Source organism: Rutidosis leptorrhynchoides, chromosome 5, assembly GCF_046630445.1.
Source record: "Rutidosis leptorrhynchoides isolate AG116_Rl617_1_P2 chromosome 5, CSIRO_AGI_Rlap_v1, whole genome shotgun sequence".
In the NCBI taxonomy this organism is placed as follows: Eukaryota; Viridiplantae; Streptophyta; class Magnoliopsida; order Asterales; family Asteraceae; genus Rutidosis; species Rutidosis leptorrhynchoides.
Window position 1 is genome coordinate 378,842,792 of NC_092337.1, and position 72,089 is coordinate 378,914,880.

Consider the following 72,089-nt stretch of genomic DNA (forward strand, 5'->3'; position numbering starts at 1 on the left):
GAAGAATGTAACATATTAATTGTGAATTTATATATTTCTCAGGTATTACCTACCCGTTAACAAAATTTCACAGTTAATATTTTGTACAAAAGAATTTTATTACAATCTTTATGAAAATGTATATTTTCTTCAGATGTAACATAGATTTAATGAGTTAATATTAAATTAAATTCATTTGATTTATGGTTGAAACTAGAATTGAGTAATCCCTAAACTTTAGAAATTACATAAGTATTCCTTCAATGATTATGAATCAATACTTCGTTATTTGTTGATGCATGATGTTGGTTTTCGTGAAATTCTTGTGAACTTCGCAAGGTACGAATGATGTTATCGGAAAAGTTTCGAGTACATCGATGATGAAAGTGTAAAATCAAACATATATTTGAATAATACTCTTTATTTATTATGAATTGGAATTTATTGAATTGAGACAGAGGTTGTAGTTAACGATGGTTAAGTTGCTGACGAAGGACGTACATCATTGCATATTTGTAATATTAATTAACCGAGTAGTTAAGATACTCACACAATAGCTTAGTACGGAAAGATTTTTTTTTTTTTTTTTTTGATCTCAAAATTCATATATGTATAAAAATATACATATAATTTCTTCAGAGGGAAATGAGTTAATATTTCATAACTCGTTAATACAATATACGCGTTATTAATTTGTAATGATGTCCACAGTGATTCTTGAACTGACGGAGTTTGTGATGCTATAGGTGCTGCTGATTCTGACGATACTGACGGTGCTGGTGATGCTAACGGTACTGTTGATGCTGCTGATAAAACAAGTCTAGTTGGTAAATCACGCACCATTCTTGTCAGGATTTCTATTCTTCCTCCTATCATTTTGGTTCATTTATCTGATTTATGGTTAGGGTTAGAATAGACAATCCCTAAGACTTTAGAAATTACCCCAATGAAGTTATGAATCCATATTTCATCATTGTGATATTACTTGGTATCAACAGGGCGTATGATGTCGATGTTTGTGGGACAGATTTTGAGGTTTGCGATGCGGTTGTTGTTGGTGGTGGTAATGGTACTGTTGGCGTTGGTGATGGTGGTACTGGTTATGCTACTGGTGCTGCTGCTGGTGTTTGTAACCTTTGCACCATATTCTCCAAAGCCACTATCCGAGCGCGAAGCTCGTTGACTTCTTCTATTACACCGGGTTGATTGTCGGTTCAGACGAGCGGGTGAATAAGATCTAGAATTTGAGATAGTATAAAATCATCACGGGATACTCTGGAAATGAAATAGAAGATGGTGTTTCGGACAGGTTCGCCGGTAAGTGCTTCAGGTTCTTCACCAAGAGGGCAATGTGGTGGATGGAAAGGAGTGCCTTCTTCTTGTCTCCAATGACTAAGGAGGCTACGAACCCATCAGATGAATTGGGGATGGCTGATTGGTTGATTCATTCTGGTGACGCTGCTTCCAGAGCTTAGGTGAACATCTATGTCGGAATAGCTGTCGGGTTCTGAAGAACTTGAACCAGTGACGAGTTCCATTTCGTACGATTGAGTAAATGATTTTTCGATAGGAAATGATTTTCGGTTATCGGATGGTATCCTAACTACATAGAATATCTATATATATAGAACAAAAGATTTCGTAGATTACGGAGGAATTTACGAAATATGTCAGGCAAAGTTTACAGTAACAGATACGCTAAGATATGAATTTTGTCTATACACTATTCATGCAATCAATACAGTAAGATGTGTCTAGACTAAGAATGATAAGCAAGTGATTCCCTAAGAATGATAAGCAGATAATTTTCTAAGGATGATAAGCAGATGATTTTTGACACAAAATGATAAGCAAAACTTTTGACATGCAGACACGGTCGAAGTCCAGACCCACTAATGCATCTAAACAACTATCAGTTAGACACACTAATGCAAGACCTGGTTCGCTAAGACCACCGCTCTGATACTACCTTTAGAGACCAGTCCTAATCCATCTGGACCAATACATTACATTTGGTTACATCACGAGGTACTTGACCTCTATATGATACATTTTACAAACATTGCATTCGTTTTTAAAAGACAAACTTTCTTTACATCGAAAGTTGACAGCATACATACCATTTCATAATATATTCAACTATAATTGACTTAATAATAATCTTGATGAACTCAACAACTCGAATTCAACGTCTTTTGAAATATGTCATGAATGACTCCAAGTAATCTCTAGAATGAGCAAATGCACAGCGGAAGATTTCTTTCATACCTGAGAATAAACATGCTTTCAAGTGTCAACCAAAAGGTTGGTGAGTTCATTAGTTTATCATAATCAATCATTTCTATAATTTTAATAGACCACAAGATTTTCTTTTCCATTTTTTCATAAATAAACATCCCATACATAGAGATAAAAATCATTCATATGGATTGAACACCTGGTAATCGACCTTAACAAGATGCATATAGAATATCCCCATCATTCCAGGACTCCCTTCGGATATGATAAAATCGAAGTACTAAAGCAGTTCAAATTCTCTGACTGGGGCTTGTTAGTGCCCATAGATCTATCTTTAGGATTCGCGTCAATTAGGGTGTCTGTTCCCTAATTCTTAGATTACCAGACTAAAAAGGGGCATATTCGATTCGATAATTCAACCATAGAATGTAGTTTCAATTACTTCTGTCTATTTCGTAAAACAGTTATAAAAGCAACGCATGTATTCTCAGTCCCAAAAATATATATTGCAAAAGCATTTAAAAAGGGAACAAATGAAACTCACAATACGATATTTTGTAGTAAAAATATGCATGCGACGATACTGAACAATGCAGGGTTGGCCTCGGATTCACGAACCTATATCATTTATATATATATTAACACATATAATTGTAATCGAACAAATTTACCTATTATTAGTGATATAATTGTTATTTTAATAGATTATATGTTTCATTAATAACTAAATTAAATATTTCTATTTTATGTACTTTAAATAAATAATTATTATTTATAAAAAACATTAATATAAATATTTTATATTTATTAACTATAGTGTTATCTAACTAAAAATCATTTGATAAAATAATTTTAATAATAGTAAATAAAAAGTTGTATTATTTTATAATAATAATATTAGTAAATATACTTAATAATGATAATAATAATAATTATTATGATACTAAAAATAATAATACTTATAATGATAATAATATTGATAATAATAATAATAATAATAATAATAATAATAATAATAATAATAATAAATAATAATAATAATAATAATAGTAATAGTAATAGTAAAAATGATACTTTTAAATATGATAATTTTAATAATAATGATAGTTTTAATATTGATACTTATATAATATTCATACTACTACTACTACTACTACTACTACTACTACTACTACTACTACTACTAATAATAATAATAATAATAATAATAATAATAATAATAATAATAATAATAATAATAATAATAATAATAATAATAATAATAATAATAATAATAATAATCAAATGACTACCTCAAAGAAATAGGCTCTAAAAAATAATGCCTCAGTCCGGGCTCGAACTCGAGACCTCTTGATTAACACCAACTCCCTAAACCTTTGAACCAATATTTTAATTTGCTAACAATCGCGTGACTAATTATTTAATTTACAGAAAAATGTATAACATTTTCCTGATAACTCATCATTATCATTATCGCCTGTAGCCTTCACAATCCTTTAATCAAACTTTTCGGCCCATAGCAAAAATGAACCTGGCCCAAGAACAATAGCCCAATTATAATAGTCCATGTTTGTTTTTAATTGGATCCACCAGCTCATCAACACATTAAATTAAACTGATCAAGGTTTTGTGGGGTTCGTCTGGAAAAAATAATAATAATACAGCCGCTAGTTAACCTCGATAATTTAACATCATCGACTTATTCATAATCGTATCACCATCATCCTTAATCATCATCATTTTTGAATCATAACATCCCGTTAACCTCACTGTTTCATCTTCTTCTTCCATCACTGTTCATTACTGGGTTTCGTGATTAATTAAGCAGAAAAGAAGAAAAACGCTGCATCCGTAATATAGCACTACACGATGAGGATGATGATTATAAAATAGAAACAGAAAGAAAAGGTATGCAGCCGCAGAAGAACTACTTCGGTGGTGTTCTTGGGTTCACGAAAGTGGTGGTATTCGGTTATTAAGAAAACAGAAAACAAGTAACATCATAGTGATATCGATGGTGTGGTTGTAACAAAAGTAACAGGAACCGAATTATTGCAGGTGTGTTTAAGTGGGTGCAGGTGTTGTGGATATGGGTTTGTATCCGAAATAGAAGACAGGAAGCAATAAACTTATGATGTATTTTGTCGAGCTACAACAAATCAAATGGGTTTATTTTGGTTTTTGATGGGTTCTCTTCGGTTAAAAACTGCAGCAAACCACGATGATGATGATCATTGGTGGTGGTTTCAAAGGGATACAGGAAAAAGAAAAATATAGCGAATTGGGTGATGGGTCTGATCAACACGACAGGAAGCAACACGAAAAGGAATATAAACGGTTTGATGGTGGTTATTCCTGCTTGATCGTAAAAAGAAAACATTACAGGATCACAAAAGTACAGTAGCATGATTCACGTCATCGATTCATCCTCACCTAATCGTTTATTCTATCATTAATGGTGGTTTACAGCACCGAAGTAATACAAATGATTTCGATAAACACAAGTGGGTTTCGATAAGGTATTGAAGAAGAAAGAACAAAGGTGGTGATGGTTGGTTTTGGTTTTCGTTTACTAACAGCAACAACAAGAAGGAATTACAAATGGTGATGATGATATTCAGGAAAGTGCTCGGTTTATCAAGCAAAAACAGAAAACAGAATACAGTAGCTATGATTTCTTTTTGTGATGACGGTTTGGTGTGATAGTCGAATAGTTGTAGCAGCTCACAACTGAGACTACTTCTGTTTTTGGAGCTGCTCCATACAGAAAACAGTAGCTAGGACTAATATTTATTCGGTTTGTAACATAAGACAACGTATTCAAGTGGGTGTTGTAGGTTGACAATGGTGGTTGTGGTATTTGATGGTTAAGTGGTGATGGTGGTCCGGCGATGACTCCGGTGATGTTGTTAGAAGGTTGTTATGGTGATGGGTTTCATGAACCATTCGAACAGACAAAACCAAGTTTTCTTGTTTCATGACTTGAATGATATATCCTAAATATATATAAGTATATATGTGTAAAGTAGTAATACAAACACAGTAACCTTCATAATTCAGTATGCCACAGTAACATTCATAATTCAAATATGCCCACAGTTAGCAGCTGTGATTTTTGGATGATTCTACCGACAGAATTCACGGACTGGTATATCGTACTCCGTTGATTAATCAGTGGCGGATAAAAGTCTTCAGAAAAATCCCAAAATTTTAAATTAACTATATTTATTTATTTTGGTCATTGTGGTATAAAATTCGATCTCTAATTATTGAATAAAAATTACATTAATTATTCACTCCCAACTCCCAAGTAAAATATAAAAAAATTTAAAACATTTGACAAACAAGTTCTACATATATTATTATTAAGCCAAAAATTTATAAAACTCATTTTCGAATCACCGTTTATTTTAAAATTACATAAGTTTCTTTTTAACTCGTTTATGGTCAATCAATATGACAATTGAGCGTTACCGTTGTTTACTAAATAACTTCGAATTCACAAAATATATATTTAATATACTTTTTATGTATATATAGATTTATTTTAATAATAAATTTTATTATCTCTTATATCATTTTATAATTTAAATCATATATTATATCAAACTATATTTCAAATTATATATATATATATATATATATATATATATATATATATATATATATATATATATATATGAAAACAGTTCAAAAATATATAAAGAAACCCATCTAATGAAGTTAAATGATTGTATGAAAACAGTTCAAAAATTTTGAGACTCAACATTACAGACTTTGCTTATCGTGTCTAAAATATATAAAGATTAAGTTTAAATTTGATCGAAAATTTTCGGGTCGTCACAAAAGTTATGGGTAAGTTCGCATGAGATAAAAGAGACATACCCGTTTCAAAAATATGGCGGTGACATCTTTCAGCAAACCCGTTATGTTCGGGTGTGTGAGGTTGAGAGGTAAGTTGGGAGATGTCGTTGATTGACAGAAATTCGGAAAGAGCCAACTATTATCCACCATTATCAGAGTACAAAGTTTTAATCGGTTTTCCAAAATGTTTTTCAACCAAGGCTTTGAATCGTATAAACACCGCTTTAGTATCAGATTTCTTTTTAAGCGGGTAAAGCCACATGTAACGAGTAAAATGATTAACAAACACAACATAATACTTGTACCCATCTAATGAATAAACAGGAGACGTCCACAAGTCTGTGTATATTATATGAAGAGGTGAATGAGAGGTCAAAGAATTTTTATTAAATGGCAACTTATGACTTTTATTACATTGACAAGCATTACAATGTAACGGGAAATTACTAGAAACATTGAATTTTAACAAAGAAGCTAAGGTTTAGAAAGTAGAGAGAGACGGGTGACCAAGGCGATGGTGCCAATCTTTGGAAGATGCTCGAACCGTGGAGTACGCAACAATTGAAGAGATGGATGACGAGATTTGATAGATGCCATGCTTAGCTGGTCCCATGAGGAGAAGTGTCCTTGTGAGTCGATCCTTCACAAAATAATAATCAGATGTAAAGGCGATTAGTAGATAATTATCTTTACATAATTAAAATACATAAAGAATATTTTGACTTATTTGAGGGACATGAAGAACATTAGACACATTTAGAGATTTAGTATGTGTAGGAAGAGAGGTGGAACCGATATGAGAGATTTGAAGTCCCTTATCATCACCAACAAATATCTCGTCTGTACCGCTATAGAGGTTATGCAACGAGAGATTTGCTAGGTCTCGAGTTACATGATTAGATGTGCATGAATCAAGAAACCATTGAGCATGTTGTGGATTCGGATATGTAGCAGCATGTACCTGTGGTGAACTAAATTGGTATGTTGGGGGTTGGATGGTAGGATGAGTTTCAGCAAATACGGGACACTTTTGAAGCGAGTGTCCCTTAGCATTGCACATTTGCACCACTGGAATTTGCCAAGGAATGGTCGAGACCTCGTGTAGGTTGATTGCGATTTAGATGATGTGTTGACTGACAGATTGGAATTATGGTTAGAGGATGTTTGATATCGGCTAAAAAGTCACGTTTTCACCTCGCTATTAAAGCCCAAAAACAAAGAAGTTCCGAGCTTTATTGCCAAAATGCCCACTTTATCGGTTAAAATTGAAGATCAAGTGATTACGAAGATGGTGAAAAATGAATCAAGAGAATCAGAGCTAAAACGAAGATTCTAGAGCAAAAACGATGAAAGACAAGAAACCAAGCTACGATCAAGGAAATCAGGTTGTGAACCAGTGAAATTAGCAAACCAAAGCAGGCCATACGGCTTGCCATATGGCTTTCCATAAAGGAAAACGGCATGTCATACAGCCCAGACAAATGTCCAGGCAAAACGGCTGAGCAGTGCAAACGGGCATCAAAAACGGCCTGCCATACGGCTTGCCAGCCGTATACAGGCCAAACTCAATTCTATTTAAAGGGTCTTTTTCATCCATTTTTACACACACTTCTTTCTCTCTCTTTCTACAATATTAGTCATACTTTCAAGGTCTTCGACTCTGTGCGAGAAACCTAGTACCCGGAGAAGAACGCCGAAGATTGTATTAGGAGCGGACTGGAGATTGAAGTTGTCACTTTTGTATTCGGAACTCGTTTAATCTACTGGTACTTCTATCCTTTGTCTTTAAACCTTAGTCAAGAACTTCTACCCGGGCTACGGCATTCGTGGGTTGTGCATCGAAGTTATGAACACCGTACATCATTTCCATGGTCTTTCGAAGGTTTGGATGGATTTTGAACATCGTATGGAAGCAAGGGCGCACTTTCTTTTTCGTTAAGTATGACAACCATTCCCAGGCAGTAGCTGCGATCCGAGCTATGAACAGTGGTTTGCTTCAAGGAAGGAAGCTCTATGTTGGGTTCGCAAAATACGAGATGCGACTTCAAAACTCAAAAGAAAGATATACATATAAGTCAAACTACAATACAAGCAAATCTCATGAAGAAGAGAAATACTTTCAAGAAGATCAAGCAACATGTGATAGTTTGGAAACAAGTGTTATCTTTATTGATAGAAAAAGTTTCTCACTTGGAAAACTTTTCAATTGGATTTTGGACCGTGAGGTACTAGTACAGAGGTGTAGCCTATGGGGAAAATTTGCATGTATAGTTCAACGCAAAGAGGAATTAGTTACAAGAACGTTTGATGTGTGCGATCGAGACCTTTATTTATGATCGGATTTGAGTTGTTTTGTTACACGAATTGATTTATTGTATATGTGGTATTTTATAGATTTTAGGTTGATTTCACACATATATATAGGCAACTAGTCCTATCCGTGTAGTTTAGTTTGTTGGTAAATCCGATTCGTTCCACAGGGAGATGGAGCGTTTAATGGTTTTTTAATAGTCTTTGATGTCAAACTTAATTAAAGAGGGTTTTGGATTAGGCAATTGTAACATAACAGTAAAAGATAATAACTTAAGTAAATCACAAAATAAAATTACAAGATTACAATAATTAACTTAAAAGGGAACTAAATGAAATTATGCTAATTTTTATGCGACAATTATATTACTAGATGGTAATTAGTAAAATAGTAATTTTTATTAAAACTATATGTTTAGAATTTTATTTTAAGTAATTATTATATAAACTTATTTAAAGTAACTAAAATGCATTCTTTATAAAACTTATATAAATTAAAAGGAAATTAATTAATTTACTAATTATAAACTAGTTACAATTTATAAACTTATACTAATTAATGCTAATTTTAGGATTAAAACATATATTTAAGTATTTTATATTAATTAAAACTAATTATATAATAAAAATAACTAATAACCTAAATTATATATAATTAATTAATCAAAACCCTAATTTTTACCCTAGCTGGTACTGTAGCCGCGTCAAGGCCTACACGATTCGTGTGAGGCTACACGATTCGTGTATGGCTTAAATTATGTGACAATTAACTGTTTACGAAAAATAGATGTTTTTATGTAATTTTTATATTTTAAAATGGTAATTCGTGAATAATAATGATAAAACTTTTATAAGAAATATAAATGAGATAAATGGGAGTGTTTACTTAATTGTGTCACCCCTAGGTCCATGGATTGTTTTAAGTTTTACGCCCTATTAAAATGTTCTAGTATCAAACTTTACATTTTTCTCTCGAAAAAATATAAAGTTACAACTTAACTAAATAAAATCTAATTTTCATTGGATTCTTTTTAGAAAGCTACTATTCCCTAAGCATTTAAATTGAGACCTAGCCTAGTTTTGACCTTCGCCAACACCCAAATTATAACGGTTTCCCTTTTTATAATTTCACCTTCATATAATTTATTGATATCACCCAAACCACCGAAGTTTATTTCTAAATTGGTGTCAATAACTTATCCATAAATTCGTCTAGATCATTTTTAATGTTGAAGCTTAATTTAGGTAAATAAATATAACTTTCGTTATTTACATTTACTAAATTAAGTGGCAAGGGTTAAATATCTAATTACATAAAAATGGTTCTTTTAACTAGGCTCAATATTAAAAATACTAAAGTTACATTTTAACTTTTACTAATGGTAACAATCCATTTCACTAGGGGCTCTACATTTAAGCAAACACTAGGGAAATTTAGCTATCCATTACACTAAGGTAGACATAAAAATATAGATATGCAAACATAATAACAACGCTAATTTTAACAGAGTAAACTTACTAAAATATCTTCACTTGCATTAACTTCAAATGGTAGAAAAATTACAATAATAACACCCCTTTCACGCGTACAATAACACCCTTTTATCACGAACAATATCCCTTTAATAGTTGAAACTATTTTTACAGCGTAATAAAATTGACAATAATTTAACTATAATAAACTTGTGTTGTAAATGTGTTGTAATATCTCTCCCTTTGTAACTCTCTGAACGTACTCCTTTTATAATTGAAGTTTGAAGTAGTTGGTGAAGTCTGCAACTTTGTTGAAATCCTGCTGTCTCTCCATTTGAGAAAAGAAGTGTTTTAAAAATCATAAAGTCAGCCGAACTTCTGGATAACCGAACAGTTCTTTTGGCCTAACATTACACGAATCGTGTATGGTCACACGATTCGTGTAAGACCAGTTATATTACACGATTCGTGTAACACCACACGATTCGTGTAAGAGTAAATGTCAGATTTCTTCATTTTTCTTCTTCAGTTGTTCTTTGTTGATCTCGTGTTAACGTGTACTGTCTTGGTACTATACATTTGAACTCTTTTCTTCATCAATCTTGTACTTTCATTCGAATAAACGTTTCTTGATATAAATCTAGTCAAAACTATCGTTTTATCGTCGTTTCTTCTAACTTCACTCTTTTGTCGTTTTTCTCGTGAAATGCGCATTGAATGTCTTTGTAGATGATAAAAACCTATGAAATATAAGTGATATTGCGTTGAATAATATGTATGTTTAGAGCAATATCAAAATACCCCACACTAGAACGTTGCTTGTCCTCAAGCAATTACATCTTTTAACAGAGTTAGAACATTATATATCTTTCTTATCGAACATTTAGATCACACAACACACACTACACGAAATGAAACACACGCTATATGAAATATATTACACAACACAGTATTTATTGGATCACACGCACACCACACGAAATGAAATTCTGACAACAGAAACAAACATGAAACTCGTGATTAGGGTTTAAAAATTTGGATCCTTAGGGAAAATTGGACCTTGTGAAAACGTTTTATGATTTTATAAAATGTCATGCTAGTTTTTACACTAGACACGTTTTCCGGTTTTAACCTCAAATTCCGGTTGAGGGTAACTGAAAACCGAAGTCTCAGTCGGCGATTAGCAAGCTATTCGCCCCCATGATTGTAGTATCATGGAACTTGAAGCCAAATGTCCAAAAATAGTTTTACACAAATATAATTCATAAAATAGCATAAGTTTTAGAACAAAATTATATCGTGTCCAAATATCATCGGTGAACCATGAGTTTGCACACCTCAATTTGTTATGGCATATGTATGTTGACCGCGGTCAAACATAGATGCAGTTGATCTTTACGGAGATCATCCATCTGGGGATTAGATTCATTAGTCTTAAAAGCTAATTTGCATTGTGCCCCCCCATTGTACGAGACAGATCCATCTCATGGTTAGGATAAGTCTGACCACCAAAAACCCTGTTTGATGCTGAGGTTAGGTGGATTTCCAGCCGATTTTAGGGATGACTTTTCAAGATTTTTCGTCAACCTACAGCTGTTCTGGACTACATCTTCTAACATAAGTTAGCAAGTGTGTCAATTCGGAAGACTTTACTTCCTTACGGGATGGATTTGATTCATCCTCTATTACTCGTGATAATGGAATATTCAGGTTTATACATTCTGTAGCAATGATATCTGCAATAAACTTCAAAGAAACATGTGATAAATGGTTCTCAATATAAGGATTTATAAATTCTTGTTATAAATGGTTTTCTTTTATAAGTTTTAAACAAATAAACTAATGTATTTTTAATGTATGGAGACAACAATTTCGGTTTTTACACCTGATCTTTAATTGCTCGTAGTTACCTTAAAAATTGATTAGATACATTTGTTTAAAAAATTTCAAATTTTCATAAAAACCAATAACTTATTAGTTCTCGAGAATTTATATATTCCCACCCCACACTTAAGATTATGTAATGCCCTCATTACATAAAATCAGATAATAATGTATAAATTTGAGAGGACAAAAAAATGTAGAGTATTTGGAACTTCCTTTGTTAACCGATTTGGATTTTCAAATTGTTTTACCTACGATCATATCCAATGTTTGTATCACAATGTAATTTGATGTTTCGTTTCGTCTAATTGCATTTTCGTCTGTACCTGTCAAAACCATGTAAAAAACACACAAAATATGGGGTTTTAATTCAATCGTACAACACATTTTTTTACCCCACACTATATTTTCTTGCTAATATATAAAAAAATAAAAACATAATAAGTTTCAATACACACCAAAAAATTATGTTATTACAAACAAATTTTTTTTTTTTTTTTTATAACTTATAATCAATTAAATTTAAAATATCTTTTATAGATTTATATTTGTAACGGAAATTTGGTTGTTATACCTGATCTTAATCCGTTTATAAATTTTTAAATTCAATTTATAAAATTTAATCCATTAAAAGTTAAAGTTTTAAAAATTTTCGAAAACAAATTTAAAATAAAATAAAAACACTCTATTTTTGTGTTAAAAAGATTAACATTTTTAAATTTTAAAACAAGTATATGAGAAATACAAATAAAAAGGAATTTAAAATAAAAACGAGACACACGAATGGGACTATTTACAATTTGTGAAGTTTATTAGCGAGTCGTTCACGCGACTCCACCCCAATTTTAACTAACGTCGGGGTGATAAACATCACCCTTCTTTACTCCAATAGAACCATTACCGCAACCATTCTCGCCATTAATTTTTGACAATAACCAAGAGTCCGAAAATCTTGACTCTTTAACTAAATTTTTTAACTTATCTTTCTCAAATTTCGATAAGTTTGACACCAATCTCTCACTCAAATGTTCATCTTTTTTCGACATAGCATTTCTAACCCTACCATATAACTTTTTCATGGTTTTCTCAATAACACTATCATTGGGCGGTTTACTATCTAGTTTCTCCTCATCACCCTCCCCACACTTAGCTTGTTGACTAATGGGTTTGACATTGTCAACAATATTCACTGAAACTATCGGTGTGGGTGGTGGGTTCATACTAAACTCAGTTTGATAGGTTGCACTCTTGCCTCTATCATTCAAAACTAGTTTTCCTATTTTCCAATCTGTTAAAGCACTTGCAGTTGCTAAGAATGGTCTACCTAAAATAATAGGTACAAACTTATCTTCTTTCATGTCTACAACTACAAAGTCAGCTAGAAACTCAAGTTCACCTGTTTTTACTACTAAGTTTTCAGCAATCCCTATAGGTTTATTAACCGACTGATCAATGAATCTAATGCCTGAATTGGTCGGTTTAAGTTCGCCTAAGTTCAAATGCGAGTAAATGGAATAAGGCATGAGATTTATACTTGCACCTGAGTTAGCTAATGATCTAAGAATTTCAGATTCATTAAGCTTACAAGGTACTATGAACGGTCCAGGATCACCTAACTTAGGTGGCAATTCATTCTTTTTCACAATAGCAGCACATTCTGCTTTAAGAAACGCAGATGATGCCTGCTCACACACTCCTTCTTTTGCCATCAAATCATTCAAGAATTTCCCATAGTTTGGCATACCTGCAACAACATCAACCAAAGGTACATTTACACAGATATTATCCGTATTTAAGGGCTTACAATGATTCTCCTTTGGTTTTTCGGATAAAAGTGCATTCGGGTATGGAATGGGTTCTTTATAGTCTTCCACTTTAGGTGCTTGCTTCACCGTATCTTTCACTTCTTCCTTGATCACCTTCAAATCATCATCAACCCTAAATTCGAAAGGCTTGGTGGTTTCTATTTTCTGCACTTCTGCATGATTTCCCGACATCAGCCTCATCAAATAATCAGCATACTCGGGAGTTATGTCACCAACTCGGATCTCTTCATTTTCACATGTTATACTTTTCATACTTTCAACTCGGGTACCATCAATCTCTTGATAAGGAGTGTAATCTGCCATATTGGATAAATCAGAAAATATAAACTCATCACACTCTTCATCATCATCTTCACACCCAAGAGTAAAAATAGGACTATGCTCCGGTGTTTTGAAACTTGCTTCATCCTCACAGAAACTATAAATAGCATTCACTTGTGAATATGCTGGAGCTTGAGGATCCTTCTTCTTTAGTATAACCGGAGGATTACTTGCAATTTGTGGTCTCTCTGCTAGTAACTGTGAGATCCTTCCAACATCTCTTTCTAAAATCTGAATCGTGGCTTGTTGATTTCGAATTTGCTGAGTTTGGAGCTCTGCATTTTGCTCATGCTTAACCATAAAATCTCTTAAGAGATCTTCTAAACCAGATTTCCTCTCGGGTTGAGGTTGCATAATTGCTAATGGTTGTGGTTGCATAAGTGCTAGTGGTTGTGGTTGATTTTGTTGGAAATTATTTTGGTAATTTCGTTGAGGTTGATTTCGGTTATTATAACCTGGTGGTGGATTTCTTTGATTTTGATTTGGAAAATTCCGATTGTTTTGGTAACCTGGATTTCCTCCTTGATAGTTATTATTCTGATAGTTATTATTATTAAATCCTGAAGGTCCTCCTACTTGATAGCTGTTTATAGGAGGATATTTTCGGTTGTTTGCTTCTATAGCTGGAAAATCGCTAAAGTTCATTTCACCTTTTCGTAAGTAACCTAAAAAATTTGCTTGTTCTTCCATTGTACTTTGATCACAATCTCTAGTAAGATGGGGACCTTGGCACAGTTCACATCCTACTCTGATAGCATGCATTTCCTTGGTTACTTTCTCGATTTGCCTTGCTTGATTTGCTATTTGAACTTTTAAAGAAGCAATTTCATCATTGCTTTCGATACTAGCAACATTTGATGATCTAGAAAATTCTATTTCTTGATGCCAATTATGAGAATGGGAGGCTAAATCAGCAATGATTGTGTGAGCGTCTTCAGGTGTTTTCTTCATAACTGAACCTCCGGCTGCAACATCTATATCTTTTCGAGTTGCAACATTGACTCCTTTATAAAATACACAGACTTTTTGGAATGTACTCAACCCGTGTTGAGGACATATTCGAAGCATTTTATTGAATCGAGTCCAAGCTTCATAAAGAGTTTCATTAGGCTTTTGTTTAAAGTGATTTATATCACTTTGTAATTTTGCTGCTTTTGAAGCCGGAAAGAATTCTGACAAAAATTTGTCCATCATATCATTCCAGTCTTCAATATAACCTTCTGGTAATGAGTCTAGCCAATCTCTTGCATTATCTTTTAATGACCATGGAAAGATTTTTAAACATGCAACTTCATCGGTGACATCTTTGATTTTGAAAAGCTTGCAAATGCTTACAAACTTACGAAGATGCTCGTTAGCATCCTCATTTGGGGCTCCACCGAATTGACATGTATTAGTTACCATGTGTAAAAATTGACCTTTTATTTCAAAGCCATCAGTCATCGGGGGTTGGATGATTGCGTGGCCTTGACCTTTTCTTGTGGCCTTCATTAATGCTTCCATCGTTTGATTTGTGTCAGCCATTTCTTCTTCTTCTTTAATAATCGGCTCTATGATTGGTTGAATTATTGGTTCAGAGTCGGATTCTAAGAAAAGTGACTCTAAATTTTTAGCAAGAGATTCTACTTCTTGAGCTCTTAAGCGTTCGTGGAATTTTCTTTCGGGTTCAGGATGTGAGGGAGTTAATTCAGCGTTGGAGGAACGTAAGTTCATACATTAATTTCTATTATGAGATCACTTCACTAAAGGTTTATCTAGGGTTACCTACTTGTTTCTCTTTTTTAGTGTTTTTCGGTGTTTTAAAAGTACTTCCTATTTCTTTTTGTTGTTTTTGTCCTTTATTAATTCTTTGAGGTTCTGGATTAAGTTTAACGAGTTTAGGATTGAACGGATCATACAATTCGGGAAATTGTACAAAGAATTAAAGGATTTATTCAAAAACTTTGAACTTTCTTGGAAATGAATTTCCTCGAGAGGATCGAATAACATAAAAACAATGATAAAAACCTTTAAACAAACAGATTATCCTTCTGATTTTTGCCCACGTTTCGAATAGCCAAAAGATGCAGCAGAGGGGCAGGATCCTTCAAAGACCAATAAAATTGGTGATCCAACAACCCGGTCCACGTACAAATCCAACTATTACTACGAACCAGAAAAATTATCTATTTATTTACTGCCAACTCCCCGGCAGCGGCGCCAAAAAGTTGATGTGTGCGATCGAGACCTTTATTTATGATCGGATTTGAGTTGTTTTGTTACACGAATTGATTTATTGTATATGTGGTATTTTATAGATTTTAGGTTGATTTCACACATATATATAGGCAACTAGTCCTATCCGTGTAGTTTAGTTTGTTGGTAAATCCGATTCGTTCCACAGGGAGATGGAGCGTTTAATGGTTTTTTAATAGTCTTTGATGTCAAACTTAATTAAAGAGGGTTTTGGATTAGGCAATTGTAACATAACAGTAAAAGATAATAACTTAAGTAAATCACAAAATAAAATTACAAGATTACAATAATTAACTTAAAAGGGAACTAAATGAAATTATGCTAATTTTTATGCGACAATTATATTACTAGATGGTAATTAGTAAAATAGTAATTTTTATTAAAACTATATGTTTAGAATTTTATTTTAAGTAATTATTATATAAACTTATTTAAAGTAACTAAAATGCATTCTTTATAAAACTTATATAAATTAAAAGGAAATTAATTAATTTACTAATTATAAACTAGTTACAATTTATAAACTTATACTAATTAATGCTAATTTTAGGATTAAAACATATATTTAAGTATTTTATATTAATTAAAACTAATTATATAATAAAAATAACTAATAACCTAAATTATATATAATTAATTAATCAAAACCCTAATTTTTACCCTAGCTGGTACTGTAGCCGCGTCAAGGCCTACACGATTCGTGTGAGGCTACACGATTCGTGTATGGCTTAAATTATGTGACAATTAACTGTTTACGAAAAATAGATGTTTTTATGTAATTTTTATATTTTAAAATGGTAATTCGTGAATAATAATGATAAAACTTTTATAAGAAATATAAATGAGATAAATGGGAGTGTTTACTTAATTGTGTCACCCCTAGGTCCATGGATTGTTTTAAGTTTTACGCCCTATTAAAATGTTCTAGTATCAAACTTTACATTTTTCTCTCGAAAAAATATAAAGTTACAACTTAACTAAATAAAATCTAATTTTCATTGGATTCTTTTTAGAAAGCTACTATTCCCTAAGCATTTAAATTGAGACCTAGCCTAGTTTTGACCTTCGCCAACACCCAAATTATAACGGTTTCCCTTTTTATAATTTCACCTTCATATAATTTATTGATATCACCCAAACCACCGAAGTTTATTTCTAAATTGGTGTCAATAACTTATCCATAAATTCGTCTAGATCATTTTTAATGTTGAAGCTTAATTTAGGTAAATAAATATAACTTTCGTTATTTACATTTACTAAATTAAGTGGCAAGGGTTAAATATCTAATTACATAAAAATGGTTCTTTTAACTAGGCTCAATATTAAAAATACTAAAGTTACATTTTAACTTTTACTAATGGTAACAATCCATTTCACTAGGGGCTCTACATTTAAGCAAACACTAGGGAAATTTAGCTATCCATTACACTAAGGTAGACATAAAAATATAGATATGCAAACATAATAACAACGCTAATTTTAACAGAGTAAACTTACTAAAATATCTTCACTTGCATTAACTTCAAATGGTAGAAAAATTACAATAATAACACCCCTTTCACGCGTACAATAACACCCTTTTATCACGAACAATATCCCTTTAATAGTTGAAACTATTTTTACAGCGTAATAAAATTGACAATAATTTAACTATAATAAACTTGTGTTGTAAATGTGTTGTAATATCTCTCCCTTTGTAACTCTCTGAACGTACTCCTTTTATAATTGAAGTTTGAAGTAGTTGGTGAAGTCTGCAACTTTGTTAAAATCCTGCTGTCTCTCCATTTGAGAAAAGAAGTGTTTTAAAAATCATAAAGTCAGCCGACCTTCTGGATAACCGAACAGTGCTTTTGGCCTAACATTACACGAATCATGTATGGTCACACGATTCGTGTAAGACCAGTTATATTACACGATTCGTGTAACACCACACGATTCGTGTAAGAGTAAATGTCAGATTTCTTCATTTTTCTTCTTCAGTTGTTCTTTGTTGATCTCGTGTTAACGTGTACTGTCTTGGTACTATACATTTGAACTCTTTTCTTCATCAATCTTGTACTTTCATTCGAATAAAAGTTTCTTGATATAAATCTAGTCAAAACTATCGTTTTATCGTCGTTTCTTCTAACTTCACTCTTTTGTCGTTTTTCTCGTGAAATGCGCATTGAATGTCTTTGTAGATGATAAAAACCTATGAAATATAAGTGATATTGCGTTGAATAATATGTATGTTTAGAGCAATATCAAGAACGTTATGCGTGGTCTAACTTTATGTGAAGACGAGTATCTTAAGATACAGCTCATGTCACAAAGGAGAGGAGTTTATTCAAGAATTGCTTGGTTTGAACTAAGAGGTTTTGTGTTTGAATGGGGAACTATGTTGCAAAGCAATTTAGTGAGGTGATATATATTTCAAAAGATTCCTGTAATCTAAAACAAATGGGTTCTTAATTTGCTTTAGTAGAATTGAAGGAACCGGGTCATGTTATGAGCTATGGAAAAGCTGAAATATCCAAAAGCAGATTCTTTCGAGTTTGGGTCGAGGAGGTTCGTGATGATGTTGATATGAATCAAAATCTTAATGGAGGGATTTCCGACGAGTTCATTACAATTTAAATTCTAACATTAGGAAGAAGCTCCAGGATAAAGTTGAGAAAAAATTATATTCTCCTCCAATCAAGTTTTGTAAAAATATTGATATGGATAATTCTAAATGTCCAAAGGTTGGCCAAGATAATTCTAAATGTCCAAAGGTTGACCAAGATAATTTTAAATGTCCAAAGGTTGGCCAAGATCAACCAAATGAGTCACATGAAACAACCCAACCCATATTTAACCCGACAAATTTGTTTTTAAATAATTAAACCATTCACACGCCACTTTAAAAGGTTACATGATGTCGACCAGTTTATACGAATCGTTTAAACATTCAACAAGTTTAAAGTTACATGATAGGCACGAAGGCCTTTAATCAAAAGCAATACAAGTTCGACCCACAAAATGATAGTTTTAAACCAAATGACACTCAAGCATGGTTTGGGGCTAAACTACCCAAAACAATAGGCGTTCTTCCAAAAAAGCTTCACCTAAGCAACCAACATGGGAATATCTAATTCCCGGCAACCCCTTTTCCCTTCTCCATACTTGTACCTAAAAAGTAAACAATGAGAGGGGTAAGCAAAACGCTTAGTGAATGCAATAATTATATATATACATATATAACTTACTCACTTGCAATCACTTACACAATTTCCGCATACATACAAGCAATATAATTAGCATACCATCATAAAGTATAACGCTAAATCTCCGATAACCCAAACTAGTTTAACAAAAGCATATAACATGAACAATATAATATGCTACACTACAACACACAAAAATTGATGTTCACAACACCCATTAGTATTCAAGATTTCAAGGCTAGCCCAACGAATGGTATCGTCAACATCGAACTTATTCCCCATCCGTCCTAATTAGTGTGGTATCGTCAACATCGAACTTAAACCCACATATGAGGTATTGTCAATATCGAACTTAAACCCTCATAGAATGAATTAATGTGGTATCGTCAACATCGAACTTAAACCCACATATGAGGTATCGTCAACATCGAACTTAAGCCCTCATCGAATGTCACTACAATAGTGGTATGGCTTCGTCAACATCGAACTTTAAATCCATACATGAGGTATCTTCAACATCGAACTTGAACCCTCATCAACAAACAATATACTCTAGGATATGGTATCGTCAACATCGAACTTAAACTCATATCCCACAAGCAAATAAATCATATACATACATATATAATTATTCCACTCACCTTAACGCCTTCGGTGAATTAGAAATCAAGCTTGCAACCTTCAATGTAACGTACCTATTACATTATGTATATAATTAACATACAACTCATTGGACTAAACACCAACAATTTACTCATGTGCATTTAATGACTTAATTGCTTTAAATGACTCATTTATCCAAAACCGCCCATTTAAGGTCAAGACCATCCTAAATCACTAAAAGCTAGTGATTAAGGTCTAACAACACCAATTAACACAAACTTAGGGTATTTCATACCCATCTTGCCCAACTAGGTCAATCATTACCTATTTGACCCATTTCAAAGTCAAGACCTGCCATTTGGTCAAACTTGAACTCATTAACATTCCTTCACTAACACATAAGTGTGTTAGTGATCTAACAATATAATTAACACTATAACCACCAATTTACATAACCAAACCCTAGATTATAACCTTAGGTTTCCTTAAATCAATTTAACCCAAAATCGCCCATTTATCCCTCAAATAGGTCTTACAAGTCACACATGAACAAACCCTAGCTATAAATCAATTTGAACTCAAAACTCGGAGTTAAGACTTGCCAACACTATCACAACGTAGCTAGAGATGTAGGGAACAACTTTAAAACTCGGACTTAGGCAAGATTTGGTCTTCTTCTTCCCCAAAATAAGCTCTCTCTCACTAAAACTCCATTTCTCTCTCTAAACTTGAAGTGTGTAGGTGAAAGAGTGTTTAATGAGATAAGGATAGGCCTTGGTCAGTTTTTATCCTCTCAAACCGTTCATATAGTGAAAAGACCAAAACACCCCCAAAATATCCATTAAAAACGGGTTAAATTTGTCACTTCAGCGACTTAGTCGCGTTTCGCGACCAACTGTAGCGTATAGCGATGACCAAGACGCGACACAACACACTAGAACGTGATAATGTGGTCAGGTCGAGGGATTTTCTGCCATCGTGTTTCGACCCTAACTGTCGCGTACCGCGACTGACCCACTCGCGATGAACCTCAGTGGAACGCGACATTGTACCAGATACAATCCAAACTAAAAATCATAAATCATATAATCATCACACGCAAATGAGTATAAACGTTCTAAAGATCAAATGCGTACCTTAGGACATGTACGATTAAAAACGGGGTGTTACAACTCTCCCCCACTTAAATTGGATCACAACTTCGTGATCCGCACCAACACTAGATGTTAAGCACTTCTCCCTCGAACATTTCCGCTTCCAACGAGGAGTCACACATGTAGTAATCACCTATCCGAATTCTCGCTTCGTACACTAATGCATCATATTACAACAACCGTACTTCATACTTCCATTCAACCAAAATTTCCACCACTCACTCGGAAGTACACCGTGAAAACTACGTAATATTATTCCAATGGCCTTATCATTCCATCATTCTCAACGATGTCGGGTAATCACCCCACGAGACAAAACAACCGCAACCGTTTGCTCCTACACCGAGTATCCAAACTCGTACCATACACTTCACAATCGTCCAAAAAGTAGAACAATTCACCGACAATTATCGTCATCATGCCTTTCAATCGTGGAATATTCGAGAATCCCCCAGACGCTTCCGAAAATCTCTCGTATTCACCTTTCGGGAACTTCGCCATTCCAACTCATGTCACAAAAATATCCTTCACAATTTATTCCATAGTCCAACTTAGGACTTCTCCGAAGACCATCGAAGTCTTCCTTTCCTAATTAAGCGACACCCGTTCACCCCTCACGCCTACTAAATAGGGATTATTCTAAAATCTTCGGCACTTACTCCCCCACTTAGGATTCTAATCCCGTATACCCACCGCCAAGGTGATAACATTTCATGAAATCTTGACATTACACAAACCCACATGATCGGTCTCGATGCTGGTCATACTCAACGATTCTTCGCGGACCTATAACAAGGTATTCGAACCTCGATCCTTTAAATCGGTCAACGCTAACGCCCGCTAAACACCGCAGTAAACCACAGTTGTATCTTCGGGTTCCTCACCGGTACTCAAATACCAAGTAATCACACCATTGGAGTGAAGCATTTCACTATCAGGTATAAGGAGGCACCTAACGCAGTGTTATGCAACTCCCATCGCCACCACCGAGTCTCAAGAGCTCGACCCTTACGGGGTCTACTCTCGGTGTCACGCGTCTTCTGGCTACTCGAAGTCAAGCAATTTCCAAGAACCCTACGGATCAATGCCCACAACATTTCTAGCGACACCCGCTAGTCACAATTCATCTAGGTCGCACAACTAGCTTATTAACCTTTCAACTCATCCCTAAGGAGATGCTTGGTAACACCAAGGCTTATACTCTTCCAAACCTTGTCATAACCATTACCACGGTCATCTTCTCACATCAAGTCTATGAACACTCGCTACACACACCGTATCGAACTGCAATCGTGGTTAACAAGGAGTGAGATCTTATGGAATCACTCACCACATTGTATCATGTAGCCATCGAAAGCCGAATCCTTACGCCGGAATGTCACCCGACACTTTAATCACCAATCACCAAATTTACATGTAGATACAAACCTAACATGCTATTATCATCCAATATATATATATATATATATATATATATATATATATATATATATATATATATATATATATATATATATATATATATATATAAATAGATATTTTGGCTACGTCCTTCATGGTTTCATCATCATACGTTTAGTTGTCAAACTCATACATGCGCAACAATACACAACACAATCGACAATTCCTACGAGTCTCACTCGACCGAGTTTTGACGACCCAAAAGCCACTACGCAAAAGGTCTAGACAACAACAGACTCAAACAATAGAGTCAAGGCACAACACACCGACCTATACGACCAATCTCCTCATTAATCATAGCCCACGAACTCACGCGAATTCATTTCACCATAAAACCGACGTTCACTTTCATCTGCTGGCATCACTTAAGCAACGACCTACCGCCAACATACTCGTACCTCGTATATCAAGAACGCTGCTACCCGCAGGGTAGACTTTTCCAACAGTGGGTGCACTCGACCCGTTGCACCTGCAATTGTCCGACCGACAATACACCTATGCTTATCTTCTGGAAAAAGAGTGATCAATGTTATCATAACAATTGCGTTATTCACATCTTCGCCATCAAACACCGTCCTTGACTTGTTCGACCGTCAAGTCCGTGTCCGCATTCCCGACAATCTTGCACAACCATCTCGTTAAAGGGAGATGAAATTTACCAGTACAGTATCTCGCGATTCGTACGTCACATCACCTTGTTCCATTCATCCGATGCTACCAGTCTCATGACTAAATGACTTCAATCATAATCAACCTATGAACCTTACGATTCTTCAACTCACGACACCACAATGAGCACGCGTTATCAACCAAACACTAAAGCCCATTTATATAGGTTGGTGAACCCAAACTCTTCACTCAATGCTAAAGAATGCTTAGAATGATTAAGTCTTACGCCCTTCCTTCGTTAATCCAACCGTCAATCGTAGGGAAATTCTATTAGGAATGTTACTCATAATAATACTACGTATTAACACACCGCATTCGCCCCCTGGCCGCACTCTCATGAGTCAATGAATCAAGCGCCACCCTAGTGCACCGTCATCGAAATTACTAACCCCGAACCCTTATGGCTAATAATTACCTACACATTCACTCGAGACTAAGTGGATCTCGAGATGAGATTTAAGTCTCTAAATTCATAACCGAATCCATCAGCACACAACAAATAATAATAAGACATATTTGCATCAAAAAATGAAAGTACCTGAAGCTACATTGTTGGACTTCTGCGCTTCATTATCCATCAAATAGTCACGCTCTAACCTTCTAACCTGATCGTCAAACGATTCAGAACACTCCGACATTCGATGTCCCTCCTTCCGGCAAATAAAGCACTTGATTGCGCTTAAAGGTACACCCGTACAATCCCGTGCCAAATGACCTCGTCCTCCACACCTAAAACACGTAGGCACGAAACTTCCTAACTTTTTAGTCTGATTACCAACCAACTCGGGACACTTTGACTTTTGGTGCCCTTCCTTTCGACACTTAAAACATACAAGCTCGCCCGACGGACATTCACGAGACTTATGTCCCCTTTGCCCACAATTGAAACATTTAGACGTACTGGAGTCCAACACTCCCTTCTCCATGCTACCCGTGCTCTCAATTACACCTTTACCTTGATCATAAAACAACTCAGGACACTCCGACCTTCGGTGTCCATCTTTTCGACACTCAAAACATATGTCGTTGTTAGGAGGTGCATTTGTGCAACCACGCGACAAATGACCCTTTTGTACGCAATTATAGCACGTAGGTCCATAACCTACCTTACTCATCTTCTTCACGTTTTCAACACCCTCGGGCGTACTTCTCGCCCTCTTACTAGGAGCACCATTTGAATCAAACTTCCCCTTACCTGAAAAGTGATTGACCGTTTTCGGAGAATGTGATTCGAAACTCACTAATACTCCTTCACCGCCACTAACTTGAGATTTGGGAAACCTCTTATCAAACTCTTCCCTTACAACTTTAGCCACTTGGTCTCGGACCATTTCAGTTACTTGTCCTTCGACCAACTCCTTGGTTACTTCCTTAACTTGGTCGGTGAAAACCGAGACATATCGTTCAAACACGACCTCAACCCTCGCCGTTAACTCATCCTTCCTTTCATGAGTAGGCGCGGCCGCACCGGTTCCATCTTCCGTCTTCATTCTAAAGAATGCATATTGATTAAACAATGAAACGAAAAGGAAACGACATATATATGCCACACCGCCCCATCTTGCTTGACATTCGTCGTACATCGCTTGTTTAACACGATTTGCACCGGTATCAATGGTAGCTAGTCATTGTTACGCGAGCACGTCGCGTCAACTTGCTAGTATAACGTCTATCTCGCTTGATGATTGCAAACACAAAACAAAAAAATTAGCGCAACGTTAGCTCACCTAAACCTAGGCACTAACCAATCCCGGCCCGACCCGAAATCCTACAAGTCCTGCATACATCGCATATACAAATCAAGTCTAAGTCTAGGCACTTATCTTAAGTTGCCTAAATCCCTTAGACCATATTCTGATACCACTTTAAACAACCCAACCCGTATTTAACCCAACAATTTTTTTTTAATAATTAAACCATTCACACGCCACTTTAAAAGGTTACATGATGTCGATCGGTTTATACGAATCGTTTAAACATTAAACAAGTTTAAAGTTACATGATAGGCACGAAGGCCTTTAATCAAAAGCGGTACAAGTTCGACCCACAAAATGATAGTTTTAAACCAAACGATACTCGAGCATGGTTTGGGGCTAAACTACCCAAAACAATAGGCCGTCTTCCAAAAAGCTTCACCTAAGCAACCAATATGGGAATATCTAATTCCCGGTAACCCCCTTTCCCTTCTCCATACTTGTACCTAAAAAGTAAACAACGAGAGGGGTAAGCAAAACGCTTAGTGAATGCAATAATTATATATATACATATATAACTTACTCACTTGCAATCACTTACACAATTTCCGCATACATACTAGCAATATAATTAGCATACCATCATAAAGTATAACGCTAAATCTCCGATAACCCATAGTAGTTTAACAATAGCATATAACACGAACAATATAATATGCTACACTACAACACACAAACATTGATGTTCACAACACCCATTAGTATTCAAGATTTCAAGGCTAGCCCAACGAATGGTATCGTCAACATTGAACTTATTCCCCATCCGTCCTAATTAATGTGGTATCATCAACATCGAACTTAAATCCACATATGAGGTATCGTCAACATCGAACTTACACCCACATATGAGGTATCGTCAACATCGAACTTAAACCCTCATCGAATGTCACTACAATAGTAGTATGGCTTCGTCAACATCGAACTTTAAATCCATACATGAGGTATCTTCAACATCGAACTTTAACCCTCATCAACAAACAATATACTCTAGGGTATGGTATCGTCAACATCGAACTTAAACCCATATCCTACAAGAAAATAAATCATATACATACATTTATAATTATTCCACTCACCTTAACGCCTTCGGTGAATTAGAAATCAAGTTTGCAACCTTCAATGTAACGTACCTATTACATTATGTATATAATTAACATACAACTCGTTGGACTAAACACCAACAATTTACTCATGTGCATTTAATGACTTAATTGCATTAAATGACTCATTTATCCAAAACCGCCCATTTAAGGTCAAGACCATCCTAAATCACTAAAAGCTAGTGATTAAGGTCTAACAACACCAACTAACACAAACTTAGGGTATTTCATACCCATCTTGCCCAACTAGGTCAATCATTACCCATTTGACCCATTTCAAAGTCAAGACCCGCCATTTGGTCAAACTTGAACTCATTAACAATCCTTCACTAAGGGTTTCCTTACATCAATTTAACCCAAAATCGCTCATTTAACCCTCAAATGGGTCTTACAAGTCACACATGAACAAACCCTAGCTATAAATCAATTTGAACTCAAAACTCGGAGTTAAGACTTACCAACACTATCACAACGTAGCTAGAGATGTAGGGAACAACTTTAAAACTCGGACTTAGGGAAGATTTGGTCTTCTTCTTCCCCAAAATAAGCTCTCTCTCACTAAAACTCCATTTCTCTCTCTAAACTTGAAGTGTGTAGGTGAAAGAGTGTTTAATGAGATAAGGATAGGCCTTGGTTAGTTTTTATCCTCTCAAACCTTCCATATAGTGAAAAGACCAAAACACCCCCAAAATATCCATTAAAAAAGGGTTAAATTTGTCACTTCAGCGACTTAGTCGCGTTTCGCGACCAACTGTCGCGTATAGCGATGACCAAGACGCGACACAACACACTAGAACGCGATAATGTGGTCAGGTCAAGGGAATTTCAGTCATCGCATTTCGACGCTAATTGTCGCGTTCCGCGACTGACCCACTCACGATGAACCTCACTGGAACGCGACATTGTACCAGATACAATCCAAACTAAAATCTTAAATCATATAATCAACACACGCAAATGAGTATAAATGTTCTAAAGATCAAATGCGTACCTTAGGACATGTACGATGAAAAACGGGGTGTTACATCACAAGAAGCAAAGAGGACAGTACAGGAATTGAGGACAGTACAGGAATTTGAAATCTTGAATGAGCTGGATAGGACACTCTCAATGTTCAAAACGATAACAATAACTACTTTCAAAAGTCAAGTGAAGATGTGAATGAAGGTCAGAAGTCACCGAAAAAAGTAATTTCGACTCCGATCATGCAAGATGATGATAATTCCGGCAACCATCACACATATTTTGAATCGCCTGAAAATCTAACTGGTGGTGACTTGGAACCAGTGGATATTAGTGGGGTTCCAAATCCTAATCTGAATTTACATGTTTATGAAAAATACAAGGCATATGTTTTACAGAAAAATTTATGCATTGTGCATGCAAAGGAGGTTCAGGTCAGTGCTTTTATAGAAAAGTTCCAAAAAAGCTGAAGATTAAACTGGAAAGTACCTTTTTGGCAGCAGATAGAAACCCTCCCTCTGTTGTTCCTTCTGTTACAGTAAATATCAACAAGAACCCTACCTGCTCCCCTTTATTGGATTTACCCAAGAGTTCTCAAAATAATAATGGGTTCAGTGCATTTTGTAAGCCCATTAATGGTGGGCCGACCCAAATGAATTCCCATTTTGATGTTGAACTCCCTAAAGAACCTGTGTTTTTCCACGCATCAAGATTTTCACATGTAAAATTGGATAAAATTGGATGCCCAACTCATGATTGCCGATCCTCGTGTGCTCAGTATAAGAAGAATTCCTTAAAATCGAAGGTTTTATTAAAGGAGGAAGTGAGTGCTGCTCACCGTAGTTCATCGAAAAGCCACAAAAGAAAGAAAATTAGGGCTAGGGATCTTAATGAAGAAGTAGATGTAGGGTCAGTTGATAGATCCTTGAAAGAAGATGAGGATCTTACACAGGAAGCCCAGTCCTCCGAATTTCCCAAGAAACCTATTAAAGTTTGTGGAAAAGTATTGAATCCCAAAGATAACTCCAAAGGTAAGAACAATGAATATGATGGTTTCTTAGAAGGATTGCTCGATGACGACGAACGGATCCAAGGTTAAGGGGCGTAGCGTGGGTGATTTTATTAGTGTTCACCGGATCCAAGGATAATCTGGACTCAAGCTGACGGAGTTTGTTTATGAATCACGTGTTAACGGGTGTAAAAAAGAAGGTGAATCTAATAGGCATTTTTGGTATTTGATAGAATGTTAAAAAAGTGGGCTTCAATCTACACCTACTTACAACTTTATAATTGATTGGTTATGCATATAAGGATAGCTGCATGAATTTGTGAAAAATGCCTGGGTGTATTGATTTGAGGTTTAATGATTCTACTTTTTCGATTCTAATACGTCATTGTTGTGAAACCAGGATGATTATAAAGGCTGAAGAGGTATTAATGAATTCAAAATCGAAATTTCACGTTTTCTATCAAAGCCTACTCTTCTATTTTTCATTCGTACATCAAGTCTGCAACAAACTTTCACGGATTTGGAGAGTTTTGGCCAAATTTCAAAGCACGAATGAACTATTCAAGATTCTCAGCTCGCATTGTGGTAATGGCACATTGATATTGTGGGTGTTTGTTAAGGGTCATAGGTGGATTCTTCTGGGAAATTTTCTATTGGATTGATGGAGCTTGGTGGGATTCTATATAGTGGTTAAATTCAAGCTAAATGTTCATCAATGGCTAATGAGTGGGGAATGAACGAAAGTCTTCTATTTTATGTTTGGTGATGCATCTCTGAAGATAAGATGTATAACTTTTTGTGCTATTTTCAAGTGTATTGGTTGTCATTGTCTTGAATGTACTTTGTCTATTGAGATTGGTTAAAATGGACAAGTAAAACTTGTAAGCCTATGTTGACCCTAGCTTGTAATCGTATGATTTTTTTCACTCTTTTGTGAAAAAATCATTTTTAATTTTATTCATGTTTTTTCCAAAAAAAAAAAAAAAAAAAAAAAAAAAAAAAACTCACAAAGGGATAATAATCTTCTAGTACAAATATAATAATATTAATATTAAATTAATAAAAATTATCTGAAAGGGGTGCTTTTAGAAGTACAGCTAAATATTGTTGGATTTATAAAATTGGGTGTTGGAAATATATGAGCCCCCTTAGAATAATTTAATTACGAAGTATTTATTTAATATTTAATAAAATATTAACATGTTATTTGTAAAATATGAGAAACAATATGTACAACCTTATAGTAAAACACCATATTATGTACAATATTTGAATATTTTGTACAACCTAATGGTAAAACACCTCCATTAACATATTTAAAGCATTATGTACAATCTGAATGGTAAAACAACCCCATGTACAATCAGGCCCGTCATGTCCACAAATCAACCAATACCTCCAACGTGTCCTCAAAATCTAGAAAAAGTAAAAAATCAAAAAGCTCCTCCCTGGATTCAACAGCTAGTATAGGTCTAAATGAATATGGGAAGAAACTTGGACTTCATTGGGAGGAAAAATCCCAGTGACCAGTTTTTTCCTACACCTTCGTCTATTAATGTTTTTTAATGAAGTTAATGTCTTTCAATATTCGTGGTTTTTGTGGAGAAGACGGGAAAGATAGCAAAGTCGGATGGTTTAGGCAGATGCGTTTAAAGGAATCCATTGATATCGTGGCAATTCAAGAGAGTAAGTGTAACGAAGTAAATGACAAATGGGTAGAGAATATATGGGGCTCACCAAACTTCCAGTATGTGCAAAAACCAAAAATGGGCAAGTCTGGTGGAATGTTGGTTATTTGGGATCCTAATGTTTTTATTATCGATGATGCTGTCGAAAAAAAATACTTCTTGGCAATCAAAGGTTCGTGGAAAGGAAAAACCACTCAAACGGTTATCATCAACGTATATGGACCACACAAAGATAAGGATAAAAAACTCTTCTGGGATAGTCTTGAAGACATTATGTCTCTACCTGATGTCGAATGGATAATAGGAGGAGATTTCAACGAAGTTAGATCGGAAGACGAGCGTCAAAACTGTGAGTTCATCAAAAGAAGGGCAAAATTTTTCAACGATTTTATTGATAGTAGTCGTTTAATCGACATCCCACTGATCGGTAAGAGGTTCACAAGAGTTAGTGATGACGGGAAAAAGTTCAGTAAACTAGATCGATTTCTTGTATCCGAGAATTTTCTACTTTCACGAGATGATATTTCGGTCACCTGCTTGGATAGAAATACCTCTGACCACTGTCCGATTATTCTACAAGACAACAATGTTGATTTTGGTCCCAAACCGTTTCGGATTTTTGATGTATGGTTAGAGAATAAAGATGTTGAACCTATCGTTGTTGAAGCTTGGAATAAAAAGGTTGTTGGCTCTAAACTTGATTGTGTTTTTAGAAACAAGCTGAAAAATGTTAAAGATGCACTACGAACATGGAGCAGACACAAATATGGATCCATTGACAAGGAAATTGAATCATGTATGGCTACCGTTATGGATTTTGAAAAAAAGGCTGATTTGGGTACTCTACCTGAAGCTGATCGAAATGAATGGATTAATACTAGAGCGAAATGGGTTCAAAAAGAACGGGAGAAGATGTGTATGCTTAAACAAAAAGTGAGATTAAAGTGGGCAGCGGAGGGAGATGATAATACCTCGTTCTTTCATTCAACCTTGAGAAGAAACTATAATCGAACCAATATTAGAGGGTTGCATATTAATGGAGTATGGGAAGATAATCCTTCTAAAATAAAAGATGAAATTCATGGCTATTTTAAAAAAATATTTGAAATCCCCCTTTCTGCCAACCCAGATTTTAATTGCCTGAGATCATTGGCTTTTTCAAAAATCAGTACAGAAGATGTTCTTTCACTAGAAGCTCCTTTCCTTGAAACTGAAATATGGAATACGATTAAAGATTTTGATCCAAGTAAAGCCCCGGGTCCCGATGGGTTCAATATGAATTTCTTTAAAAAATTTTATTGGTTGATCAAAGATGACTTAAAGAATGCTATCGATTGGTTTTGGTCTCATGGTCACATCTCCAATGGTTGCAATGCATCATTCTTTACACTTGTCCCCAAAAAGAAAGATCCTCTTCAATTAGGTGACTATCGGCCTATAAGTCTTATTGGAAGCTTCTATAAAATAGTCTCAAAATTGCTAGCTAATCGACTTCAAAAAGTGATTCAAAAAATTATTGGGACGGAACAAAGTGCTTTCATAAAAGGACGGTTTATTCTTGATGGTATCCTAGTAACTAATGAGATTGTTGAAAATTTGAAATTTCAAAAACATAAGGGACTCATCTTCAAAGCTGATTTCGAGAAGGCTTTCGATAGCCTTAATTGGAATTACTTGTTCACGATTCTTGAATGTATGGGCTTTGGTGCAAAGTGGATTTCGTGGATTTCTTCTTGTCTTAAATCCGCTTCTATTTCGGTGCTTGTAAACGGTTCACCAACTAATGAATTCACACTCCATCGAGGGGTAAGACAAGGCGATCCACTATCGCCTTACCTTTTCATAATGGCGGTTGAAGGACTAAACTTACTCATGAAACACGCGATGGAGGTTAACCTTTTCAAAGGACTTGAAATCGGGTCGGATAAAATTCTTGTCTCGCATCTTCAATATGCCGACGATACGATTTTTTTCGGGCAATGGAACAAAAAGAATGCTCGTAGCCTCTTCAATCTTCTCAAATGTTTTGAAATATTCTCGGGGTTAAAAGTTAATTTCTCAAAAAGTTGTTTATATGGGATCGGTGTTTCAAAGGTGACAATCGAAAATATGGCTAATTTTATAGGATGTCGGGTTGGCTCTTTTCCATTCACATACCTCGGTGTGCCTATTGGTCAAAAAATGAAACATATTCGGGATTGGGAAAAAGTCATTGAAAAATTTCATTCAAGGTTGGCGGATTGGAAAACAAAGACGTTGTCTTTCGGGGGTCGTCTTACTCTTATCAAATCGGTGTTAAGTAGCCTACCATTGTATGCCTTCTCCCTATTCCGTGCTCCCTCAAGTGTCCTCAATTTGCTAGAAGGTTTGCGTCGTAAGTTTTTTTGGGGCGGGTCGGGAGAAAATTCAAAAATCTCTTGGGTAAAATGGGAGAAAATTCTATTACCATACGAGGGCGGGGGGTTAAACATAGGGACACTAAAAGCTAAAAATCTTTCCTTACTTGGTAAATGGTGGTGGCGCTTTCACAACGAAACAAACTCCATTTGGGTCAAAATAATTCAAAGTCTTTACGGGCGGGACGGGGGGTTAAATTCTCATGAATTCCATGTAATACGCAGCAGGCACTCAACTTGGAATGGCATTAGGGCAGCAGGTTTCCACATCGATAGTTTGGGCGTTTCTTTCTCCAATTCATTCGTAAAGGTTGTTAATCGAGGTAATAACACAAGATTTTGGTTGGATTCATGGCTAAGAAGCACTCCTTTATGCGAAACATTTGCTAGATTGTTCCACCTTGAAAACTCAAAAGATGTGTTAGTAATGGATCGGTTAATTAAAAATAGTGAAAACGAAAATTGGTGTGCATTTTGGCAATGGTCCAAGATTCCTTCAGGAAGAACAAACGATGAACTAGTAGCACTTGAAGCAGCCGTTCGAGATTTCAAGTTCTCTGATTACCCTAGCGACGTGTGGAATTGGAACCTAAACAACAACGGACGCTTCATTACTTCGGTTCTAAATAAATTGATCGATACCAAGATACTGCCAGGGACTAATGGATCCTTAGCAACCATGCGCAACAATCTAGTTCCACAAAAACTTGGCATCTTCATTTGGCGTTCCAAGCTTAATAGGTTACCGGTTCTTAGTGAGTTAGACAAACGAGGAGTGGACCTAGATTCGGTGCTTTGTCCAATTTGCAGCAGTCACATTGAAACCTCAGAACACAAACTGTTTCAATGCACTTTCGCGGTCGATATTTGGTCTCGTGTTTCAAGATGGTGGTCCTCTACTCCTTCTTCTACTTCGAATTACAGTGCCTTGTTTTCGGGTACCGCTAGCTCGTCAAATCCAAACATCTACTCCAAAATTTGGCAAGCAATCGAGTGGATCACCGGCTACCTATTATGGAAAAATAGAAACGACATGGTCTTTAAAAAGAAAAAAGGTAACGGTCCCTTGTTGCTAAGTGAAATTCAAACCAAATCTTTCGAATGGATCTCAAATCGTTCTAGAAAACTTTCGTTAACTTGGCTGCAATGGTTGACAAATCCGAGCTCATTCAACGATATAGGATAAATGTTCAGTCTTTAGTTTGCATGTTTCTATCGTTTTCTAGTTTTTTATGCATCTGTTTCTCTTTGTAAATGGCATTATCTAATATGCCAAGTTGTATCCCTTTCTATTTTATTAAAATTTCTATTGGTCTTTCAAAAAAAAAAAAAAACAACCCCATGACTATATGTACACTATTTGAAACATTATGTACAACCTTATGATAAAACACTCTAATGATCATATATACAATGTTTAAAACAAATTGTACTATATTTTACAAAAACACCTCTTGAACACATGTACAAATTTTGAAACATATTGTACAACTTTCATACAATAATTATATTTTAATTTAAAAAAGAAATTCTAGAATTATTTGTTATTACTAATAACTATTATTAAAAATATCAATATTTAATTCTTAAGCAAATTTTATTATTATTATTTATTATATAATTATAATTACAAATATATTTATTATTTTATCATTATTCAAATATAAGTTCTTTTTACGGAATTAAATACGTTATATATGTATGCGAAATACATTGTAATGTAGGCTTTTATGACAAGGAAAATAGTAATTGTGATGAAAATTAAAAGAGGGTAGGTTGAAAATTAAGGTAGTTCATTTATTCTGTTAATTATGTTTGTAGTTTATTTTTAATTATTTCGGAATCATATGTTACAGACAAAATATTTGTGATACGTTTTCCTTTTAATTATTGCTATATGCATTTTATAAACTTCAATGATTTGGTTATATTTCTTAATGGTTTGGTAAGTATTCAATGAGTTGTGAAGAGTTTCTTCCAATGCTTGTAGTTTAGCTTTCCAAGATCTAGTTTAACGAGAATTAAATGGTGTACTGAGGTAACCGTGTATATTTTCTCATATTTGTTTGGAGCCATGTTATGATGATAGAAGGAGAAGAAGAAGATTACAAAAAGGAGATCGTAGATAAGAAAATTAGAGGTTGTAATTATCTTAGGGAAAACATGTGTTTTAGGGTTTTGGAGCTCAATACCACGTTGAATTATGAATCGATTGTTATTGTTTTAATTGTCATACGCACATAATAATAATAAGAGATATATAAAAGGCTATACCCTAGCAATCTGCAATGGGCTATGGGCCCAACATTAAATGGGACAAAGACTAACAATGAGCCATAAATAATACTAGTCTAACAAAAAGACCTTCAGTATGGGATCGAATTGCACTACGAGTTCTTGGACCACCCCACATAGATCGGATTTCCAAAAACCCCTGAACCATTCAGCCTAGAAAGTAGAAACGGTCGATTGTGCTGAGTTACGAGGAATATAAGACACGAAAGCATACCTTCTTCCTAGCCAAAACTTAATCTATGCAATATCTCATTCTTTCCCAAAAATATGCTTACATCATCCTAGTACGGTTTGATAATCTCCCTCTAGATACCACACCTCGCACGGTACCAGGACATGAATGATCGTTCGCTGGAGGAGGAGGTAAAACGCCATCACAATCGTTCGCCAAAGGAGGAGGTAAAACGCCGACACCACAATCTGCAATCGAGTTTTTTTGTTGGCCGGTAACAAAGGCAGAAAAACCCCTCACATTTTCATCCATTTGTCTCAGCAGGCTCGAAAGGGAAACGTAAATGTGGGAAGCAAATCAGATGGGTGAAGACTGGCCAGAACTAAAGGTTAAGCCGGAAAAAGGTTAGAATTTGGGTAAGAGATGGTTAATTTTGAATTTCAAAATTAGGTTTGGAAGTGAGCATATTTGGGGGGGAAAAGATGCACTTATAAATTGAGGTTGTAAGAAAGATATACCTAGCAAATGGGTCGGGTCGGGTCGGGTTTGGGTCGGATTGAAATGGGTTTCGGTTTAAACGGGTTGGGTCTAAATGAGTCAAAATATTTAAGAGAGTCAAACGGGTCGGGTCAAAAGTGGGTTGGGTCGGGTCGAGTCCTATTTTTTCCCGGGTTGGGTTGGGTTTGACTCATTTTATTCAAAAAGTTTTTTTTAATTGGAGTTGTCTAAACAGTTGACGCGCATTTTCGTCGCGGGATTTCGACGGGCATTTTCATCGCGTGTTTTCGCTGCACGTTTTTGCAGAGTGTTTTCGGCGCGCGTTTTCGCAGCGCGTTTCGACGCTCTATTATGATGCGTGTTTCGACACTCTATTAAGACGCACGCTTTCGCAGCGCGTTTACGAAGCGCTTTTGTAGTGCATTTTTGCCTCGCGTTTTCGCAGCACGTTTTCGACGCGCGGAGTTTTTGCTGAGAATTTTCGTTGCGCGTTTTCGATGTGCGTTTTCAGCGCGCTTTTTCATAGCGCATTTTCGACAGTGTTATCGACGTGATATTTCGCAGCGCGTTTTTGCCGCGTGTTATCACAGTGCATTTTTGTAGCCGAAAAAGCGCGTCAAAAACACACGGCGATAACGGGTTGCGAAAACGCGCTGCGAAAAAGCGCGTCGAAAACAAACTAGGAGTACGCGCTGTGAAAACGCGCGTCGAAAACGCGCCGTGGAAAAGCGTATCAAAAAAGGACGTCGAAAAAGTGTCAAAATAGTGCGTCGAAAACGCACTGCAAAGAAGCGTAGCGTAAATGTGCGACGAACAAATTGTTTCAAAAAACAGTGTCGAAAACGCGCGACGAAACGCCTGACAAAAACTCGTTGGGAAAACGGGCTGCAAAAAAACGTTTAGAAAACGAGCATCAAAATAGATTCTCGAAACATGCGTCTAAAACGGGCGCCAAAAATGCACGCTGAAAAGGCTTAGCATAAACATGCGGCGAAAATGCGCGACAAAAATGTGTGTCGAAATTTCGTGGTGAAAACGCGCAGCGAAAACATATGACCCATTGGGACCCGAACATGGGACCCATTGAACACGTCACTTTTCTCTTCTGATATAAATAGTTAAATTTTGGACTCAATAGATTTCTTATCATTTATAAATTCAGACGCTACAGAACCCTAAAATCGAGATCCAATGGCCCTATTTTTTTAATTTGTGGGTAGTTGTGAGTTTGATTTGCCAGACATAAAGAAAACTAAGTTGAAGTGAGGAAATGGGAAGTAATAAAGTCACCAGAGCAAAACATACATCGAAAAAGAAGAAATTAGTCGTTACCTGCTAGAGTGAAATTGAAAAAGGTGCAAGGGACGCATTTCAAGAGATTCTTCGAGTTTAATTTTCCAAGTTCATTAAATCAAAACGCAATTGGTCCGTCCTTTAGTTATTTTAGCATAGTGGTTTAGTTAGCTGTATACATTTGCTTCCAAATTAACAGTAACAAGCAAAGTTAAAGATAACGATCAACGCTTTGGTAGTAATTGTCGATCTTTCTGTGAAAAAAGATGTATTCCTGAAAGGACCCGTCCTAATCCACCTGGACGAAGTCATCAACATTTGGTCCCATTGCGATGATCGACTCCAAGTAATGTTCTTAAAATGAGCAAATGCACAGCGGAAGGCTTAATTCGTACCTGAGAATAAACATGCTTTAAAACGTCAACATAAAGTTGGTGAGATATAGGTTTGATGCTAGCAGCGTTATAACTATGGACCACAAGATTTCATATTCATAAACATAATACACTCGCAAGTGTATGTAAAGCATTCTAAGTGGTTGAGCACTTGGTAACCATACTTAACATTTAATCAACGTCGCATATTCCCTTTATTATGAAATCTCACTACACCGTACCAAGTGTAGTCTACAAAACGAAGTACTGTGCAACCGTTGAATACTGGTCGTCCAGTCCGGTTGGGGTTGTCAGGCCCGATAGATCTATCAACAGGATTCGCGTTTACACTACCCCATGTAAATATTAGTTACCAAGCTACAGGGAAGTATGCCAGTGGTACAACTCAACGTAGAATATATTTTTAATCACTTGTGTCCATAACGTAAATCATAATTTGCATGTATTCTCATCCCGAAATATTTAAGGTTTAAAAATGGGACTATATACTCACCATACTGTATTTTGTAGTAAAAATACATATAACATCATTGAACATGTGTAAGGTTGGCCTCGGATTCACGAACCTATATCATTCGTATATATATTAACACACGTAATTGTAATCGAACACACGTTCATATATTATTATTATTAGTGGTGTAATTTATATAATAAAGTAATAAGTTTCATTATATATATATTTTCATTTTATATATATATAGAAATATTAATACAGTTAAATTATGTGTAATAAATATATATTTATATATAATCTTCATTTTTATGCTTATAACTTTAATAACATCATAAAAACTTTTTATTTTTATAATCATAATTAATAATAATAATAATATAGATAATACTGGTAACAATAATAATGATAGCTTTAGTGATATCAAGATAATAATTTTAGTAAAAATGATTGTCATGAAAATAAATTTAATAATAACAATACTAATAATCATTTTAATAACAATAATGATAATATTAATAATACTTTTGCTTTTAATAATAATAGTTCTAATAAAATGATACTAATTTTAATATTAATGAAATTAATAATATCTTTTATTATTTTCATTATAGTCATAATAACTTTTATTTTGTTATATTAACAATAATAACAATAATTATAATCATAATAATGTTAATAATACTAAATTGATTAAATTAATAATAATAATAATAATAATAATAATAATAATAATAATAATAATAATAATAATAATAATAATAATAATAATAATAATAATAATAATAACAAAAGTAGCTACCTTAATGAATAGATCCTAAAAATAAAGCTCCTGCCTAGTCTTGAACCCGAGGCCTCTCGAAAACCCAAACACCTTTCTACCCAATGCTCCGCGTCTGATTATCTGCTTTAAACTATCTTTTAATAAATATAACTCGTATATATTCTGTTCTTCCCATTTTCCTTCGTCTTCTTCACCAGACCAAATCGCCAAAACAATTTATTGACATTAATTATTACTAAAGTGTTAGATTTATGTATTTATAAACACAACCGACTATATTATGGTGTTTGGGATTCACAGAAAAAAAATTAAGAGCAGCAGCATGAATTCGTGAAATAACCCAAAGAACACAAACACCAATTGGAAAATCTAGACCTTTTTAGATGATGCTTTCAACATGAAATAGTTTCTAATTAGTTCCTAGAATATTTATGAAGCATCAATTTAACTGAAGACTTCACGATGATTAAGAATTTTACAATGAACTCGAACGGTTGACTTTCAAAACCCAACTTTGACTTTCAAAATTCGTAGTCGATTTAAAGAATTAAGACGTGAAACATTACAGATAGATTAAATAACAGATTTCTAATAAAACTCCATTAATAGATTTTGAATTGACATTCGAATTGAAGTATTGATTAAATGACACAATCACAGAGCAGACGAGGTGTATGCTGTTGATTTTTGTGTTTTTGGCTCACGATTTCAGCAATTGTACATATATAATATGATAATTAATACCTAATAAAGCAGTAAGATTCGATTATGTTTGTTTTATAGTTATAATTGGGTCGACAACTCAATAGTCGCTCAGGAAAATTGGAATAAAGACAATTTATAAATTCAACTTGCTTGTACGATCGATTAATATAATTATCAATTAAGGAGACAGGAATTACAGCTTGATGGTAACTAGAACTGAATTTGATCTTTTAATTATAATTACGAATTTATCTTTATTAGTATATGTACATACCGTATTTATATTAATATAAATCTGTATCTGTATTTGTTTATATATTATCATAAATCTGTATATGTATTTGTTTATCTATAATCGTATTCTGTATATGTATATGAGTATGTATCTGATTTTTTTATCTCTATTACTAAATATACTCATGTACCAATAATAATATCAATAATATATATATATATATATATATATATATATATATATATATATATATATATATATAATAATAATAAAATTAATAATAATGATAATGATATCCATAATTCTAATAATAATAACAATAATATTAATAATAATAATAAATAAGTAAAAAAATGGAAATTTTAATAAGTTTAATAATAATAATCAAAATAAAATGATAATAATAATATTAATAATAATAATAATAATATTTCAACTTATACATATCAATTTTATATATATATATATATATATATATATATATATATATATATATATATATATATATATATATATATATATATATATATACTAGATATTAAGTTAGTAATGTTGGTATTAGTATTAAGAGATAATGTAATATAATAACTGTGTCTTAACTTGTAATTTAGTTTAATATTATAATATTATCTTTTTATTAATTTTGTAATACTTATACTTATACTATAAATAACATATTTGAATATTTAATATTTATTTATCTATATTTATATTACTACATTCACATAGTATTAATTGTGTTCAGTATTCATTTATATATCTATATATATTTATTTTCACATAATTGTTCGTGAATCGTCGGAATTGGTCAAAGGGTAATTTGAATACATGAACATAGTTTCCAGAATTTTCAAGACTCAACATTACAGACTTTGCTTATCGTGTCAAAATTATATAACGATTAAGTTTAAATTTGATCGGAAATCTCCGGGTCGTCACAGTACCTACCCGTTATAGAAATTTCGTCCCGAAATTTGAGTGAGGTGGTCATGGCTAACAATAGAAATGTTTTCATGAAGAATATGAGTTGATAAAGAGAGTTTTATTATTATTAATTAATATAGATAGAACAATTCGATTATGTGAAGCATACGAGTGAAGCTGTCATAAAAGAGTGAAATGAATTAATTAGATTTTCGTCTTAAGTTTTGACGTAGACACTGTTGAATTCCGGAATTCAAGGGATTTAGAGAAAATCTTCGTAATAGGATTTGGTTTTTCAACAATTACGGAAATCAGGATCTTCTTTAAATGCAATAATCTATTCCGATTGCTCTGTCGGATATTTTATTATAATTCCACTCCCTTCTTTCCTATATCTTTCATATCTCACATCTTCTACTCTTCCTCCTCAATTCATACTTTACAATATTCGCCAATATGCTCCATCCCGTTTTGATCCTTGATATACTTCTAACTTTCATATCTTTCATTCTTCTCTTTCATCTGCCGCCAGAAGAATCTATCCAATTTTATCATTTCCTTGGAATTATAATGTTTTTAATTCTCCCGTGTCTTTACGTTGCAATACGTATTGATATACATGGTTTGTAATTTCTGGGTGGTTGTTGGGTTTTATATCTTCCCTTATACTTCGATGTCCCTGCTTCTGTCTTCTATAATCATTGTCATTCACAGTTAATGCTCTCTCCTATTTGCTGCGATTTATACTCCAATTTCTATTTTTGAAGCTTTATTCTTCCATTTCCTCCTCCCGTCCTCAAGTCAAGCGAGCAATGGTCCGGAATTCGTAGGTATGAAATTCGAAATGAGCATAGCTAATGCCTTAAGAAAGAAACGGTAGCGGCACGGTTTTTGATTTGTTAATTTACCATAATACCCTGGAAAAGACCGAATCATCAAGAAATATCTTTCTTGATATTTTTAGAATTTAAATAGAATGTAAGAGTCATGTAACATGGCACATGATGATGGTACTGTGAATCATCACCTTCCATTAGAAACTCAACATAACTTACTGTAATATAATGACGTTGATCAAGTGTCATTATATTATACTAACTCATGCTTCAGTTCCCAACACTACTTCAAAACATTCATATTTTAAACTCAAAGGTTTCAGAATTTAGAAACTAACACAGTTTATTTTATGTTGTAACGCAGATATTACGGAGAGATAAATGATCTCAGATAAAAATAGTTGTGAAAATATCTCCAGAAATATGGATAATATGTATAATGGAAGATACGAAGATATTTTATAATATTTAAGATAAGATGATGATGAAGAATATCATCTGGAAAGGTTTAGAATAAGAAGTAAGGTGTTCGCTAACGATTTCAGTAGATACTGAATCATTTGAATCTTTTGAAGTCAAACTTATTCTTTGGAATTTGTTCACGGCTTTTTTCATAGTTTCACATAATTCACTTTTCGGTACTAAATTTTCTATTGAATGTTTCCATTACTCCATTCTTTATCATCAAACTCTTGGCCATTAGGCCATCTATAATTTTACTGTTTCCTCTGCATTTAATGCAGCCATATCTGAATTCATTGGTTAGCAATCCGAGGTGTTTTCCTAGAGAATTATGTTTTTAGATGATTAAATGCTGATGGTAATATGGTGGAATATAAAAGGTTCTCTGGTAACGAAGGCTAAAAGACAACGTATATATCAAGGTTATAATAAGATTGTTTCGGATGAAAAGTCGAAGTTGACTTGTTGGAGCTGTGACAAAATTGGCTAATTTGGAAAGGGATTGCACAATTATTTTGGGTAATAATAACACTAAAGGAATTAACACAGCTATGTGTTAAACGTTTACTCAGTTTTCGTGGGTTTTTCAGATGCATAACTATATGCATCAATCTTTTCTTCCGTAGATGAAATGCGGCTGGTTCATCCTCTCGATTGAGGTGTTTTCAAGAATCATGAAAGATTTGAACATGGATTGGAATCGTCAAGATTCAAATGAGGTTTAAGATGAAATCAAGTGGCAAACTTGAAGAATTGTTTAGTTTCATATGTTATAATCAATATTTTAATTCATTTTAATTGTCCAATAATGGCAGTCCTTAGTTGATAGTCCAATAATTGGTTTATATATATATAATCTTAGAATAGCCCAACGACGTATTGTATACGTATTGTCTTGCATCAACCCAGAGGCGTATTGTAGACGTATTGTCTTAGAATTAACTAAGACGTATTGTGTACGTATTGTCTTAGGATTTATCAAAACGTATTATATACTTATTGTGTTAGGATGTACCAAAATATTCAAATTAATAAATACGTATCATGACCCGTGTACCACTTATTGTCTCAGAATTAATCCGACATATTGTGTACATGTGTCCCGATATTTAAAGTGCGTAAAATAAATAACAGAAATTAAATGACGATAAATAAAATTGCGAGAATATAAATTGCGATAATTAAATTGCGATAAATAAAATGTAACCAGTTAGCTAGGAACAGTTAGCGTGGATTCTTAACAATATTTCAATTAGTTAATTCGTTTGTTTCTAACAAATTTTATTTTTGTCTAATGTTTTATTCATTATGCCACTTGTTGGATTCTGATAAGTCAAAATTCAAATATGAAATTGAATGAAAATGGTTATTCTGTGGTGAATGGATACGTATATCGGGGGATGTGAGTAGGATAGTAATTGACCGTTGAATCAGATTCGAAGAATGTACCGTGTAACTGATTATTGTGAAATCTAAATATTCCTCGGGTGTTACCTACCCGTTAAAATATTTTCACCATTAACAGTTTGTACGAAAGAATTTTTTTAATTACAATCTTTATGAAAATATACTTACATATATATTTTCTTCAGATGTAATCATGGGTTTGAAGAGTCAATAAGATATTAAACTCATTTGCTTTTCGGTTTGTGCTAGAATAAGTAATCTCTAAAACTATTAGGAACCACATATTCTTCGCAGAATATCAATGAAGTTATGGATTAATACTTCATCGTTCATTGTTGCTGGTACTCCTGGGTATCTATGGTGCGTATGACGTTCATGTTCGAGGTATAGATTGTGAAGTTGAGGTTTGCGGTGCGGATGTGGTTGTTGTGGAAGGTGGTACTGGTTATGCTGCTGGTGCTGCTTCTGGTGTTTGTAACCTTCGCACCATATTTTCTAAAGCCACTACCCGAGCGCGAAGCTCGTTGACTTCTTCTATTACACCGGGGTGACTATCGGTTCGGACGAGCGGATAAATAAAATCTGAAATTTGATGTAATATATAATTGTGACGAGATACTCTGGAAATAAAAGAGAAAATGGTTTCTCGAACAGGTTCGTCGGTAAGTGCTTCAGGTTCATCGCCAAGAGGGCAATTTGATGGATGGAAGGGATCACCTTCTTCTTGTCTCCAATAATTAAGTAAACTACGAACCCATCCCCAATTCATCCAGAATTGGTGATGGCTAATTGGTTGATCCATTCCGGTTACACTGTCTTCGGAGCTTGAGTCGAAATCCATACTGAAATAGCTGTCGGAATCTAAGAAATTTGAACTGGTTGCGAGTTCCGTTTTGTACGGTTAGATAAAGGATTTTTGGATATGAAATGATTTTTCGGATATCGAATGATATTCTAATTGCATAGAATACCTAAATATATTACAGAAGATCCCGTAAATTACGGAGAAAATTAAGGAAACGTGTCAGACAAGATTTAATGTGATGGGATATGAATTTGTCTGTACACCATCTATGCACTAATTGCAATAAGACGTGTCGAGACTGTAAATGATAAGTAGATATTTTTCGACAAATGGTGGTAAGCAAACACTTTTAACATGCAGACCAGGTTCAAGTCTAGACTCATTAACATAACTTAACAACTACTAGGTCGAAGTCCAGACTCATTAATGTATCCTAACAACTACTAGTTAGACACACTAATGCAAGACCTAGTTCGCTACGACCACCGCTCTGATTCCAACTGAAAGGACCCGTCCTAATCCACCTGGACAAAGTCATCAACATTTGGTCCCATTGCGATGATCGACTCCAAGTAATGTCCTTAAAATGAGCAAATTCACAGCGGAAGGCTTAATTCGTACCTGAGAATAAACATGCTTTAAAACGTCAACATAAAGTTGGTGAGATATAGGTTTGATGCTAGCAGCGTTATAACTATGGACCACAAGATTTCATATTCATAAACATAATACACTCGCAAGTGTATGTAAAGCATTCTAAGTGGTTGAGCACTTGGTAACCATACTTAACATTTAATCAACGTCGCATATTCCCTTTATTATGAAATCTCACTACACCGTACCAAGTGTAGTCTACAAAACGAAGTACTGTGCAACCGTTGAATACTGGTCGTCCAGTCCGGTTGGGGTTGTCAGGCCCGATAGATCTATCAACAGGATTCGCGTTTACACTACCCCATGTAAATATTAGTTACCAAGCTACAGGGAAGTATGCCAGTGGTACAACTCAACGTAGAATATATTTTTAATCACTTGTGTCCATAACGTAAATCATAATTTGCATGTATTCTCATCCCGAAATATTTAAGGTTTAAAAATGGGACTATATACTCACCATACTGTATTTTGTAGTAAAAATACATATAACATCATTGAACATGTGTAAGGTTGGCCTCGGATTCACGAACCTATATCATTCGTATATATATTAACACACGTAATTGTAATCGAACACACGTTCATATATTATTATTATTAGTGGTGTAATTTATATAATAAAGTAATAAGTTTCATTATATATATATTTTCATTTTATATATATAGAAATATTAATACAGTTAAATTATGTGTAATAAATATATATTTATATATAATCTTCATTTTTATGCTTATAACTTTAATAACATCATAAAAACTTTTTATTTTTATAATCATAATTAATAATAATAATAATATAGATAATACTGGTAACAATAATAATGATAGCTTTAGTGATATCAAGATAATAATTTTAGTAAAAATGATTGTCATGAAAATAAATTTAATAATAACAATACTAATAATCATTTTAATAACAATAATGATAATATTAATAATACTTTTGCTTTTAATAATAATAGTTCTAATAAAATGATACTAATTTTAATATTAATGAAATTAATAATATCTTTTATTATTTTCATTATAGTCATAATAACTTTTATTTTGTTATATTAACAATAATAACAATAAGTATAATCATAATAATGTTAATAATACTAAATTGATTAAATTATTAATAATAATAATAATAATAATAATAATAATAATAATAATAATAATAATAATAATAATAATAATAATAATAATAATAATAATAACAAAAGTAGCTACCTTAATGAATAGATCCTAAAAATAAAGCTCCTGCCTAGTCTTGAACCCGAGGCCTCTCGAAAACCCAAACACCTTTCTACCCAATGCTCCGCGTCTGATTATCTGCTTTAAACTATCTTTTAATAAATATAACTCGTATATATTCTGTTCTTCCCATTTTCCTTCGTCTTCTTCACCAGACCAAATCGCCAAAACAATTTATTGACATTAATTTTTACTAAAGTGTTAGATTTATGTATTTATAAACACAACCGACTCTATTATGGTGTTTGGGATTCACAGAAAAAAAATTAAGAGCAGCAGCATGAATTCGTGAAATAACCCAAAGAACACAAACACCAATTGGAAAATCTAGACCTTTTTAGATGATGCTTTCAACATGAAATAGTTTCTAATTAGTTCCTAGAATATTTATGAAGCATCAATTTAACTGAAGACTTCACGATGAATAAGAATTTTACAATGAACTCGAACGGTTGACTTTCAAAACCCAACTTTGACTTTCAAAATTCGTAGTCGATTTAAAGAATTAGGACGTGAAACATTACAGATAGATTAAATAACAGATTTCTAATAAAACTCCATTAATAGATTTTGAATTGACATTCGAATTGAAGTATTGATTAAATGACACAATCACAGAGCAGACGAGGTGTATGCTGTTGATTTTTGTGTTTTTGGCTCACGATTTCAGCAATTGTACATATATAATATGATAATTAATACCTAATAAAGCAGTAAGATTCGATTATGTTTGTTTTATAGTTATAATTGGGTCGACAACTCAATATTCGCTCAGGAAAATTGGAATAAAGACAATTTATAAATTCAACTTGCTTGTACGATCGATTAATATAATTATCAATTAAGGAGACAGGAATTACAGCTTGATGGTAACTAGAACTGAATTTGATCTTTTAATTATAATTACGAATTTATCTTTATTAGTATATGTACATACCGTATTTATATTAATATAAATCTGTATCTGTATTTGTTTATATATATTATCATAAATCTGTATATGTATTTGTTTATCTATAATCGTATTCTGTATATGTATATGAGTATGTATCTGATTTTTTTATCTCTATTACTAAATATACTCATGTACCAATAATAATATCAATAATATATATATATATATAATAATAATAATAAAATTAATAATAATGATAATGATATCCATAATTCTAATAATAATAACAATAATATTAATAATAATAATAAATAAGTAAAAAAATGGAAATTTTAATAAGTTTAATAATAATAATCAAAATAAAATGATAATAATAATATTAATAATAATAATAATAATATTTCAACTTATACATATCAATTATATATATATATATATATATATATATATATATATATATATATATATATATATATATATATATATATATATATATACTAGATATTAAGTTAGTAATGTTGGTATTAGTATTAAGAGATAATGTAATATAATAACTGTGTCTTAACTTGTAATTTAGTTTAATATTATAATATTATCTTTTTATTAATTTTGAAATACTTATACTTATACTATAAATAACATATTTGAATATTTAATATTTATTTATCTATATTTATATTACTACATTCACATAGTATTAATTGTGTTCAGTATTCATTTATATATCTATATATATTTATTTTCACATAATTGTTCGTGAATCGTCGGAATTGGTCAAAGGGTAATTTGAATACATGAACATAGTTTCCAGAATTTTCAAGACTCAACATTACAGACTTTGCTTATCGTGTCAAAATTATATAACGATTAAGTTTAAATTTGATCGGAAATCTCCGGGTCGTCACAATTCCCATTAAGAATACTAAAGAACCTTTTATCATACCAAAATTAGGAGAAGGTAAGAATAAGGTGATCAAGCATAGAATAAAGTTGTCGGGTTCGGTCCATGCTCGATAACAATAGGGGGGATTTAAGGGTTATTCATGCTCTGGTCCTGTATACCTTTAATAACCCCTTGCGAGATGAGTACCTCGTAAGGGGTGGTTAAACGTCGACAAACCATCGACGGGATAGCCGGCTATTGATGGCTTCGGGTTGGTGTTTAGGGTTTCTGTTCGTAGAATGTTACCTGTAACCATGAACGGGTGAGGTGATATGCTATGAACTCCGGTAGCGCGGGTAGATGTTGTGGTATATAGATATCGCGGAGGATTCTATTTATCGTACCTTAATACCAGAAATAGTATAGGTGTGAATCACAATGAATGATGATGCCTTGTCTTATGATTTAGGTCCTTTATTTATAACCACAGTGTTTTTTTACCTATTGGTGTCACGTATCCTCCATTGCCTTTTCTTGTTTTTACCGTCCTGGTAATTTGAAGGTGAGACCGGGGAACAGTACTTTCTACTTTTATGTTAGATGTCTATACTGTCTCCTATCACGGGGACCAGGGCCTGCATGTGCCCTTGTCTTTTCCTTGCCTTGCACCTCACACGTATCTAGCGCAATTTTACTTGCGCCAGACGTGGCCAGCGCAAGGGTTTTGTTATGCAAAACACACACGCGGTGCACATGTGATGCGCTATGCGTATCATTATAAGGCAAATACCAAAACCAATTGGGTCAGCGAAGTTCCGAATATATATGACATCTTTGATACGACTAGTGAAATCAACAATGTTGTCGGACAAGCAACAACTCTCATAAAAAGCAAGATAAATGGTCAACATTGTGGGGCTAAAAAACTGACATACAAAGAAGAGATGTAAAATTTTGATGAACTTATGAAGAATATGACGGAAGATGAGGGTCCGGTTAACAACATTTCAAAATCATGAGGCTCGCCTCGTGGAACACCCGTGACCTCGGAAACAAAATGAGAGGTCGTATGGTAGGTTCTTTAGCCAATCCCTTTCAATCCAATTCCTAACAATTCTACAAACCATAGTAAAAGTTGTAACACAATATATCCTTAATGAAGTTTGGAAACATTATGTTTATGACGCAATTCAAACAGAAGCAATTCATGAATGATGTTTCCTCTTTACAAACGTCTCAATTATCACCAATATGGAAGGACTTGATCAATTTACAAATAAAAGATTCACTTCAACGTATTGTGGGCTCTAATATTTGGAAGTGGAAATTTGGTGATGGGGCGAGCACATTGCCTTGTTTTGGTACGATTCTTGGGCCAATAGACACGTGTTAAAAGATTATTATTCATCATTGTTCCTTTTAGGCTTTGAACAGTATGCACCAATGAAACTCTTTCGTTTTCCACTCAACAACGGTTAGACCCAAATAGGATGGGATTTACAACTTTCAATGTCGTTAACTCAATACGAATAAGTTAAAGATGCATATCTATGCTCACTCTTATCAGGTTTCAAATTGAGCGACAGCGAAGTGGATCAAGTAATATGGACAATCTTATGTATGCGATCAATACTCATATATGTCGTATTTTTAGGCTTTTATTGCCTCTTATTGTATCTTGAACTCATGACTGAACTAGTCTTCGTCATTGTATTTTTTGATTGATATTCTTCATTGCTTTATTGAAGATGTCTAATCCTTTTAATTCAATTCTCTTTTTTCGCCATAAAATAAATTTGTTTTGACTAGTATGTTTCGCATTTAGTATTAAAAAAAGTTTACGTTTCAGTTTATGAATTATAAGAAGAAAATCAACTGGCAAAGTTGCTATCTCTGTTTAATTTCTCTCTATTGTCTTAGGAGACTAGCCACATCTCGAACTGTCTTCTATCACTCTATCAGTTTTCATGCTTAATCAAGTAATATATAATTCAGTTTTACAGAATACTTTAGACACATCTCTGTTCACATCTTAATTAGATATAATTACGTTTTACATAATAACATGCGTTTTTTTCATTTTTTTAAAACCAGTTTAAATCTTATATCTTATAATAAAGTATTATCAAAAGAATAATTGCTCCAGCTTTAAACGAACATATATAATTGAAAAATCAATTTATTAATTCAACTCAGTTCAGAAAACATTCCGAATTAATACCCTTTTACTAACCAACCCTATTGGTTTCTTCACCACAAATGCACCTATTGTCGTTGTTGCAAAAACCGACATGAGGCATGCACCCAGTCCTGCATAATTCGGGAACACAATCAGATATATATGTTGATCTTGGAGCCAAGTTTCCAGGTACACAAAAGCAGCTTTTCGCATCGATACAAAATGCATCTTTGCTGTTGCAAAGCTTAGTGCAATAGTTATTATCAAGTGGATGGCATTCTGGCGCTGAAGAATGTCGCCACAATGGTAATAGGTCAGCTGCAAAAACATTATTTATTTATTTTCTTTAGATTAGATAACATAATTGCATCTTATCAAACTATACTAGTGAAACTCGTGGAACCACGGGTGTGTTTAAACGAAACAGTATAATGATATGTTTAGGTATTAAGCTAGTGAACGTAAATGCTAAAATTATTTAGTTTAATGACATGTGGAACCACATAGTCCGACTAAGAAAATCGTCAACTGAACATTTCATCAAACACCTAAAATGCATATTAAACAATTCACATCTAATCATAAAAGATAATATTGGTTATCATTTTATTTTAAAAGTGTAAATAAAAACATAGCTTTTATACCTTCTCGTACTCAATTAAAAATAACTAATTAAAATAATTCAAAATTATTTAATCTTAATAATTAAAATAATTATTAATAAGATTTAATAATAATAATAATTAATAAGATTTAGTTTTAATTCAAAATTATTTAGATTAATGACATCACCTACCATACTTAGATTTTTTTCTTTTTATTTTTTAATTTTTTTTAACAAAAGAATTAGTCTGATAATGACATTATCATTATAAGATTTTAATAGAAATTATAAATATACACACAAGTTGAAACAAAAACATATAGTGAAAGAGATTGAATTAGTTACCTAAAGAAGTAGCCAAGAGCATGGTAAGATAAACAAATGCTTTGTATGTGAATCCCATGAAGATAAATCGATCGATTGCTATGTATTACTGAAGTTTGCACAATACTAGTGGATCCTATTTATAAATGAAAATGATTTTGTAACAAAAGTAACGTAATAAATAATTAAATTAAGAAGCATCAGTTATGGAAGGTTATTAAATTCCTATGGGGAAATGACCCAAAAAAAACTAATTTAAGTTACCGAATTTGACAATTAAGGTAACCCTCAATTTAGCTAAGCTCAAAAATATTACAATTTAGTTTTTGCTCACAAAAAAGATTGCGTGTTCAAATTTTTTAAGATTGAAGTAATATTCAATGAACACAAAATCAAAAATCACAAATCACTTCAAATTGAGACTTGAAACAGATTTCTGGAGCTTCGATTATCATTTTTTGTGAAGCAACTATATCCAAAACATCATGAAAAATAATTAATCGACTTGTTCATCTCGACTTGTTCATCTCAATTCATTGTTTTTCATGATGTTTTGGATATAGTTGTTTCACAAAAATGATAATCGAAGCTCTAGAAATCTGTTCCAAGTCTCAATTTAAAGTAATTCGTGATTTTAGATTTTGTATTCATTGGATATTACCTCAATTTTAAAAAAATTGAACACGCAATCCTTTTTGTGAGAAAAATTAAATTGCAATCCTTTATGAGTTTAGCCAAATTGGAGGTTACCTTATTGTTAAATTGGGTAACTTAGGTTAGCTTTTCTGGCCATTTTCCAATTCATATTGTAACTGCAAAGTTAAATTAGTCAATTCAAATTAAAGTTTGATACTCGTGCTAATTAGTAATTACTCCATATATATTTTTTTGTACATAAATGAAGGGTTTCTTATTAAGTTAGGAGATTCGTATGCAAAGTATTTATTTTTAAATTTAATTAATATTAATATATTCTTATGTTAATAACTAGTTGTGGAGCCCTCGCTTCGCGCCGGGGGCTCCGTTTTGAATGCGAGTTAAAAAAAAGTCTTGATTTATATTGTAAAAAAAAAAAAAAATTCGACATCTAACATTGAAGGGTTGTTCCTTTTGTGAAAGTTGCTTCTTTTACCTTTTAATTTTTTTTTTTTAAAAGTTAGTTGATCTATTTTGTAAAAAAGAATATTTTTCGACATCTTTTGGTAACATTGAAGGGTTGTTCATTTTATGAAAGTTGACTCTTTTATAGTTGAGGAAGAAAAAAGAGAGAAAAGAAAAAAAAAGTTAGTTGATTTTTTTGTAAAAAAGTATTTTTTTTTTTCGACATCTTTTGGTAACATTGAAAGGTTGGTTCTTTTACGAAAGTTTCTTATTTTATCGTTTGGGAAAAACAAAAATGACGAAAATACCCCTGGTTACTATTGGTAAATAGTGAAATAGTGTTTTGTGTATTAGTGTATATATATATATATATATATATATATATATATATATATATATATATATATATATATATATATATATATATGTTAATAACAAGCTTATTGTTTGTTACAGTATAACGTAAAAGGACTATAATGAGAGTCATTAAATCTATTTAAAATTACGGGGGAGCGATGGGAGGGCGGGAACTTTCATGCCACGTGGTGTTGGTCCCGCGACATCTCGGGGAGATTGGCCGGGGACCTCACCATTCTTACTAATCTTTTATCTAGTTTTGTCCTGTGCAGCTCAGGTAGAGAAGAATGGTCATGGTCTTGGAGTAAGGATGGCTCGTTTTCGGTTCACAGGCTTACGGATATTCTGGTCCGGAGCAGCCCTGACATCGCACCCGTGAGCATAATGTCGCTCCGCAACAAATTGGTCCCCCTCAAAGTTGAGTTGTTTATTTGGCGTACTCGACACAAAAGGTTACCTACAAGAGTTGAACTTGACAAGAGAGGTATGGAACTGGGTACGGTACGTTGTCCAGTTTGTGACAATGGTTTGGAATCAGTAGAGCACTCCATCATCTTATGCACGTTCGCTTCTGACATTTGGAATCGAGTCTATGATTGGTGGAAGCTCGGCCCTCTTACAAACTTGGGTATAAATGAATCTTTTCTTGGGAATGGATATAATTTCACCTCCGACTTGGGAAAACAGTTGTGGCAAGCTACGGAATGGGTTACGGGATACATGATTTGGAAAAGTAGGAACGCTTTCACTTTCACTAAGATAAAACCTACATGCGCAATGGTTTTCAAAGACATCCAACTTAAATGCTTCGAATGGTTCTCTAATAGGATCAAAGGTACCAATATTGAATGGGATGTCTGGCTTGCAAATCCACGAGTTTATGATTCGCTAGCTTTATCGTCTAGGAGATCCGGGATAGATTAATTAATTGTCCTCCACGCAGGTTTTTTGCCCCACTCCTGGAGTAGTCGTTTTGGTCTAGAGAATTTGGGGTGGATCAGGGTGCTTTGTCGTTGAATTGCCAACACTATGCTCTGTCCCAACTCCAGCTTGTTTAGTTAATTCTTCTCAAGTCCAATCTCGACCTTAATGATAATGAACGGACTGAAAGGACCCGTTCATATACATTATAAACGATTCACAATAGTTGATTACATTGCGAGGTATTTGACCTCTATATGATACATTTTACAAACATTGCATTCGTTTTTAAAAGACAATCTTTCTTTACATCGAAAATTGACAGGCATGCATACCATTTCATAATATCCACTATCCAACTATAAATTGATTTAATAATAATCTTTGATGAACTCAATGACTCGAATGAAACGTTCTTCGAAATATGCTATGAAAGACTCCAAGTAATATCTTTAAAATGAGCAAATGCACAGCGGAAGATTTCTTTAACACCTGAGAATAAACATGCTTTAAAGTGTCAACCAAAAGGTTGCTGAGTTCATTAGTTTATCATAATCATTTATTTCCATCATTTTAATAGACCACAAGAATTTCATTTCCAGTTCTCATAAATATACGTCCCATGTATAGAGACAAAAATAATCATTCATATGGTGAACACCTGGTAACCGACATTAACTAGATACATATAAGAATATCCCCATCATTCCGGGATCCTCCTTCGGACATGATATAAATTTCGAAGTACTAAAGCATCCGGTACTTTGGATGGGGCTTGTTGGGCCCAATAGATCTATCTTTAGGATTCGCGTCAATTAGGGTGTCTGTTCCCTAATTCTTAGATTACCAGACTATATAGGGGCATATTCGATTCGATAATCCAACCATAGAATGTAATTTTCGAGTACTTGTGTCTATTTCGTAAAACAGTTATAAAAACAGCGCATGTATTCTCAGTCCCAAAAATATATATTGCAAAAGCATTTAAAAGGGAATAATGAAACTCACCATACTGTATTTCGTAGTAAAAATACATATAACGTCATTGAACAAGTGCAAGGTTGGCCTCGGATTCACGAACCTAAATTAATTATATATATTTATGTGTTGGTCAATATTTTTCTAACAAATTAGGTCAAGTCATAGTGTACCACAATCCTAATGCTCGAGACTAATATGCAAAAGTCAACAAAAGTAAATTTGACTCAAAATAATTTCCAAAAATCTATACATGATTAATATATAGTTTAAATATCGTTGTTTTATATTTTTAAATATTTTTAAAAGATTTATTAGAGTAAATAATATAATTTATTTATTAATAAATAAAATTTTATATTAAATTTATATAATAAAATATACTTTTATATATATTAAGTAATAAAATTTATAGGGTTCATTTAATATCATAAAGATAATATGATAGGTATTATTAAAGTAAGTTATTACACGTAGTAAAATATGTTTGTATCACATATTTATTTTATAAAATAATATCTATAATGATAGTAAGTAAAAGTTGTATTATTTTGTAATAATAATAATTATTATAAAAATATCAATATTTATAATTACTAAGATGACGTTATGATAAAACGATAATTCTAATTATGATAACTTTAATATTTACGATAATTTTTAATATTATCTTTAAAATAATAATTCTATTTAAAATAATAATAATAATGATATTTTATAGTAACAATGACATTTCTATTAAAATGATAATTTTTGTTAAAATGATATTTTTAATACTAACGATACTTTTAATAATAATAGTAATGATAAAAATAATAAGAACGATAATTTTATATAAATTAATATCTTATAATATTTTAATTTCATCATGATACTCTTACCCATTATTTCCTAATCGTTTCGTTTAATATCTTTTAATCGTCTTTTATATCGTGTTCATAATAATGATAATAATAGTAATCAAAATAATTAGGTGTTACAAATATTTGTTTTAATTACACTAATATTAATAATGATAGTTACTATAACATTATTAACGATAATACTAATAATTATCTTAATGATAATATAGTAATAATAATAATAACAATAACAATAACCATTTTTAAATAATGATATATATATTAATAATGATAATAATAATAATAATAATACCAATAATAATAATAATAATTGGATAATAATAATAATACTAATTATAACTTTAACGATAATAACGATAGTAATAATAAAAAAAAACAATTTTTAATGATAAATCCCTTTTATTGATAAAGATAATAATAATGATAATAATAAGATAAAACTAGAACGACGATAAAAACGACGATAATGATAATCATTTTTAATAAAAATATCGAAAATTCAATTGATTATAACTTCTAATCCGTTCATCGAAACCATTCGATATCTAAAGGAAAAGTTCTTAATTTTTCGCTAGCTTTCCAAGGACATGCATATCTTATACCTTATCTCAACCGCAAGTGTAACTAATTCAACATTCAACCTAACCTGTCTAATGGCAATATCAAAAGTACAAGCATGCATAATCCTAAATACTCGAGCACTAGTCAGGGATACACTATTAGTATGTAAAAGTTAAATTATGAGTACTCACGTATCAATATTGAGATTCAATATTGCAGGAAAGGTACGTAGACGCAACGGAAATGATAAACACTATATTGACCTCACAAGCATACCCATGAACCATACTCAATCACCTCTATAGCTATAACCCATAATTTCCTTAATCCTATCCCACTCGAAAAACAATTTCTAAATCACTCGGACAGCACTCCGTCGTAATATTTTATGTATACTAATAATATCTTGAAATAATACGGAGTAAATATATATATGTAAATCGATTGAGAGAGTTTAGAGAAAAATATTTTCAAGTTTCTATGAAATAATGAATTCTATTTATAACCGATTTTTGAATTATTAAAGTGAATTATTAAAGTATGAATTATTAAAGTGAATTATTAAAGTATGAATTATTAAAGTGAATTATTAAAGTATGAATTATTAAAGTGAATTATTAAAGTATGAATTATTAAAGTTAAAGTAAAGTAAAAATAAAGTAAAGGTAAAGTTTAAGTATAGTAAAAGTATAAAACTATGTACGTATAATACGCGTATAAATATATAATATTAATTTAAATCGTTATATATATTTAATAAAATAAAATATAAATATCGTTATCTTTATCATACTAGTTAAGTAATGAGTTTTCAAAAGTGGTTCTAGATATTTATAAAAGTTATATACGTTTTAATAATAAAGTTCTTTTTAAACTGAAAACATTTTTGTACGTTTGAAACTAAATAGATCAATCGAGTCTTTATGAGATTCAATCTTCCACTATCCTTTGTCTAGTTCTCAATGATTGACAATTTGTTCTTATTTATAATTCACTTTACCATTTTTCGAATATTGTTAAAATGGAAGGATTTCTCAAATCAACGTGGGCCTTTCAACAGAGACTTGTAATCATAATTCAATATATCTGATAATTCAATCATTTGATCTTATCTTCTAATTCCATTGATAAACATTTTGAAACAGATACAATCATATAAAGTATTTAATCTAATATTTTGTTTACGTTTCAAGTTATAATATATATACACATATACATATATAATCATATTCGTTTAATGGTTCGTGAATCGTTGGAACTTGGTCGAGGTTGAATGAATGTATGAACATAGTTTAAAATTCTTGAAATTTAACTTAACAAATATTGATTATCGTGTCGGAAACATATAAAGATTAAAGTTTAAATTTGGTTGGAAATTTCCGAGTTGTCACAGTACCTACCCGTTAAAGAAATTTCGTCCTAAAATTTGAGTGGAAAGGTCGTGAATGATAATAAGTATGTTTTCATGATGCATACGGGCTGAAAATTAGAGTTTTATCATCAGCGAATAATTTGGATAAACAATCCATTTATATGAAGAGTACGAATGAAGCTAACATAGAAGAGTGAAATGAGTAAGTGTAGATTCATCTTATCATTTGACGTAGATATGATTGATTCCCAGATTTCAAGGGATTTAAAGAAAATCTTCTTAATAAGATTTGACTCTCCGGTAATCAAGGGAATTAGGATCCGCTTTAAATGCGATCGTCCATTTTAATTGTTCTGTCGGAGATTTTCTTATAAATTCACCTCCTTCGTTTCCTTACAACTCACACCTTCTGTTGATGCATTTTATGCAAGTCCCTAGACATCTACCCACGTCCATTGCAGGTACAACAGTTTATAGGCCACCATGATTGCTCGTTATTATCCTATCCGTGTTTGTATGTGGTTACAGGAACTGTAGGAACGAGATTTAGATGTTTTACTATGTTAGACTTAGCCAAACGTACTAGTGAAGCCTCACTAGTATGGCTGTCAGGCTCATACGCACGGTTGATGCTGAGCTAAGTCACAATTACAACCTAAATGAGAAGACACGAGTGAGTGATCACCCGTACGGCTGATGAAGCCAACTCGTACGTGTGATGAATGAATCGTATGGGTGAGTCAACATCAGGGGTATATAAAGTCTTATGTTCTTCATTTTAGGTTAAGCCTCTCATTTGTTACACACACTCAGATCTAGTGAGCTCCTCCGATTTTCTCTCAGTCCAAATCATCCAGGTGGTGAATAATAGCTCTAGGTGTTGATCTAATCACACTTGATTTAGTTGTGGTTTGAATAAATTTATCAAAAAAAAACTTAACCTATTCACTAGAGGGTTTGATTCACTTATTCCGCCATTGTGTGAGTTAAATCTGTTAATTTCTAAGTTCCTAGTCATGTTTCATCACCTTCTATTCTTTCCCCCTCAACTCATATTTTAAAGTATTCATCAATATGCTCCATCCAGTTCTGATTCTCGATATACTTCTAACTTTTATATCGGTCATTCTTATTTTTCATCTACAGCCGAAAGAATCTATTTACTTCTACTATACTCTTGGGTTTATAGTGTTTCTAGTTCTCTCGTGTCTTTATATTGCTATATGCATCGATATATATGGTTTATAATTTCTGGTTTATCGTTGGGCTTTATATGTTCCCTTATATTTCAAAGTCTCTGCTTCTGTCTTCTATAATCATTATCATTCACAGTTAATGCTCTCTTTTATTTGCTGCAATTTATACCCCGATTTCTATTTCGGAGTTTTGTCCTTTTGTTTCTTCTTCTTGCGATTAAGCACCGCTTGTAATGGTCCAGAATTCACAGATATGAATTTCGGAATGAACATTGTTAATGTTCTAGGAAGGAAATTATGATGGCACGATCTTGACTTGTCAAATTACTAGAATACCTTGGAAAAGGCCGAATCATCAAGAAATATTTTCTTGATATTTTAGAGGTTAAATAGAATACAAGAGTCGTATAACATGGCACATGATGATATTATGATCTGTGAATCATCACGTTCCATTTAGAAACTCAGCATGACTTACTGTAATATAATCACGTTGATCAAGTATCATTATATTATACTAATTCATGCTTCAGTTCCCAACACTACTTCAAAATATTCCTATTTTAAACTTGAATGTTTCAGAATTTAAAAACTAAAATAGTTTCTTTTATGATGTAATACAGATAGTGCGAAGAGGTAAATGATTTCAAATAAGAAAAATTAAGAAAATATCTTCAGAAATATGGAGGATATTTATAATGAAAGATATGATGATATTTTAGAATTTCTAATATCAGAGGATGATGAAGAATATTGTCCGCAGGGGTTTAGAGTCAGGAGCAAGGTATTCGTTAATGACTTCAGCAGGTACTGAATCATTTGGATCCTTTGAAGTCAGGTTCAGTCTTTGTAATTTGTCCAAAGCCTCCTTCCTACTTTGCTCAATCCGTTTTCCAGTTTCAAAACTTCTCTTTTTCTGCGCTTTGCCAGCACACTTCATCATTATCATCCAGCTTTTACCGTTTAAAGTCGTTTTTAGTTTTTGCTGCTTCATCAGCATTTTTTCCATTTTCGGAGAACCAATTCTTAGTTCGGAGTGTTTTTCAGAAACTTCACATTCAATTTAAGTCCAGAAGATAGACTTATATATACACATATAACTGTTGGCGTAGACATGCTGCGAGATTTCAAAATACTGATTGCTAATTCCCAATGATTCGTATGGCAATTCTCATTACAAGATGCGAATGAGTAAATGATGGGGTTTCAATAAATAATTATAATGACTTTTTGGAGAGGCTAAAGTCAAAGGGTAATGAAGTTGTTGGTACATCTGCTAATAATGTGGTGGAATGTAAAAGGTTCCCTGGTAACGATGGTGTATATCTCAAGGTTATAATAAGGTTAGTCTGACTGAAAAATTGAAGTTGACTTGCTGGAGCTGTGACAAAACTGGCTACTTTGAATAGGAGTCGCAAAGTTATTTTTGCTAATAAATGCCAAAGAATCTGACGCGGATACGTTGTTTAAACTTTTACTTTGGTTTCAAGAGTTTTTCGGGTACATAACTGTGGGTAACATGTGGTTGGATCATCATCTCGATTGCTCATCATTCGAAGTGTCTTCAGAAATTTTCGAAGAGTTTGAACACAGATTGTAATCGTTAACATACATTTGATGTTCTAACATAGTTTTGAAGTCAAAATATAGCTTGTGAAAGATGTAAGGATCTAAGAGTGATGATTTTGGTCATATCTCGAGTTGAATTTTGAGATTTCAAAATCAGAATATGTAATTAAATTTTGAATGAGTATGGTTGTTTTGATTTCTATAAAAGAATGTATATTGTTGTGAAATAGGGAGTATAATGGATGATTTGCTGAATCAGATTCGAAGAATGTAATATATTATTTGTGAATTTATATATCTCTCGGGTATTACCTACCCGTTAAAAAAAATTTCATAATTAATATTTTGTACAAAAGAATTTTATTACAGTCTTTATGAATATATATATATATATATATATATATATATATATATATATATGTATATTTTCTTCAGATGTAACATAGATTTAATGAGTTAATGTTAAATTAAACTCATTTGATTTACGGTTGAAACTAGAATTTAATAATCCCTAAAGGCTTTAAAAAGTACATAACTTTTACGCAGTATTTCTTTAATGACATTGAAATTATGAATCAATACTTCGTTATTTATTGATGTATGATGTTCGGTTCGTGGAATTCTTGTGAATTTCGCAAAGTACGAATAATGTTATCTGAAAAGTTTCGGGTACATCGATGATGAAAGTGTAAAATCAAATATATACTTTATTTATTATGAATTGGAATTTGTTGAATTGCGACAGAGATTGTAGTTAACGCTGGTTAAGTTGCGACCGAAGGACGTACATTATTGCATATTTGTAATATGAATTAACCGAGTAGTTAAGATTCACACACAATAGTTTAGCACTGAAAGATTTATTTCAAAAAATATATATATATATAATATACATATAATTTCTTCAGAGGGAATGAGTTAATTCTTCATAACTCGTTGATACAATATACACGTTATTGATTCGTAATGATGTCCACAGTGATTCTTGAACTGACGGAGTTTGTGATGTTATCGGTGTTGTTGATTCGGATGTTGACTGTACTGACGATGCTGGTAACTCTGACGGTACTACTGATGCTGTTGGTAAAGCAAGTTTAGCTTGTTAATCACACACCATTTTTGTCAGGGTTTATACTCTTCCTTCTATCATTTTTGGTTCGCTTAACTGATTTATGGTTAGGGCTAGATTAGATAATCTCTAAGACTTTAGAGATTACATAATCGCCGCGGAATGTTTCTCCAATGAAGTTATGAATTAATACTTCGTCAGTTATTGTTGTTGGTAGTCCTTGGTATCTATGGTGCGTATGACGTTGATGCTCGTGGGACAGATTGTGAAGTTGAGGTTTACGACGCGGTTGTGGTTGGAGATGGTAATGGTACTATTGGCGTTGATGATGGTGGTACTGGTTATGCTGCTGATGCTGCTGCTGGTGTTTGTAATCTCTGCACCATATTCTCCAAAGCCACTACCTGAGCGCGAAGCTCGTTGACTTCTTCTATTACACTGGGGTGATTGTCGATTCGGACGAGCGGATAAATAAAATCTAAAATTTGATGTAATATATAATCGTGATGAGATACTCTGGAAATGAGCGAGAACATGGTGTTTCGGACAGGTTCGCCGGTAAGTGCTTCAGGTTCTTCGTCAGGAGGGCAATGTGGTGGATGGAAGGGATCACCTTCTTCTTGTCTCCAATGATTGAGGAGGCTACGAACCCATCCCCAATTCATCCAGAATAGGTGATGACTGATTGGTTGATCTATTCCGGTCACACTACTTTCAGAGCTTGAATGGGATTCCATTTCGGAATCTGAGTGACTTGAACTGATGACGAATTCCATTTCGTACGATTGGATAAAGGATTTTTTTTTTCGATATGAAATGATTTTGGCTAACGGATGGCATTCTAATTGCATAGAATATATATATATATATATATATATATATATATATATATATATATATATATATATATATATATATATATATATATATATATATATATAGATCAAAAGATTTCGTAGATTACGGAGGACTTTGCGGGATATGTCAGGCAAAGGTTAAAGTAACAGATACGATAAGATATGATTTAGCAGATATGCTAAGATATGAATTTTTGTCTATACACTATTCATGCAATCAATGCAGCAAGACGTGTCTTAGACTAAAAATGATAAGCAGGTAATTTCCTGAGAATGATAAGTAGTTAATTTTCGACACAAAATGATAAACAAAACTTTTGACATGCAGACACGGTCGAAGTCCAGACTCACTAATGCATCCTATCGACTTATCAGTTAGACACACTAATGCAGACCTGGTTCGCTAAGACCGCCGCTCTGATACCAACTGAAAGGACCCGTTCATATACATTATAAACGATTCACAATAGTTGATTACATTGCGAGGTATTTGACCTCTATATGATACATTTTACAAACATTGCATTCGTTTTTAAAAGACAATCTTTCTTTACATCGAAAATTGACAGGCATTCATTCCATTTCATAATATCCACTATCCAACTATAAATTGATTTAATAATAATCTTTGATGAACTCAATGACTCGAATGCAACGTTCTTCGAAATATGCTATGAAAGACTCCAAGTAATATCTTTAAAATGAGCAAATGCACAGTGGAAGATTTCTTTAATACCTGAGAATAAACATGCTTTAAAGTGTCAACCAAAAGGTTGCTGAGTTCATTAGTTTATCATAATCATTTATTTCCATCATTTTAATAGACTACAAGAATTTCATTTCCAGTTCTCATAAATATACGTCCCATGCATAGAGACAAAAATAATCATTCATATGGTGAACACCTGGTAACCGACATTAACTAGATACATATAAGAATATCCCCATCATTCCAGGATCTCCCTTCGGACATGATATAAATTTCGAAGTACTAAAGCATCCGGTACTTTGGATGGGGCTTGTTGGGCCCGATAGATCTATCTTTAGGATTCGCGTCAATTAGGGTGTCTGTTCCCTAATTCTTAGATTACCAGACTATATAGGGGCATATTCGATTCGATAATCCAACCATAGAATGTAATTTTCTAGTATTTGTGTCTATTTCGTAAAACAGTTATAAAAACAGCGCATGTATTCTCAGTCCCAAAAATTTATATTGCAAAAGCATTTAAAAGGGAATAATGAAACTCACCATACTGTATTTCGTAGTAAAAATACATATAACGTCATTGAACAAGTGCAAGGTTGGCCTCGGATTCACGAACCTAAATTAATTATATATATTTATGTGTTGGTCAATATTTGTCTAACAAATTAGGTCAAGTCATAGTGTACCACAATCCTAATGCTCGAGACTAATATGCAAAAGTCAACAAAAGTAAATTTGACTCAAAATAATTTCCAAAAATCTATACATGATTAATATATAGTTTAAATATCGTTGTTTTATATTTTTAAATATTTTTAAAAGATTTATTAGAGTAAATAATATAATTTATTTATTAATAAATAAAAGTTTATATTAAATTTATATAATAAAATATACTTTTATATATATTAAGTAATAAAATTTATAGGGTTCATTTAATATCATAAAGATAATATGATAGGTATTATTAAAGTAAGTTATTACACGTAGTAAAATATGTTTGTATCACATATTTATTTTATAAAATAATATCTATAATGATAGTAAGTAAAAGTTGTATTATTTTGTAATAATAATTATTATTATAAAAATATCAATATTTATAATTACTAAGATGACGTTATGATAAAATGATAATTCTAATTATGATAACTTTAATATTTACAATAATTTTTAATATTATCTTTAAAATAATAATTCTATTTAAAATAATAATAATAATGATATTTTATAGTAACAATGACATTTCTATTAAAATGATAATTTTTGTTAAAATGATAGTTTTAATACTAACGATACTTTTAATAATAATAGTAATGATAAAAATAATAAGAACGATAATTTTATCTAAATTAATATCTTATAATATTTTAATTTCATCATGATACTCTTACCCATTATTTCCTAATCGTTTCGTTTAATAGCTTTTAATCGTCTTTTATATCGTGTTCATAATAATGATAATAATAGTAATCAAAATAATTAGGTGTTACAAATATTTGTTTTAATTACACTAATATTAATAATGATAGTTACTATAACATTATTAACGATAATACTAATAATTATCTTAATGATAATATAGTAATAATAATAATAACAATAACAATAACCATTTTTAAATAATGATATATATATTAATAATGATAATAATAATAATAATAATACCAATAATAATAATAATAATAATAATAATTGGATAATAATAATAATACTAATTATAACTTTAACGATAATAACGATAGTAATAATTAAAAAAAATAACAATTTTTAATGATAAATCCCTTTTATTGATAAAGATAATAATAATGATAATAATAAGATAAAACTAGAACGACGATAAAAACGACGATAATGATAATCATTTTTAATAAAAATATCAAAAATTCAATTGATTATAACTTCTAATCCGTTCATCGAAACCATTCGATATCTAAAGGAAAAGTTCTTAATTTTTCGCTAGCTTTCCAAGGACATGCATATCTTATACCTTATCTCAACCGCAAGTGTAACTAATTCAACATTCAACCAAACCTGTCTAATGGTAATATCAAAAGTACAAGCATGCATAATCCTAAATACTCGAGCACTAGTCAGGGATACACTATTAGTATGTAAAAGTTAAATTATGAGTACTCACGTATCAATATTGAGATTCAATATTGTAGGAAAGGTACGTAGACGCAACGGAAATGATAAACACTATATTGACCTCACGAGTATACCCATGAACCATACTCAATCACCTCCATAGCTATAACCCATAATTTCCTTAATCCTATCCCACTCGAAAAACAATTTCGAAATCACTCGGACAGCACTCCGTCGTAATATTTTATGTATACTAATAATATCTTGAAATAATACGGAGTAAATATATATATGTAAATCGATTGAGAGAGTTTAGAGAAAAATATTTTCAAGTTTCTATGAAATAATGAAACCTATTGAATTCTATTTTTAATAGATTTTTGAATTATTAAAGTGAATTATTAAAGTATGAATTATTAAAGTGAATTATTAAAGTATGAATTATTAAAGTGAATTATTAAAGTATGAATTATTAAAGTGAATTATTAAAGTATGAATTATTAAAGTGAATTATTAAAGTTAAAGTAAAGTAAAAATAAAGTAAAGGTAAAGTTTAAGTATAGTAAAAGTATAAAACTATGTACGTATAATACGCGTATAAATATATAATATTAATTTAAATCGTTATATATATTTAATAAAATAAAATATAAATATCGTTATCTTTATCATACTAGTTAAGTAATGAGTTTTCAAAAGTGGTTCTAGATATTTATAAAAGTTATATACGTTTTAATAATAAAGTTCTTTTTAAACTGAAAACATTTTTGTACGTTTGAAACTAAATAGATCAATCGAGTCTTTATGAGATTCAATCTTCCACTATCCTTTGTCTAGTTCTCAATGATTGACAATTTGTTCTTATTTATAAACCACTTTACTATTTTCCGAATATTGTTAAAATGGAAAGATTTCTCAAATCAACGTGGGCCTTTCAACAGAGACTTGTAATCATAATTCAATATATCTGATAATTCAATCATTTGATCTTATCTTCTAATTCTATTGATAAACATTTTGAAACAGATACAATCATATAAAGTATTTAATCTAATATTTTGTTTACTTTTCAAGTTATAATATATATACACATATACATATATAATCATATTCGTTTAATGGTTCGTGAATCGTTGGAACTTGGTCGAGGTTGAATGAATGTATGAACATAGTTTAAAATTCTTGAAATTTAACTTAACAAATATTGCTTATCGTGTCGGAAACATATAAAGATTAAAGTTTAAATTTGGTTGGAAATTTCCGAGTTGTCACACGGACTACGGCATTTTCCTACACACTTGTGGAGTCTTACTATCTGAGTTATATATGTATCGTTTTGTTTTCCTAGATGTAGTTCTGTTTTTGTAAGTGTGACATTATTGTAATTATTTCGTGTTGATATATATAATACATACTTTCTTTGCCGTTAAAAAAGAAAAATTTAAAATTACTTTATGTTTCATGGTATGACTGTGAAGATGTTTAATTGAGGAACACACCATATCAATAATGAGAAGTTCTTTTAACCATGAGGGTGGTGGTGGCATGGTATGACCCTTACCATCCAATGTAGAGGTCAAGGATTCGATTCCTTACTATTACAAAAAAAATTTATTCTCCTTCATGGTCACGGGGGTTCGCCTGCAATGACTCCGGGTTGCTCGCAAAGCGGGTAGTCGCCCTGGGATTTGTCGGTTCAAAAAAGTTGGATACCCAGGTTAAAAAAAAAATGAGAAGTTCTTTTTTTTTTACGCTTTTTACTTTGTAATAGGTGGCACCAAAAAATGTATTCGATAATTTATGAAAATATCTATATATTTATTCATATAAAAAAAGATTTAATTAGGTTACATATCATTAGCTACTTAAATATTGCATATTAAGCCAAATGTAATTTCCACATGTCACAATTATTCATATATACTCTTACTAACTTTTAAAATCACATATTTACCCAAGTAAATCATATAATATCATATATATTCAATTTAAATACTAAACTATCATATGTACCCATTTAATTTAAAAAATTCACTAAACTCAATATTCGAAAATTTAATTCCTATTTGATCCCTAACTCTATATACTACTACGATCATCATATGTGACGACCCGGAAATTTCTGACCATATTTAAACTTAATCTTTATATGATTTCGACACGACCAGCAAAATCTTTAATGTTGAGTTCCAAAATTTTGAACTATTTTAATAGGATCATTTGACCTTTGACTATCCCCGACGATTCACGGATCAGTGTGTGTAAATAAAAATGTAAATATATATAATTATAAATATAAGTATATGTAATATTTTTTAATAAATAAAATACCCTTTAATCAATTAGAATTAAAAATGTAAAATAATAAACAAAATAATTAAGTTCTTATTAAAATAAATATATATAAGTAGATATATGATATTATTGTAAAGCTATATAGTTATAGATATAAAAAATTTCTATTAATAACCATTATGTTGAAATATTATTAAAATATATAAATATTAAATATTCAATAGATGTATTCATATAAAATATGATATAAATTGTAATATAAATATATTATATGTAATTACAAGCTAAAGTATAATTGCTACATTATTATCATTACTTTTTTTATTATTATTATTATTATTATTATTTTTATTATTATTATTATTATTATTATTATTAATATTTGTATCATTAATATTATAATATAAAGTATGTATATATATATACATATATATAATACATATTTGAAATTTTATAAGTATAAATTGTTATATTATTATTAATAATATAATTATTATCAATAAAATTAATATTATTATAACTAATAATATTATTAGTACCATTAATAATATTAACATTTTTATTATCATTATTAAAATCAGTGTTAGATACATTATTATAATCAATAGATTATATATAAATATGAAAGTTGATATATATAAATTGATATATTATTATTATTATTATTATTATTATTATTATTATTATTATTATTATTAATAATATTAGTATAATTAGAATTATTGTTATAAATGATATTAGTGTTATATATTAACCTTTATATACTAAAAGTGGTGCAAAATGTTGTAGTTTTAGTTCTATTTGATTGTAGTTTTGCCTTTGCTTTCACATTATAAACGGTCTCTCAACTTCGCCTATATTTCCGCAATGGTCCCTCAAGTTTACACCTTTTTAGGAGTGAAAAGTGTAAACATATAATTTAATTAAAATATAAGACACTAATTTCACCCGAATTTATAACGGATCCTATCTTCTCGCTGGGTACGAGTTAAATTTTTCAGAGACCACCGTTTAACTCGAAAAAATCTTACGAACCCACATACGCGAAACGGCCACTTCTAAAAAAAACGCTAAACAAAACGACAGTCCGTATCTTCCCGCTCGGCACGAGTTAAATTTTTTCGACGGCAGTGCCAGACTCGAAATAATTTTATGAACAAAACGAAACTAACCACGTTCGAAATGGGCACTTTTTAAAAAACGCTAAACACAACGACAACCCGTATCTTCATCCTCGACGCGAGTTAAATTTTTCCGACACCACCGTTATACTAGAAATAATTTTATCAACAAAACGAAACTAACTACGTTCGAAACTGATACTTTTTAAAAAACACTGAAGACCACGACACCGATAATGGCGCTTAACACATGGCCCGTTTTCCCCTCTGTAAATACACAACGCTATATTAAATATGAATACGCAGGCCGAAAGCCCCCACCGCAACACGCGGGCCGGTCCGAACTAGTTGCATAATAATTACTATCATTATCATTAGTAATAATATTAATTGTATTACTATTATTTATAATATTAAAGAGTATTATTATTATATTTACATTATTAATAAGATTAATTATAATCTATAAATATAATTATATAACAATAAGAGATATATAATTACGGATATAAATACAGATATATATGGCAATATATACATGTTATAATTAAATACATATATATATATATATATACAAAATACAGGTGTATATATATATATATATATATATATATATATATATACAAATAAATACATGTATACAAATAAGATTACGTATTCTGTTTTATATCATTATCAAACTATGTTGTAAAGTGTTTTATAACAGCAACCTGGTACGATTTAAAACCAATTAGTCTTGGTAACAAACTATTTCAGTTTTGTTCGATTGTTTTTTTTTCTAAAAGTTCCTTCTGACAGGATTTGAAATTGTCGAGTCAATCAAACAAACAAATAAACGATAATTTAGCTGAGTTGATTACATTTACATCTGTTAACCTGTATATAGTACTCCACTAAAAGCAATTCGGATAAAAACAACAAAATCGAAATTAATTTTGTAAAAATCTGCACGACACCTCTGTTTTGCTTTCAATTTTCAATTAAAACGATTTTGAAATAAATTTCAAAATGTAAAACTGCAAAGATGTTAGAAATCTCCCACTTAAACTTTCTGTAAAGTTTCAAATGCTAATTTTTCATATCGCGTACGAATTTTGTGGTCAAAGTTATATTTTCAAAAAGCCAACCCTGTGTTCATCATAAAATTCAAGTTTAATACAATGTTTTAGATTCAATTGAGGTTACAAAAAGTTTATAGGATTGAATTGCAACCTTTTTCATGTTATAGTCATAGCCTTAAACGCTCTAAAAATTTGAAATTGAATTTGAGTCCAAATATGTTCTTCGTGGTCTGTTCCAGTTTAATTTGATCTAATTTTTTTTGTTTTAATTATTCTAAGCGAACACATCTATCCTGTATCGTTTATACCTTCTAAAACAAACACAAGTTAGATGTTATGATTTGAATCAGTCACGAGTAATTTGATTTTGATGAAGAAGATGAGTGATATAAGAATACGGGTTAAAAAGAAATAGGTTCTGTTTTAATTCAGAAAACGAGCACAACCCAGATGGTTAGGAGTGTTATCGGGTATTCAAGAGGTCGCGGGTTTGAGTCCCTCCAGTGGCGTATTCTTTTTAAAGCTTTCTACAAAGGTTGTAACCCTTCAATTATCATTAATTATTATTAATTATTATTATTATTATTATTAATTATTATTATTGTTATTATTATGATTGTTATTATTAGTATTGTAATCATTATTATTAATATTATTATAAATTTTATCATTTTAGTATTATTATTATAATTACTAGTATTATAATGATTATTAGTATTATAAGTATTGTTATAAGTATCATAATTGTTATTATTATTAATATCATAATTATAAGTATTATATCTATTATTATTATCATTATTATGAGTATTAGATATGATATTATTATTTATTTTAACACTGTAATATTATTAGCACTATGATGAACAGGTTTATTATTATTATCATTATGAAAATAATACAGATTATTATTATTTTCGTAAATATTAGTATTAATATCTTTATGAGTATTATTATTAATATCATTTTTATTGTCATTAATAGAGTTATTATTAACATAAGTATATTATTAATGTTATTATCATTATTGTTATCATTACTAATATTAACTTAGTATAATTAGAACAACTATATTGATAAACAAATGAAATACATAAATATATATATTTAACACATATAACATAACAAAATATTTTATTATATAAAAGGAATATATGAAATATAAATATATTATTAATATAAAAATAATATCATTAATAGGTTATATATATAAACTTATTCGATTTCGATTATGTGTATTAATATATATACACAAATAATATAGGTTCGTGAATCCGAGGTCAACCTTGCACTTGTTCAATGCCATCATATGCTTAATTACTACGAAATACAATATGTGAGTTTCATTTGATTCTCTTTTACTCTTTACATTTTTGGGACTGAGAATACATGCGCTGTTTTTATAACTGTTTTATTAAATACTTTTGAGATATATTTTTGAACTGAGAATACATGAACTGCTTTTATAAATGTTTGACGAAATAGACAGAAGTACTAAAAACTACATTCTATGATAGAATTATTTAGATTCAGAGGTTCGATTTCTATAAAGATTGTATTATCGACCATCGGTGAGATGATTTTGCATTGCACGCATGCATTAGCTACCGAAATGGTTCGATTTAGTAGTTAGTAACGGTGAGATGATTTTGCATTGCACGCACGCATTAGCTACTGTTTTAGCTACCATCGGTGAGATGATTTTGCATTGCACGCACGTATTAGCTACCGATGTATTGTATTGTATTGTATTCGATTTTGTAGTTGGTAACGGTGAGATGATTTTGCATTGCACGCACGCATTAGCTACCGTTTTAGCTACCCTCGGTGAGATGATTTTGCATTGCACGTACGCATTAGCTACCGCTGTAAAATTATATTGTATTAACTACCACGGTGAGATGATTTTGCATTGCACGACGCATTAGCTACCATTGGTGAGTTGTTTTGAAAGGTTCCGGTGTTCTTCATATGAATGATTTTACAGCAGGAGTAGACATGCACATATTGTTTTTTAAATATGAGTATCTTGTGGTCTATTATACTATTGAAAATGATTATTTATGATAAACTAATGAACTCACCAACTTTTTGGTTGACACTTTAAAGCATGTTTATTCTCAGGTATTAAAGAAAACTTCCGTTGTGCATTAGCTCATTTTAAGGATATTACTTGGAGTCATTCATGGCATATTTCGAAAGACGTTGCATTCGAGTCATTGAGTTCATCAAGATTATCATTAAGTCAATTATAGTTGGATGTATTACGAAATGGTATGCATGCCGTCAGCTTTAGATGTAAAGAAAGTTTGTCTTTTAAAAACGAATGCAATGTTTGTAAAATGTATCATATAGAGGTCAAATACCTCGCAATGTATCCATATGTTATTGTATTCGTCCTTATAGATTAGGACGGGTCGCTTCATCATAAAAACTACAAACTCCAGACATTTGTTCATACACACATGTCCTATTATTATAGTATATTCATACACACATTTGTTCATATAAAATCATACGAAAAACTACCGAACAATTTTTAATACTAATTTTGAGAGAATGGTAACGCATTACTTTGTATTAGTAAAATTATACCATTACATAATTAGATTCAAAGCAATTCTTAAATCTGATAGAACTCTAGCAAATTTTTTTTTGTTGCAACTACACGCAATATTAAATATATATGTATTTTATAGTCACGTTCTGTCAACGAAACATACTAACATAATAGAAATGTGTCATTTTTAAGAGTTTTCGGCGATCGTCGGAGCACATTGAAAACGATGACACATGAAAGGTTTGTTTCTAAAAACAACCATTAATTAAAGATTTGTTAATTTGTTTATTGTAATTAAAATGAAAATAATTGGGACGGAGGGAGTACATAATTTGTTTGTGGAGATATAATGTCAAAGAAGAAAATTGAAGAGAAGTTTGAAACATAAAATACTTAATCAAATATGAACGGACTAAGAAGTCATAGCACGCAAAACACTTGGTCAAATTTCAAGTAGACCAAGTCATTAGAGCACAGGGTGTCCGTAGTCCATTTTGGTGTCCATTTTTCAGTGTCGAAAATGGAAGCCAAAAATGACTGACGGTGACATGGGTGGAGGTGTCCACGGTGTCAATTTCAGTGTCCATTTCTATTTTTTATATTTTTTAATTGAGTTTTAGTATTTTAATTAAATTAATTTCATATAATAAAAACCAAATATCAAACTGAAATTCATAAAATAAACTACATTACATTTATTAAAATTCATAAAATAAACTAGATTACATTTATTCAAAACATTCATAAAATAAACAAGATTACGTAATTAGTCGTCTCATAAAATTCATAAGTCGTCTCGAAGACCCATAAATGTTCAACCAAATCAGATCGTAATCCTAATGCACTTCTCTATCACGTAACTCCTTTGTTCTTCTTGCACGAGCGTCGCACCTCTCAATCCAAGTACGTTGTATATGTTGAACCGGCTCAACTACCCAAGCATTCTCAGCAAGGTTGTAACCATTGTCTTCGATGATGATGTTGTGTATTACGATGCATGTATAAATAAGTTGTCTCATTAGATTTACCTCGTAAGCTCATTCAGGTTGTTGAAGAATATGCCAACGACCTTGTAGAATCCCAAAAGTTCTTTCAACATCTTTGCAAGCACCCGCTTGTTTTCTTGTAAAGTAAGAACGTTTGTCGTCAATGGCACTTGAAAATTCCTTAACAAATGCGGCCCATGTTGGATAAGAACTGTCAGCTAAATAGTACCCTCTTCTGTACTGAACACCGTTTATATGATAAGG

General features: G+C 32.2%; 1 protein-coding gene across 1 annotated transcript; it reads left to right on the plus strand.

Annotated features, from left to right (window-relative positions):
• The first annotated feature begins 34,922 nt into the window (after positions 1-34,922).
• On the plus strand, positions 34,923-52,540 carry LOC139849766 (uncharacterized). Its single transcript, XM_071839390.1, has 2 exons — positions 34,923-34,983; positions 51,894-52,540. The coding sequence occupies exons 1-2, from the start codon at positions 34,923-34,925 to the stop codon at positions 52,538-52,540; spliced, it is 708 nt and encodes a 235-aa protein (XP_071695491.1).
• Positions 52,541-72,089: the final 19,549 nt, after the last annotated feature.

Excerpts from the sequence above, each read along its gene's own strand:
- LOC139849766 (XM_071839390.1), top strand. The coding sequence starts at position 34,923 with ATGTGGGAAGCAAATCAGATGGGTGAAGACTGGCCAGAACTAAAGGTT. Across the intron at positions 34,984-51,893 it reads AAAGGTTAAGCCGGAAAAAG|GTAGAGAAGAATGGTCATGG; the intron begins GTTAGAATTTGG and ends TGTGCAGCTCAG.